Here is a 72,089-nt window from a genome sequence, read left to right as displayed (position 1 = left end):
TCAACATGCAATGGTAGTCCTGGAACAATTAATATTGTATGTTGAGGAACCACTGTATACTGAATGGCAACTTTATCAAAGACCCCCATCTAGTAGCGCGTTGGACCTCTTTTGGCCATCAGAACTGCCACAATTTTTAGTGGAATTAATTCCTCTAGATGTTGAAATTGTTCTGCAGGGTAATTAGCCCATGAGGACAGGATTGCTTCTCGCAGTTGCAGTAAATTGTTCTTCTGCCATAGGGTAAACAGCTGCCATGAAGGGATAAACTTGGTAGGCCGCAATGCTTAACCGTACTGTTCAAACGTCCATCCACAGGTATCAGGGGACCCAGCGAGTGCCAAGAAAACATTCTCCACACTGTTACTCCACCTCCACCAGCCTGACACAGGAGGTCCATCGATTCCTGCTGCTCTGACCCAGCATGGTGAAGAAATCTAGATCTATCTGACCAGGCGATGGTTTTCCACCGCTCCTGGAAACAATTTTTATCTAATTAACACATCTCATGGCAACGTGCGATTGCCCGCAAGTTTGCGGGACTAATCACAACTCGACCACCATTTTAATGCAACTGTAAATAAATGTTTCCTGTGGCTTGCCATTGCCACAAAAAAACCAACATGGGTGGAGTTTTTTTTTGGAACCATTGTAAGGTTGCGTGGTTTATTTTGCCATAGGAAACCATTGCGAATACATTAGTCCTGCGATTATACCACAACACGTGCTAGACTGCAAAACGCCATGTACCCCAGGCCTTATGGGATTTTATAGTGCATATTTTTATAATGTTAAATTCCTGGAAAACGCCTTTAGATTGTTAGTTGTAATTTCCTAATGTTATCCTTCTGTTCTGTGATCTGATCTGGAGATGCGCAGCTTCAATTCTACCGTGTGTAATATATCTACCAATGGTTTCTGCTGATAATAACACAGTTGAGTTTGCGGTTTTGTGTAAATCCAAAGTGGAGGAGATACTGTTGTTTGCGATTACCCATCCTGAAACGATGAGATGTGTTAATTAGATAAGCCCAGCCTGGCTCCTCCAGGCCTAGACAGTAACATCACTGAAGGAACCGCTTATCTCATGATGATGACGTCATCAGACTCGGAAGACAAAAACAGCAGATCTCACAGAAGACAGAAATATATTTAAAAAAAATCATGATACATGATAGAAATCAAGATATTTACAATTATATTATGCAGCGATCGCCACACAAGATAAAGTAAATACTAACAGCACAATCACTGATTTAAGACTAACTCCAGTCACAATCCATACAGTATGAACATCAACAGTACAGTAAATAATAATGAGTTAAAAAGTAAAAGAAATATGGTCAAGAATATAACTATAAGACTGCCCCCTATGTACAAAAATGTAAAAACTATAATACTGCCCCCTATATGCAAGAATATAACTACTATTATACTGCCCCTATATATAAGAATATAACTACTATAATACTGCTCCTATATACAAGAATATAACTACTATAATACTGATCCTACATACAAGAATATAACTACTATAAGGGCGGGTTCACACATGGCGGAATTTCACTTAAATTCCGCTGCGGACACTCCGCAGCGTTAATCCGCAGCGGAGCCGTTTCTCCATTGACTTTCACTTTAATTTAGCAGTGTTCGTTTACACGATGCGTACAATTCCGCTGCGGAGCATAGGCTGCGGAGCGGAATTTGGTGTCCGCAGCATGCTCTGTCTGTTGCGGAGCAGTGGCGGACTGGTTGCGGACTCATGGCGGAATTTCTCCATTGACTTCAATGGAGAGTCAAAATTCCGCAATGAAGTCCGCAGATCTTATGTGTGCTGCGGAGCGTATTGTTTTTACTACCATGACATTTCTTCATTCTGGCTGGACCTATGTATTTCTAGGTCTACAGCCAGACTGAGGAAGTCAATGGGGCTCCCGTAATGACGGGAGCGTTGCTAGGAGACGTCTGTAAATAGTCACTGTCCAGGGTGCTGAAAGAGTTACGCGATCGGCAGTAACTGTTTCTGCACCCGGGACAGTGACTACCGATCTCAATATACATGTATCTGTAAAAAAAAATATAAGTTCATACTTACCGAGAACTCCCTGCGTCTGTCTCCAGTCCGGCCTCCCAGGATGACGTTTCAGTGTAAGTGACGGCTGCAGCCAATCACAGGCCAAGCACAGGCTGCAGCGGTCACATGGACTGGAGCGTCATCCAGGGAGGTCGGGCCGGATGCCGAAAGAGGGACGCGTCACCAAGACAACGGGCGGTAAGTATGAATTTCTTTGACTTTCACTAGGGAAAGTGCTGTCCCTTCTCTCTATCCTGCACTGAATAGGGAGAAGAGAAGCACTTTTCCTGCAGTCCGCAGCGGCCAGTCCGCATCAATTTTCTGCACATTTTGTGCAGATCCGCTGCAGAATCTGCAACGCAGATTCTGTGCGGCATTGATGCGGACAGTTGCGGAGGAATTCCGCCATGTGTGGTCATGCCCTAATACTGCCTCCTATATACAAGAATATAACTACTATAATACTGCCTCCTATATACAAGAATATAACGGCTATAATACTGCCCCTATATACAAGAATATAACTACTATAATACTGCCCCTATATATAAGAATAAAACTACTATAATACTGCTCCTATATACAAGAATATAACTACTATAATACTGATCCTATATACAAGAATATAACTACTATAATAATGCTCCTATATACAAGAATATAACTACTATAATACTGCTCCTATATACAAGAATATAACTACTATAATACTGCCCTCTATATACAAGAATATAACTACTATAATACTGCCCCCTATATACAAGAATATACTACTATAATACTGCACCTATATACAAGAATATAACTACTATAATACTGCCCCCTATATACAAGAATATAACTACTATAATACTGCCCCTATGTACAAGAATATAAGTACCATAATACTGCCCCTATATACAAGAATATAACTACTATAATACTGCCCCCTATATACAAGAATATAACTACTATAATACTGCCCACTACATACAAGAATATAACTACTATAATACTGCCCACTACATACAAGAATATAACTACTATAATACTGCCCCTATGTACAAGAATATAAGTACTATAATACTGCCCCTATATACAGGAATATAACTACTAGAATACTGCCCCTATATACAAGAATATAACTACTAAAATACTGCCCCCTGTATACAAGAATATAACTACTATAATACTGCCACTATATACAAGAATATAACTACTATAATACTGCCCCTATATACAAGAATATAAGTACTATAATACTGCCCCCTATGTATAAGAATATAACTACTATAATACTGCCCCCTATATACAAGAATATAACTACTATAATACTGCTCATATATACAAGAATATAACTACTATAATACTGCCCACTACATACAAGAATATAACTACTATAATACTGCCCCTATGTACAAGAATATAAGTACCATAATACTGCCCCTATATACAAGAATATAACTACTATAAAACTGCCCCTATATACAAGAATATAACTACTATAATAATGACCCCTATATACAAGAATATAACTACTATAATACTGCCCCCTATATACAAGAATATAACTACTACAATACTGACCCCTATATACAAGAATATAACTACTATAATACTGCCCCCTATATACAAGAATATAACTACTATAATACTGCTCACTACATACAAGAATATAACTACTATAATACTGCACCTATGTACAAGAATATAACTACTATAATACTGCCCCCTGTATACAAGAATATAACTACTATAATAGTGCCACTATATACAAGAATATAACTACTAGAATACTGCCCCTATGTTCAAGAATATAAGTACTATAATACTGCCCCTATATACAGGAATATAACTACTAGAATACTGCCCCTATATACAAGAATATAACTACTATAATACTGCCCCCTGTATACAAGAATATAACTACTATAATACTGCCACTATATACAAGAATATAACTACTATAATACTGCCCCTATATACAAGAATATAAGTACTATAATACTGCCCCCTATGTATAAGAATATAACTACTATAATACTGCCCCCTATATACAAGAATATAACTACTATAATACTGCTCATATATACAAGTAAATAAATAATATAATACTGCCCCCTATATACAATAATATAACTACTATAATACTGCACACACGTAGTCACCCGTAATTACGGGAGCCCCATAGACTTCTATGGGCCTGCCCATGCCGTAATTACGGCCCGTGATTACGGGTATTTTTACGTTCGTGTGCATCGGGCCTCAGTCTGGCTGTAGACCTAGAAATACATAGGTCCAGCCAGAATGAAGAAATATCCTGTTCGAAAAAAACAATACGCAACACACATAACATCTGCGGATTTCATTGCGGAATTTTGAATCTCAACTGTATTTTGAAACCGCAACAAATCCGCTACACGTCCGCAACAGCCAGTGTATGCTGCGGACACCAAATTCCGCACCACAGCCTATGGTCCACAGCGGAGTTTTCCGCCACGTCAGCACGAACCTAACTAAAAAGGTGTGTAAACCAATGGAGAATATTTCCGCTGCAGATTACCGCAGCGGACTGTCCACAGCGGAATTCCAGAGTAATTCCGCCACGTCTGGCCATGCCCTTATACTGCCCCCTATATACAAGAATATACGGTAACTGCTATAATACTGCCGACTATATACAGAAATATAACTACTATAATACTGCCCCCCTATGTACAAGAATATAACTACTATAATTCTCTCCCCTATGTACAAGAATATAACTACTATAATACTGCCCCCTATGTACAAGAATATAACTACTATAATACTGCCCCCTATACACAAGAATATAACTACTATAATACTGTCCTCTATATACAAGAATATAACTACTATAATACTGCCCCCTATGTACAAGAATATATCTACTATAATACTGCTCCTATATACAAGAATATAACTACTATAATACTGCCCTCTATATACAAGAATATAACTACTATAATACTGCCCCTATATACAAGAATATAACTACTATAATACTGTACCTATATACAAGAATATAACTACTATAATACTGCCCTCTATATACAAGAATATAACTACTATAATACTGCCCCCTATATACAAGAATATAACTACTATAATACTGCCCCCTATATACAAGAATATAACTACTATAATACTGCTCCTATATACAAGAATATAACTACTATAATACTGCACCCTATGTATAAGAATATAACTACTATAATCCTGCCCCTTATGTACAAGATAAGAATATAACTACTATAATACTGCCCCCTATGTACAAGAATATAACTACTATAATGCTGCTCATATATACAAGAATATAACTAATATAATACTGCCTCCTATATACAAGAATATAACTACTATAATACTGCCCCTATATACAAGAATATAACTACTATAATACTGCCCCCTATATACAAGAATATAACTACTATAATACTGCCCCTATATACAAGAATATAACTACTATAATACTGCCCCCTATATACAAGAATATAACTACTATAATACTGCTCATATATACAAGAATATAACTACTATAATACTGCCCCCTATATACAAGAATATAACTACTATAATACTGCTCCTATATACAAGAATATAACTACTATAATACTGCCCCTATATACAAGAATATAACTACTATAGTACTGCTCCTATATACAAGACTATAACTACTATAATACTGCCCCCTATGTATAAGAATATAACTACTACAATACTGCCCCCTATATACAAGAATATAACTACTATAATACTGCTCATATATACAAGAATATAACTAATATAATACTGCCTCCTATATACAAGAATATAACTACTATAATACTGCCCCTATATACAAGAATATAACTACTATAATATTGCCCCCTATATACAAGAATATAACTACTATAATACTGCCCCTATATACAAGAATATAACTACTATAATACTGCCCCCTATATACAAGAATATAACTACTATAATGCTGCTCATATATACAAGAATATAACTACTATATTACTGCTCCCTATATACAAGAATATAACTACTATAATACTGCTCCTATATACAAGAATATAACTACTATAATACTGCCCCCTATATACAAGAATATAACTACTATAATACTGCTCCCTATATACAAGAATATAACTACTATAATACTGCTCCTATATACAAGAATATAACTACTATAATACTGCCCCCTATATACAAGAATATAACTACTATAATACTGCTCCTATATACAAGAATATAACTACTATAATACTGCCTCCTATATACAAGAATATAACTACTATAATACTACCCCTATATACAAGAATATAACTACTATAATACTGTTTCCTATATACAAGAATATAACTACTATAATACTGCCCCTCTATACAAGAATATAACTACTGCCCCTATGTACAAGAATATAAGTACTATAATACTGCTCCCTATATACAAGAATATAACTACTATAAGGGCATGACCACACGTGGCGGATTTCCTCCGCAACTGTCCGCATCAATGCCGCACAGAATCTGCGTTGCAGATTCTGCTGCGGATCTGCACAAAATGTGCAGAAAATTGATGCGGACTGGCCGCTGCGGACTGCAGGAAAAGTGCTTCCCTTCTCCCTATTCAGTGCAGGATAGAGAGAAGGGACAGCACTTTCCCTAGTGAAAGTAAACGATTTTCATACTTACCGGCCGTTGTCTTGGTGACGCGTCCCTCTTTCGGCATCCAGCCCGACCTCCCTGGATGACGCTCCAGTCCATGTGACCGCTGCAGCCTGTGCTTGGCCTGTGATTGGCTGCAGCCGTCACTTAGACTGAAACGTCATCCTGGGAGGCCGGACTGGAGACAGACGCAGGGAGTTCTCGGTAAGTATGAACTTATATTTTTTTTTACACATACATGTATATTGAGATCGGTAGTCACTGTCCCGGGTGCAGAAACAGTTACTGCCGATCGCGTAACTCTTTCAGCACCCTGGACAGTGACTATTTACAGACGTCTCCTAGCAACGCTCCCGTCATTACGGGAGCCCCATTGACTTCCTCAGTCTGGCTGTAGACCTAGAAATACATAGGTCCAGCCAGAATGAAGAAATGTCATGGTAGTAAAAACAATACGCTCCGCAGCACACATAAGATCTGCGGACTTCATTGCGGAATTTTGACTCTCCATTGAAGTCAATGGAGAAATTCCGCCATGAGTCCGCCACTGCTCCGCAACAGACAGAGCATGCTGCGGACACCAAATTCCGCTCCGCAGCCTATGCTCCGCAGCGGAATTTTACGCCTAGTCTAAACGAACACTGCTAAATTAAAGTGTAAGTCAATGGACAAACGGCACCGCTGCGGATTAACGCTGCGGAGTGTCCGCAGCGGAATTTCAGTGAAATTCCGCCACGTGTGAACCCGCCCTAATACTGCCCCCTATGTATAAGAATATAACTACTATAATACTGCCCCCTATATACAAGAATATAACTACTATAATACTGCTCATATATACAAGAATATAACTAATATAATACTGCCTTCTATATACAAGAATATAACTACTATAATACTGCCCCTATATACAAGAATACAACTACTATAATACTGCCCCTATATACAAGAATATAACTACTATAATACTGCTCCTATATACAAGAATATAACTACTATAATACTGCCCCTATATACAAGAATATAACTACTATAATACTGCCCCCTATATACAAGAATATAACTACTATAATACTGCTCCCTATATACAAGAATATAACTACTATAATACTGCCCCTATGTACAAGAATATAACTACTATAATACTGCTCCCTATATACAAGAATATAACTACTATAATACTGCTCCTATGTACAAGAATATAACTACTATAATACTGCCCCCTATATACAAGATTATAACTACTATAATACTGCTCCTATATACAAGAATATAACTACTATAATACTGCCGCTATATACAAGAATATAACTACTATAATACTGCCTCCTATATACAAGAATATAACTACTATAATACTGCCCCCTATATACAAGAATATAACTACTATAATACTGCTCCTATATACAAGAATATAACTACTATAATACTGCCGCTATATACAAGAATATAACTACTATAATACTGCCGCTATATACAAGAATATAACTACTATAATACTGCTCCCTATATACAAGAATATAACTACTATAATACTGCCCCCTATGTATAAGAATATAACTACTATAACTGCAACCTTTCCTTCTTTCCTTAGCGGTTAGTGTGGAGTGTAATAAAGATATTATAGATTATTGGGACTTTATTATCTGCATTTACACTTTTGGAGATAAGTTGATGATTTCAGTTCATTATGGGTGTGATAATCTTAAATTTTAGGTCTCTGTGTCATATACATTATTCTCTCGCTCCATACTTATCAGGATAGTAAAGGTCAGTATGGCTTATTCTCCCCCTCCCATGACAAGATAGTGACTCACTGATCAGTTTAGGGTCCTCTGAAGTGTTAGGTGCCAGTCACCACCCCTGCCTGGAGCAATGTGCTCGCTATGTGTATTCAGGGTGTGATCATCTGCCATCATAAAAGAAGAGGTTACACTCAACATTACAACAGGAATCCCAGAAAAGAACAAAGAGCTCCAATATACGCAGACAATTTCCAAGAACACAATGGCCCATAATTACTATTAGGAGATAGTTTGAGTTATTTGCAACAAATATAATAAAAGGCACAAGTCTTTTAAAAATTTGGCGCATTTTGACCTGTGAAGCTGGCAGAAAATCCAATCCATGTCTGTTAATAAATGTGGTCTAATATGCTTGTCATTGAAGACCACTACCACTTTTCTTGCAACTATCCAAATTTTGCAAGCAAAGAGAAAAGTTGCATATTAAAGAGACTCTGTCACCACATTATAAGTGTCCTGTCTCCTATATAAGGAGATGGGCGCTGTAATGTAGGTGACAGTAATGCTTTTTATTTAAAAAAACGATCTTTTTTCACAACGTTAGGGCGGGTTCACACATAGCGGAATTTCACTTAAATTCCGCTGCGGACACTCCGCAGCGTTAATCCGCAGCGGAGCCGTTTCTCCATTGACTTTCACTTTAATTTAGCAGTGTTCGTTTACACGATGCGTACAATTCCGCTGCGGAGCATAGGCTGCGGAGCGGAATTTGGTGTCCGCAGCATGCTCTGTCTGTTGCGGAGCAGTGGCGGACTGGTTGCGGACTCATGGCGGAATTTCTCCATTGACTTCAATGGAGAGTCAAAATTCCGCAATGAAGTCCGCAGATCTTATGTGTGCTGCGGAGCGTATTGTTTTTACTACCATGACATTTCTTCATTCTGGCTGGACCTATGTATTTCTAGGTCTACAGCCAGACTGAGGAAGTCAATGGGGCTCCCGTAATGACGGGAGCGTTGCTAGGAGACGTCTGTAAATAGTCACTGTCCAGGGTGCTGAAAGAGTTACGCGATCGGCAGTAACTGTTTCTGCACCCGGGACAGTGACTACCGATCTCAATATAAATGTATCTGTAAAAAAAAATATAAGTTCATACTTACCGAGAACTCCCTGCGTCTGTCTCCAGTCCGGCCTCCCAGGATGACGTTTCAGTGTAAGTGACGGCTGCAGCCAATCACAGGCCAAGCACAGGCTGCAGCGGTCACATGGACTGGAGCGTCATCCAGGGAGGTCGGGCCGGATGCCGAAAGAGGGACGCGTCACCAAGACAACGGGCGGTAAGTATGAATTTCTTTGACTTTCACTAGGGAAAGTGCTGTCCCTTCTCTCTATCCTGCACTGAATAGGGAGAAGAGAAGCACTTTTCCTGCAGTCCGCAGCGGCCAGTCCGCATCAATTTTCTGCACATTTTGTGCAGATCCGCTGCAGAATCTACAACGCAGATTCTGTGCGGCATTGATGCGGACAGTTGCGGAGGAATTCCGCCATGTGTGGTCATGCCCTTAGGAGCAATTTTGGTTTATGCTAATGAGCTTTCTTAATTCCCAAGTGGGCGTACTTTTACTTTCGACCAAGTGGGTGTTGTACAGAGGAGTCCATGACGCTGACCAATCAGCATCATGCACTCCTCTCCATTCATTTACACTGCACTAGCGATATAGATATATCGCTATGTGCAGCCTCATACACAAACCCTAACATTACTACAGTGTCCTGATCATGAATACACATGAAATCCAGCCTGGACGTCATGTGTACTCAGAATCCTGACACTTCTGAATCTTTTTTTGTGAGATTCCGGCAAGTGAAACCAAATCTCGTTTAGCTCCGTGATCTCGCGAGATTTCGTATCCGTTGCTGGAATCTCACAAAAAAGAGTCAGGCTGGATTTCATGTGTATTCATTATCAGGACACTGTAGTAATGTTAGGGCTTGTGTATGAGGCTGCACATAGTGATATAACTATATCTTTAGTGCAGTGTAAATGAATGGAGAGGAGTGCATGATGCCGATTGGTCAGCGTCATGCACTCCTCTGTACAACGCCCACTTGGTCGAAAGTAAAAGTACGCCCACTTGGGCATTAAGAAAGCTCATTAGCATAAACCAAAATCGCTCCTAACGTTGTGAAAAAAGATCGGTTTTTTAAATAAAAAGCATTACTGTCACCTACATTACAGCGCCGATCTCCTTATGTAGGAGACAGGGCACTTATAATGTGGTGACAGAGCCTCTTTAAACCGCTAAATTGTGCTACATTATTTGTGAATTTTTGTATCCCGCCAAAATCTTTTTAAATGTGTTCTGTATTGTCATCTTTTTCAGAAGCTTTTCTGTATGTGAGCATGTCAACCTGACCTAAGGTCATCAATCGTGACAGGTTCACTTTAAATAGAGCATCTACATGATGTCCTCAAGCGGAAATAGCCAGTCTTGTATCTGAGGGCAGCATAGGATAGAGGGGGAGATGCTGATCTTGGGGGGTTATACTAAAAAGTTTTCTATGATTCAGTATTTTCTTGTCTGGTTAGATATTCATATTCAATCACCCTAATGGAGAATCAGGACAATGCGTTAATAGAGGGGAACATATTATCTATTATTTACAATAGAGAGAAGCTTCTTTCTGGAAGACCCAGCACATCTGTGCATTACAAAGACAGGCTTTTTATTTCAAAGGGTACAATGTAATGCTTGTCTTCTCCTGTGGTGGCGCTGCAGGGAAACTGAACACTTCTTTGTTCCCTTACAGATTGCAGCTGATTGCTGGGGGTCTCAGCAGAGGTGATCAACTTATCGTCAGAGTTGCCTTCTTACAAAAAGGAATTGTCCTAAGTGGACACCCCCTTTAAGTTCGCAAAGGCTTTCTTAGACTGGATACAATTATGGCAAGCTGTACAGGTATTACACCTCCGAGACTGATGCACTTTAGAACCCTGTTCACACAGAGTATTTTTGGCGCTGATTGTGACGCGGATACCGCGTCGTAATCAGCACCAAAAAATGGCCTGAAATTGCTTCCCATTGATTTCAGTGGGAGGCAGAGGCATTTTTTTTCCCAGGCGGATTTTGTACGCTAATGGGAAAAAAAAGGTGGCATGTCCTTTCTTGCCGCGGTTTCCGCCTCTGACCTCCCATTAAAATCAATGAGACACTGAAAAAACTTGTGGCGCTCATTTCTGAGCGTTTTTCGCAGCGTTCTTTGCCCGCGGTCCTTAGCTTCAATGGCGATGGGCGAAAAACACGCTGTAGGAATTCTGAGGCAGGTTTTTTCCGCCTGCAAAACAATGTGTGTGAACAGGGCCTAAGGGTATCTAAAAAACACTGTTTATGCAGGTGGAACCAGTTTATATATTCTTTTTAAAGACTGATGTATATAATTTCTAATTATTTTTTATATATGTGACTACAAAATTTAGTGCAGATATAAGGAGGAGGAAAAATCTATGTAGTGCATTTCTCAGGCGGAAGTCAGTGCGGGTTCCTGCATTCCAAAATAATTGTATTTCAAAGATCAGCAAAATAGCCGGGGGCCGTGTCGTACTGGTGACTATAGACCGGATCTACCACTCCCAAGTAGTGTATAGAGGTTAATAAAAATAAATTGAAAGATGCTGAGGGGAACGTACAGGGGATTTAGTCCCTTTCCCTGGGGGAGAGTAGGCTGGGCATGTGCTGTCACTCCTCAAAAATCAACTGGAGGTACAGAAACTGCCCAGTATAAGCTCCCAGTTCAAAAATCATTATAATGGGAAAACTCATTAATTTTTTTTTAGCAGACTTGTTCTGTGCAGATCTAAAGTCTCAGATCCTCACAAAAACAATAAGAATAATTTGATTATATAGAGTCCCAGCCTGGTCGGTTGGTGTGAACACAGATGTCAGATTAATCTCCTACCTGCAGGGTAGTATTTTCAGCTTCCCTAGGCACTGACTCCAAGTACGTCGCAATTTAGGAAATAGAGGTAATTAATTAATGCAGTTATACCAGCTATGTAACTATAGTACATTTGAAAAATTATATTCTTCACTTTTGCTGATACAACATTTTTCTGGAGTGTTGGAATGTGTCTGGAATCGCCTTCCTGTCACATTCAGATGAACTAAACAATCTCCCCCAACTTTGATCCTTGAAGATCGGCACTGAGCAAGGCCAGGTTATCAATATTACATACAGTGACTGAATAAAACCACTATACAAGAACCATAAAAATACCACAACAGATTACCAACACATTGTGACTGATTAATACTAGCGTAGGCTGACATATAAATAATAACACCTTATCGTGACTAATACTACTAACAAATAGTGCTGAAATAATACCGCCATACTACCGCCATACAGTGACTGATTATTACCACTATTTTATGGCCAAATATTATCACTTTTTAGTGAATGATTAATGCAACCATACAGTGTCTACTAAATAATACAACCATACAATGACTACTAAATATTATCACTATACAGTGACAACTAAATAATACCACCATACAATGACTACTAAATAATACCACCATACAGTGACTACTAAATAATACCACCATACAGTGACTACTAAATAATACCACCATACAGTGACAACTAAATAATACCACCATACAATGACAAATAATACCACCATACAGTGACTACTAAATAATACAACCATACAGTGACTACTAAATAATACCACCATAGAGTGACTACTAAAGAATACCACCATACAGTGACTACTAAAGAATACCACCATACAGTGACTACTAACGAATACCACCATATAGTGACTACTAAATAATACCACCATACAGTGACTACTAAAGAATACCACCATACAGTGACTACTAACGAATACCACCATATAGTGACTACTAAATAATACCACCATACAATAACTACTAAATAATACCACCATACAGTGACTACTAGATAATACCACCATATAGTGACTACTAAATAATACCACCATACAGTGACTACTAAATAATACCACCATACAGTGACTACTAAATAATACCACCATAGAGTGACTACTAAATAATACCACCATACAGTGACTACTAAATAATGCCACCATACAGTGACTACTAAAGAATACCACCATACAGTGACTACTAACGAATACCACCATATAGTGACTACTAAATAATACCACCATACAATAACTACTAAATAATACCACCATACAGTGACTACTAGATAATACCACCATAGAGTGACTACTAAATAATACCACCATACAGTGACTACTAAATAATGCCACCATACAGTGACTACTAAAGAATACCACCATACAGTGACTACTAACGAATACCACCATATAGTGACTACTAAATAATACCACCATACAATAACTACTAAATAATACCACCATACAGTGACTACTAGATAATACCACCATATAGTGACTACTAAATAATACCACCATACAGTGACTACTAAATAATACCACCATACAGTGACTACTAAATAATACCACCATAGAGTGACTACTAAATAATACCACCATACAGTGACTACTAAATAATACCACCATACAGTGACTACTAAATAATACCACCATACAGTGACTACTAAATAATACCACCATACAGTGACTACTAAATAATGCCACCATACAGTGACTACTAAATAATGCCACCATACAGTGACTACTAACGAATACCACCATATAGTGACTACTAAATAATACCACCATACAATAACTACTAAATAATACCACCATACAGTGACTACTAGATAATACCACCATATAGTGACTACTAAATAATACCACCATACAGTGACTACTAAATAATACCACCATACAGTGACTACTAAATAATACCACCATAGAGTGACTACTAAATAATACCACCATACAGTGACTACTAAATAATACCACCATACAGTGACTACTAAATAATGCCACCATACAGTGACTACTAAATAATGCCACCATACAGTGACTACTAAATAATACCACCATACAGTGACTACTAAATAATGCCACCATACAGTGACTACTAAATAATACCACCATACAGTGACTACTAAATAATGCCACCATACAGTGACTACTAAATAATGCCACCATACAGTGACTACTAAATAATGCCACCATACAGTGACTACTAAATAATACCACCATACAGTGACTACTAAATAATGCCACCATACAGTGACTACTAAATAATACCACCATACAATGACTACTAAATAATTCCACCATACAGTGACAACTAAATAATACCACCATACCGTGACTACTAAAGAATACCACCATACAGTGACTATAAAGAATACTACCATAGAGTGACTACTAAATAATACCACCATACAGTGACTATAAATAATACCACCATACAGTGACTACTAAATAATACCACCATACCGTGACTATAAAGAATACTACCATAGAGTGACTACTAAATAATACCACCATACAGTGACTATAAATAATACCACCATACAGTGACTACTAAATAATATCACCATACAGTGACTACTAAATAATATCACCATACAGTGACTATAAATAATACCACCATAGAGTGACATCTAAATATTATTACCATAACAATCACACATCTTATACTTCTAGGTTTGGAACCTTAACATTTGGCTCCTTTTCATAACTGGAACGTGCTTGGTTTCTAGATTGGCAGGAATTTGAAGCCATGATGTTAGGCATGAATGGATTTGTAAACCGTCATTCAATAACTTTCATTTTCTATTTTTGCACAAAATGTTATTTGTGTATTTGTATCCTTAAGGCTAGGGCTACGGCAATCAGGTCGTGCGGCCAAAGATCACTGTGTCGTCCTGCCTGCATTACAGGTATGGAAAGTCAATGTGGCCATGATGTGACTCGTAGGTTGCCGCGACACCCACATTGACTTTCATTACCTGCGATGCAGGCATAGCGACACAGCGATGTGTCGTGGCCAAAGTCGCCATGTAGCTCTAGCCTTAATCTTGAATGCAATTTAAAAAAAAATATTTTTTAAATTATTATTTCTATAGTAAAATTGCGGTAATAATCTTGAACCACTTCATACACTGCAGATACGCCTCGTGCTCAGCAGAACTCTATATTTTTACCATCACAGGGAAATGGCCATGTATTTAGACTCGTTGGAAAAATCGTTGCATGCAAAGAAAAATTTCCTTGAAAACCTTATATTGTGCCAGAAGCACAAAAGAAAAAACATAACATTTAGATTTCAGCCAAGGAAGCAGCATCCGTCATGTGCTCAGTTAACTCTTTTATTGCCTGTCCCTAGGCAATTCATTTCACCCGGTCCTGAAGTGCATTATCTCACCCAGGGCCCCCCATAGGAGCCAGGAAACTGATGTAATAACTCTATGTAATGCAGAGTGAGCCCATTTAATTGTCTTTGGATAATGCTGGCAGGCGAGCTGGCTGGAGTGATGTCACTGAGCTCACACAATGCGCACAATCACACCACCTTTTTCTAGACAAATAGTATATTATTTGTTTTATTAGTAACATGCAATTAAAACTTCTGCTGCTGCAGCTTGAAAAGGACGCGTCAACCTTAAGTTACGAGAGTTTACAAAGTTCTAGAACTTCACTATATCCTGATGGGATGTATTTGCTCAGCACAAAAGTGAGGCCTGACCACCAAGCAACTGTCCAATAAAGGGGAATCTGATTTTTCCAGAAAATGACCTATTGTTTAGATAAAGATTTTATGTTCAACATATTTTTTGAAAACATTTTTGTTCATTTTTCATGTCACTATTTATATTTAAAAATGTACAAGAATATAACTATTATAATACTGCCCCTATGTACAAGAATATAACTACTATAATACTGCTCCTATATACAAGAATATAACTACTATAATACTGCTCCCTATATACAAGAATATAACTACTATAATACTGCCCCTATGTACAAGAATATAACTACTATAATACTGCTCCCTATGTACAAGAATATAATTACTATAATACTGCCCCTATGTACAAGAATATAACTACTATAATACTGCTCCCTATATACAAGAATATAATTACTATAATACTGCCCCTATGTACAAGAATATAACTACTATAATACTGCCCCCTATACACAAGAATATAACTACTGTAATACTGCCCCCTATACACAAGAATATAACTACTATAATACTGCCCTCTATATACAAGAATATAACTACTATAATACTGCCCCTATATACAAGAATATAACTACTATAATACTGCCCCCTGTATACAAGAATATAACTACTATAATACTGCTCCTATATACAAGAGTATAACTACTATAATACTGCCCCCTATATACAAGAATATAACTACTATAATACTGCCCCTATATACAAGAATATAACTACTATAATACTGCCCCTATATACAAGAGTATAACTACTATAATACTGCCCCCTATATACAAGAATATAACTACTATAATACTGCCCCTATATACAAGAATATAACTACTATAATACTGCCTCCTATATACAAGAATATAACTACTATAATACTGCCCCTATATACAAGAATATAACTACTATAATACTGCCCTCTATATACAAGAATATAACTACTATAATACTGCCCCTAGATACAAGAATATAACTACTATAATACTGCCCCTATATACAAGAATATAACTACTATAATACTGCCCCTATATACAAGAATATAACTACTATAATACTGCCCCTAGATACAAGAATATAACTACTATAATACTGCCCCTATATACAAGAATATAACTACTATAATACTGCCCCCTATATGCAAGAATATAACTACTATAATACTGATCCTATATACAGGAATATAACTACTATAATACTGCCCCCTATATACAAGAATATAAGTACTATAATACTGCCCCCTATATACAAGAATATAACTATTAGGGTATGTGCACACACACTAATTACGTCCGTATTTGACGGACGTATTTCGGCCGCAAGTACCGGACCGAACACAGTGCAGGGAGCCGGGCTCCTAGCATCATACTTATGTACGATGCTAGGAGTCCCTGCCTCGCTGCAGGACAACTGTCCCGTACTGAAAACATGATTACAGTACGGGACAGTTGTCCTGCAGCGAGGCAGGGACTCTTAGCATCGTACATAAGTATGATGCTAGGAGCCCGGCTCCCTGCACTGAGTCCGGTCCGGTACTTGCGGCCGAAATACGTCCGTCAATTACGGACGTAATTAGTGTGTGTGCACATACCCTTATAATACTGCCCCCTATGTACAATAATATAACTCCTATAATACTGCCCCTATATACAAGAATATAACTACTATAATACTGCTCCTATATACAAGAATATAACTACTATAATACTGCTCCTATATACAAGAATATAACTACTATAATACTGCCTCCTATATACAAGAATATAAGTACTATAATACTGCCCCTATGTACAAGAATAACTACTATAATATTGCCCCATATGTACAAGAATATAACTACTATAATACTGCCCCCTATATACAAGAATATAACTACTATTAGGGTATGTTCATACGGCAGCCTCCGCTACGGCTGAAATTACGGAGCTGTTTTCAGGAGAAAACAGCTCCGGAATTTCAGACGTAATGGCAAGTGCAGGAGCTTTTAACTGCGTCCATTACGGACATAATTGGAGCTATTTTTCCATGGAGTCAATGGAAAACGACTCCAATTACGTCCCAAGAAGTGACAGGCACTTCTTTGACGCGGGCGTCTTTTTTACGCGCCGTCTTCTGACAGCGGTGCGTAAAAAAAATGACTGTCGGCACAGAACATCGTAAGACCCATTCAAATGAATGGGTAGATGTGTTCCGACGCTTTGGAGCCGTATTTTCAGACGTAATTCGTGGCTAAAACACGCGAATTACGTCCGTAAATAGGGTGTGCGAACCCAGCCTAATACTGACCCTATGTACAAGAATATAACTACTATAAGGGCATGCCCACACGTGGCGGAATTGCTCTTGAATTCCGCTGCGGACACTCCGCAGCGTTAATCCGCAGCGGAGCCGTTTCTCCATTGCCTTCCACTTCTATTTAGTAGGGTTCGTTTAGACGAAGCGGAAAATTCCGCTGCGGAGCATAGGCTGCGGTGCGGAATTTGGTGTCCGCAGCATGCACTGGATGTTGCGGAGTTGTGGCGGACTGGTTGCGGACTCATGGCGGAATTTCTCCATTGACTTCAATGGAGATTCTAATTTCCGCAATGAAGTCCGCAGCTGTCATGCACATGTTATGTGTGCTGCGGATGCGTCTTGCTTTTTTGACATGACATTTCTTCATTCTGGCTGGACCTATGTATTTCTAGGTCTACAGCCAGACTGAGGAAGTCAATGGGGCTCCTGTAATTACGGGAGCGTTGCTAGGAGACGTCAGTAAATAGTCACTGTCCAGGGTGCTGAAAGAGTTAAGTGATCGGCAGTAACTGTTTCTGCACCCTGGACAGTGACTACCGATCCCAATATACAGCAACCTGTAAAAAAAATAGAAGTTCATACTTACCGAGAACTCCCTGCTTCTGTCTCCAGTCCGGCTTCCCAGGATGACGTTTCAGTCTAAGTGACGGCTGCAGCCAATCACAGGCTGCAGCGGTCACATGGACTGGCGCGTCATCCAGGGAGGTCGGGCTGGATGCCGAAAGAGGGACGCGTCACCAAGACAACGGCCGGTAAGTATGAAATTCGTTTACTTTCACTAGGGAAAGTGCTGTCCCTTCTCTCTATCCTGCACTGATAGAGAGAAGGGAAACACTTTTACCGCAGTCCGCAGCAGCTAGTCCGCATCAATTTACTGCACATTTTGGGCAGATCCGCCGCAGAATCTGCAACGCAGATTCTGTGCGGCCTTGATGCGGACAGTTGCGGAGGAAATCCGCCACGTGTGGGCATGCCCTTATACTGCTCCTATGTACAAGAATATAACTACTATAATACTGCCCCTATATACAAGAATATAACTACTATAATATTGCCCCTATATACAAGAATATGACTACTATAATACTGCCCCCTATGTACAAGAATATAACTACTATAATACTGCCCTCTATATACAAGAATATAACTACTATAATACTGCCCCCTATGTACAAGAATATAACTACTATAATACTGCCCCTATATACAAGAATATAACTACTATAATACTGCTCCCTATGTACAAGAATATAACTACTATAATACTGCCCCCTATGTACAAGAATATAACCACTATAATACTGCCCCCTATATACAAGAATATAACTACTATAATACTGCCCCCTATATACAAGAATATAATTACTATAATACTGCTCCTATATACAAGAATATAACTACTATAATACCGCTCCTATGTACAAGAATATAACTACTATAATATTGCCCCTATATACAAGAATATGACTACTATAATACTGCCCCCTATGTACAAGAATATGACTACTATAATACTGCCCCCTATGTACAAGAATATAACTACTATAATACTGCCCTCTATATACAAGAATATAACTACTATAATACTGCCCCTATATACAAGAATATAACTACTATAATACTGCTCCCTATATACAAGAATATAACTACTATAATACTGCCTCTATATACAAGACTATAACTACTATAATACTGCTCCCTATGTACAAGAATATAACTACTATAATACTGCCCCCTATATACAAGAATATAACTACTATAATACTACCCCCATATACAAGAATATAACTACTATAATACTGCCCCCTATATACAAGAATATAACTACTATAATACTGCCCCTAGATACAAGAATATAACTACTATAATACTGCCCCTATATACAAGAATATAACTACTATAATACTGCCCCCTATATGCAAGAATATAACTACTATAATACTGATCCTATATACAGGAATATAACTACTATAATACTGCCCCCTATATACAAGAATATAAGTACTATAATACTGCCCCCTATATACAAGAATATAATTACTATAATACTGCCCCCTATGTACAATAATATAACTCCTATAATACTGCCCCTATATACAAGAATATAACTACTATAATACTGCTCCTATATACAAGAATATAACTACTATAATACTGCTCCTATATACAAGAATATAACTACTATAATACTGCCTCCTATATACAAGAATATAACTACTATAATACTGCCCCTATGTACAAGAATAACTACTATAATATTGCCCCATATGTACAAGAATATAACTACTATAATACTGCCCCCTATATACAAGAATATAACTGCTATAATACTGCTCCTATATACAAGAATATAACTACTATAATACTGCCCCTATATACAAGAATATAACTACTATAATACTGCCCCCTATATACAAGAATATAACTACTATAATACTGCCCCTAGATACAAGAATATAACTACTATAATACTGCCCCTATATACAAGAATATAACTACTATAATACTGCCCCCTATATGCAAGAATATAACTACTATAATACTGATCCTATATACAGGAATATAACTACTATAATACTGCCCCCTATATACAAGAATATAAGTACTATAATACTGCCCCCTATATACAAGAATATAATTACTATAATACTGCCCCCTATGTACAATAATATAACTACTATAATACTGCTCCTATATACAAGAATATAACTACTATAATACTGCCTCCTATATACAAGAATATAACTACTATAATACTGCCCCTATGTACAAGAATAACTACTATAATATTGCCCCATATGTACAAGAATATAACTACTATAATACTGCCCCCTATATACAAGAATATAACTGCTATAATACTGCTCCTATATACAAGAATATAACTACTATAATACTGCTCCTATATACAAGAATATAACTACTATAATACTGCTCCTATATACAAGAATATAACTGCTATAATACTGCTCCTATATACAAGAATATAACTACTATAATACTGCCTCCTATATACAAGAATATAACTACTATAATACTGCCTCCTATATACAAGAATATAACTACTAGAATACTGCCCCTATATACAAGAATATAACTACTATAATACTGCTGCTATGTACAAGAATATAACTACTATAATACTGCCTCCTATATACAAGAATATAAGTACTATAAGTATATAAGTACTATAATACTGTCCCTATATACAAGAATATAACTACTATAATACTGCCCCCTATCGACAAATATATAGACAGGTAAAAAATATTCCTATAGTTATTTTATATGACTGGAGTTCCCCTCTAAGGGCACGGCCAGACGTGGCGGAATCACTGTGGAATTCTCCTGCGGACGTTTTTTACATTTGTTTCAATACATTTTTAGGCAAGTTAGTTCAGACGTTGCGGAAAACTCCGCTGCGGACCAAGGGCTGCGGAGCGGAATTTTCCCTCTGCAGCATGCACTGACTGAAGAAGCGACATTTCACTGCAGATTTCAGCCTTTGCAATGCAAAAACTGAAATCTGCGGCAAGTCCTCTGTGTTTTCTGCAACGTCTGAATTACCTGTCAAATATGCAAATGTTGGTGCAGATTCCTTGCGTAATTGCCCCAAATCTGCACCAACATTTGCAGCGGAAAAACTCTGCCACGTCTGGTTGTGCCCTAAGTGAATGTGATTCCTGCACTAGAAGTTGACCTGGTTCTGTTCCCTATATAAACGCTATACACTGATATTGCAGATTCCTCTGAATATAAAACATTACAAGTCACCCAACACTCATGTGATTCTCAGAACAGATCTTCAGAATTACAAAACCGTGAACAGATCATCCCTTTGTTTTTAGATGCGATGTTCTGCAGACTTCTTTGAAAATCCTATATATATATATATATATATATTTTTTTTTTTACAAGAAAGCAAATTCCGCCTGCGGATAAATCTCTCTCCTTTTGACACATGACTTTTGAGTTCAGAAATATTCTAAGAGCTGCCATGGGATGAGTCACCCAGCACAAGAGCCGCATGTGGCTCCCAGAATGCACTGCTCTATAGCTGAAGGCATGTATGGAACAGCAGTGTAATTATGTATACATGGGCTGCCGAGGAAACACTGCGCTTCACGGCCGGATGACATTTACAGATAATTTTACCTTTGTGAAAACATGAATGTGTTTTACATCACTCATTGATAGCCTGGAATGTGTGGGCAACAATAACTGAGCGCTCAATGTGCGTCTATTGTCACCCCGAAATAAGATTGTTGTGTAAAGTTCTCTGGTGAGACCCACGCCAACCCAAAATAACTTAAGCGGGGGATGGGATTTAGCAAAACATACCGCAGCCCTGTATATTTTGCCATTTCTTGATCTCCTATACGGAGAACGGCAGCCAATATAATGCCCATAGGGGTGATACCCAGCTTGCCGGGGATGTAGAACGGCATATAGTTGATATTCAGATTACATCTCCCGCCCGCTGTTGTTCTCCTTTTGCTCTGACTGTGTAATTGTCAGTCTTCTCTATAGTTCTAGCATTACTTCCATGAACCAGGAAGCTCAGGATGAACATCGGTATAGATTCCGTTCTGATAAGGCTGCGTTCACACTTGCATTGGGGTGTTCCGTCATTTTGATGGAAATAATAGCACAGTAGGCAGCGCTGCGCTATACTTGCGGTCTACATTTGATCGGAATACCTACATGATACATCATGTAAGAAGTATTGAGAGGAGAGTACTGCCACCCTTCTCTGTTAGGCCGCCGTAGGCATGGGCCTCTTATGCCCAATGGGAAATGTAGTCCTGAAGACCAGTACAGACCTAATATTGCTCACAGCTGAGACTCTGCTCCATTTATATCCAGTCTAGACAATCCTCAGTGAGATATCTCCAAGTTGATACATTTTACCTGCACTGATACATTGTAGCAAACTATCAGGATAGGAGAGATATTTGTACTGCTGATAGAATTAGCTCACTGAGGATTATCTAGACTTGATGCTATTGTAACAAATTTTCAGCTGTGAGAAGTTTTAGGTCAACATAGGTTTTCCGGGTTTGGAAGTGAACAAGAATGTTCCCATTCACTAAAAGCCAGCAGAGATGGTGAGGAACTGAAACACAACGTCTATTAGAAAGTTGCAGAACTCTTTATTATACAATGAATAAAATTTCTTTACATAAAATTGGAAAATCCCTTTTGGAGGGTAAGACGAGGGCTAGACGGCGGCATCGGACACGCCGTCACTTTATTAGTTTATGTGATTCAGTATGAGTGTCCGTAACCAAAAACTAAAGAATTAATTGTTAACTAGAGACACCCGTGACCATTCATTGCTCTACACTGGATGTACCCGCGGGCACCACAGCGTCACACGAGGGCCACAGCCTAGAATATCCGGTTAGTTACTTTATATCAAGCTGTCAGGTAAGTTCTGTAAGTCAGAAATAGAAGCTCAACCCACAGAACACAGTGTACAGCGCGTGGGTGACGTGTCAGTTCCAGCTGAAAGACATTTTTATCTGTGTATAGAAGAACATTATGGATTTGTTGCTCATGTGAACATAAAAAATGTTAACAGGCCGATTTATCTGTCAGACAAATAAAATAATTACATTTGGGAAAAAGATGATGGATAGATAGATAGATAGATAGATAGATAGATAGATAGATAGATAGATAGATAGATAGATAGATAGATAGATAGATAGATAGATAGATAGATAGATGATATATGTGATAGATAGATAGATAGATAGATAGATAGATAGATAGATAGATAGATAGATAGATAGATAGATAGATAGATAGATAGATAGATAGATAGATAGATAGATAGATAGATAGATAGATAGATAGATGATATATGTGATAGATAGATAGATAGATAGATAGATAGATAGATAGATAGATAGATAGATAGATAGATAGATAGATAGATAGATAGATATGAGATAGATATGAGATAGATAGATAGATAGATAGATAGATAGATAGATAGATAGATAGATAGATAGATAGATGATAGATAGATAGATAGATATGAGATAGATAGATAGATAGATAGATAGATAGATAGATAGATAGATAGATAGATAGATAGATAGATAGATAGATAGATAGATAGATAGATATGAGATAGATAGATAGATAGATAGATAGATAGATAGATAGATAGATAGATAGATAGATAGATAGATAGATAGATAGATAGATAGAATTAGATAGATAGATAGATAGATAGATAGATAGATAGATAGATAGATAGATAGATAGATAGATAGATAGATAGATAGAATTAGATAGATAGATAGATAGATAGATAGATAGATAGATAGATAGATATGAGATAGATAGATAGATAGATAGATAGATAGATAGATAGATAGATATTTAGAATTGATCATATCTGAGCAGTGGTGAGAAGTAACCTCCACATAAAACCAATAAATCTATGAATTATCTATTTTTAGATAGAACTTTCCTTGGTACGCTGGGATATTCTCTTCTACGTCTTCATTTTGCTTTGATCAATTTGCCGCTGTTTATCTTCGCCGGAGACGCAGGTTGCGACTTAATTTCCAATAATGACCTGAAATGATATCCTTTCGTTTGTCTTCGTCCTGCAGTTTCCTCTTCCGCAGTTGCTGGAATGACACACAGACTTGTACGCAGATGGAGCAGGATGCTCAGTAATTGAGGTTTACAGCAGCCCTGGAGCCTGGGATGTAATCTATCTGTAACGTCTGTGTCAGTAATGGCGGCACTGCCGGACCGGACAAGGATCTACAGGAGCCTAAACCAGCCTGTGTATGTCATCTATAGGTTACAGCTACCCAGAATGATGAAAAACTGCGTTACTTATTTTATACTGATTTGTTGTTGTCTTCTCTGTTCACATCCAAAGCTGCGCTTTCCTCATAGCAGTGCACTGTGGGACCTGAGATGACTGCTACATAAAGCTATTACGTCATATGTCTGGCAGTGGAGTGGAAATAAACCACTGTCTTTTTTTTTAAGGGCCTAGTGAAAAGCAGAATTTTGATAACAGCTCTGGATGTGACTGGAGTATAATATATGAGATAACTCAGAATCAGTACATAAAGTATAAAACGTGAAAAGTTACTTAACATATGGCGGTACACTGTAAAATACAAAGTGAATGAAGCCCAGAGGCCTAGCCATAGGGGGTGCTGAGGTAGCAGTTGTACCAGGGCCCCGGCGTCTGGTGGGCCCAAATGCCCCTCTGCCACATAAGACACCAGTATTATAAATGGCACATGGTAGGGCCCTGTTACAGATTTTGCATTGGGGCCCAGGAGCTCCCAGTCATGCCTGTGATGTAGTCCGCTGACGAGGATGATGGGAGCAGTTATTGAACAGTCCAGTGATGTCACACAATCTCTAGACCTGTTCCTGGGGGCAGCCTGTATAGACGAGCGAAACAAAACAAAAAATCCCCTCCCCCTCTGCAGCTGCAAACTCAGAGATCGGCTATTCTGGTCTAAATTTTACCAAAATGTGAGCACTTTATACAGACATAATAAAATTACACTTGGGATCATCAACGTGTGGGATCGGGAAGGTCAGTATATCGCAGAGTTGGTTTTGACCCATAAAATATACATTTCTTTAAATCTTAATAAACTCCTTTAAGAATCACCAGAATCCATAGAAGCCCTTTACTGGTGATTGAACATTTTTACATAATGGTGGTGTTTGGGTTTAACCCTCTCATGCCATTTGAATCTGATATTATTGTACTGTGTGATAACGAGACATTGAACATAGCGCTGACTCTTATATTGTGTTGTAAAGTCTCCATAGACCTTTAATTCTTAAAGGGGCTGTCTCATCAAAGACAAATCCTTTCATATGATCGACCATCGATCAGCTGGTCGCCACAGGTCTGACTCCTGAGAGTATGTACATGTAATACATGGATGGTCCGGGTCCGCCAGATTGAGAGCCGCAGATTATTAGCATTTCTGGTTTTAGAGAGGGGAGGGGGCTTTAAACTGGGGACCTCCCCTTCTATGTTGTCCATATGTCCTAATAGGGCACATAGAAAATAAGTTGTCAAGATGAGATTACCCCTTTAAGAAAAAGCAACAAAATAAATCTATGTAACATTACAAGACAACAATGTAACCTTACATTCCACTCTCACTCGTCTACTACTAGAGCTCTCTACTCCCCCTAGTGGACGGTAAGTGTAATAGCATCCAGAACACTTTATAGATGTAGCAGAGCTGCATTTGTCATTTAGCTCCTTGGCCATGGGTGGTTTCAGCATGTGATAAGTTTGTTTACCTGCAGTCCTATGTAAAAGCACAGATTTCTAACTGTTGGAGTTGGGACAGAAAATGCAAACTCAGCCCTTCTACATCATGTTCTAATTCATGTAACCTTAGTTTGATACATATTATTTATCGTTTATTATTATATTCATTTTATTGTTTATAGTTTATTATTATATTTATTTTATTGTTTATAGTTTATTATATTTATTTTATTGTTTATAGTTTATTATATTCATTTTATTGTTTATAGTTTATTATATTTATTTTATTGTTTATAGTTTATTATTTTATTTATTTTATTGTTTATAGTTTATTATTATATTTTTTATTGTTTATAGTTTATTATTATATTTATTTTACTGTTTATAGTTTATTATTATATTCATTTTATTGTTTATAGTTTATTTTTATATTCATTATATTGTTTATAGTTTATTATTATATTTTATTGTTTATAGTTTATTATATTCATTTTGTTGTTTATAGTTTATTATTTATAGTTTGTCATTACTGGGGACTGCAGGATATCCTTACCAGGCTGCACAAATAAAATGAATTCCAGAAAAGCTAAATAACCAATTCAGCACTGCAACATCTGTATAAACTATAATCTACAAATGCAATAGTCCCCAACAGTGTGCAATGGATCCATGCAGTGATATTCATGTGCTGGACTATCAATCAGGGGCTGCATGATGAAAATGAAGGCAACTCAGTCCCAGGCAGTGAGAAGAAGAAGAATGATGCAACCAGAGGAATGAGATTGGTCTCCCCTGCAGCTCTCCCCGCCTCTTTCCATGACTGTAATGTGATTATGAATGTATTGCACAAGCCCTGGAGGTGGGTCCCCTTACAATACACACACAGTGTGTCAGAGGGGGTGAGTCACCCAGGAGGAGGGCACAGTGTGTGAGAGGGTGTCAGTCACCCAGGAGGAGGGTGTAGTGAGGTCTATGTGTAATAGGCAGTGTGATCCTGGTGCTGCTGTACAGCAGATGCAGTCCAGATCTCACCCAGGCTGCATCACCCATAGAAAAGACTGTCCTTAAAGCTGCAGGAGCCTGGATGAGAATTGCGCACTGGATGCATAGTGTGCGCCCTTTGCTGCTACCACTGGTTTGGACCTTGCACACTTGCTGGATGAATACTACTTCTTCTTAGGACTCTTTGTTCTCCCCTTTGCATCACTCATGATTGCCAACGTGCAGAGGCAGAGCCGGCTGGGTGCCCCCCGTTTAACCACCTGCAGGGCGCACTCCAAAAGGCTAGAAAGCGATGAGCCACCTGCTAAGTGCGCAAGGCTCAGTGAGTCTCCTCCAGACAGTGGACTATTGCCTTCTCCGGGCTCCCCACAGCCCCCAGCTCTGCACAGTGCTTCTCCCCAACACCAAGGACCTACCTGTATAGGGAATTACCTGCTGCTACCTGCTGGAGACCGGGAGAACCTATCCAGGGCCCTCAACCTGCACACTGGAGAAGAGCTGCAGTGTAAGGTGAGCCCAGGACACTATGGACCAGGATCTTTTTGGTGCACTATGCCAAGGGTGCCCCCAAGCCCCCAATGTGTTGTCTGCTGTGCAGCTCTTTGAGGGGAGCTCCAAGGCAGGAATAATCCTCAATGTCCAGAGTTTTATGGGAGCCCCAAAGCTTGGGGTGACCTCAGTGTGTTGTCTACAGTCTCATGGGAAACCCCAAGTTTTAGCTGAGCTCAATTTGCTTTGCACAGTCTAGTGGGAGCCCTAACGTCTTGGGTGTCCTAGGTCTATTAAAGCTCATGGAAGTCATAAACCTTGAGAGGTACCCAAACTGTTGCCTCCAGTGAAGCCCCCAAGGCAGGAGTAATCTTCAGCCTGGTGTCTAGTGTCTCACGAAAACCCCCAGGTAGAGGTGCCCCCAATGTTTTGTCTATAGGGTCTCATGGGAGCTAATCTGTTTGTAGTTTCATGAAAATCCCAAGGCAAGGGTTGTCTTGAATGTGATGTCTGCATAGTCTCATGGGAACCCCAAGGCAGGAATAATCTTCATTCTGTGGTCTGTAGTCTCATGGAGGATGCAAAGTCTGGGGTGACCTCCGTTTGTTGCCTTTAGAGTCTCATGGGAAGCGGTGTGCCCTCATTGTGGTGTCTGCAGTATTCCTAGGGGAGCCTAAACGGAGGTCTCCACTGTCTCTCGGGAACCTCATTCCTACCAGCTGTTTTAGAGGGCACCTTATGGTACAGGTGGCCCATTAATCTTGCTTGCACTGTTGGGGTGAGCTGACCTCACTCTTCTCTTTGTCTATTGACCCTAAATAATCAGGCCAGCCCAAACTAATGTGACCTCATTTGCTGTTCCCAGAAACTAAAATCCTTCTATATTGGACTAGGTTGGACTTCCCTCTACTGTTTTTAGGGAGCCCGGATATCGCATTGTCCTCAGAGATCCTAGGGCGAGAACTTCATACATGACTATCAGTTGGTGTCACTGAGCTTATTTCATTGTCTGGATTAGACCTCTACCCTCAATGTCTGATGTGTTCCTCATCCTGATTGTCTCCGGGGACCACCTCTCTGCTTCCTGCACTGCCTCAGGGGTGCACGGCTTTATGTTCCTTGTGGTGTCTCAGGGGAACCGTGTTCTCTGCTTCCTGCATTGTCCCAGAACAATCAGTTTGGTTAAGTGATTGCTCCTCCAGGGACACAGGATACCTTCCTCTAGTAATGAATGCATGAACTTCCGAAAGGGGTCCTCTCCTTATTCCTGGAGATGTAGACCACCTTTGCCTGTAGGACTACTACCCCCGGCAAGTCCTGCTGCAACTGTGTGATTGTTGAGATTTATAACCTTTGTTAGTGTGGCCTAGTTTCAGCTGTCACCTCATCTGCCTTACTTTGGAGTGTCACCTTGTCTTCTTCACCCTAGGGTTTTAATGAAGTTCTCATTGGTCTGTCATGATATTTATGGATAATCTTAAAACGAAGGGTCTAATTTCGCATATATTTGTGATGCTCCTTCAGATTCTTGATCCTTATACTAGACCTTGATGACCTCACAGCATTCAGTCAAGCTCTTGCAGGTCTCTATGAACCAGGGGGTTAATAAATGCTTCGACAACTCACTGGGTGCGCTGTACATGTGATATCCACCCAGCTTTCCTCATACATGCGAACTGACACAATCACATTCTTCATCAGACGTCTCATTGAACTCCTTTTTAATTGGACTCGACAAGTTACGTCAATGCTGATCTCCCTCTGGTCACCTTAATCCTGCCTGTAGCCAGCTGCCCTCTGCTGCCTCCTCTGAGGGACATTTATGGAGAGCCGGCTTCGTCCAAGAGACCATCAAAAGACTCATTAGATATTGAAAAAAATTTTGGGATTTTATTTTTGGTTGTTGGCCAGTGTGTGTAAGAATGAGATGTTGGGTGACCAGGTTGTCAGCCATATGCTTGATGTTCTGGACCTCGCGTGAAACTAGAACATAAATTTTCTTTGCGGTGCTTTAAATTCTGTATGTTTCCCCTTTTCTTTTTGTAGGTTTTTCCCTTGAAGCACTACCAGAAAAAAATCCAGCCCTACGTCCACCTGCCCTGGCACCGTAACATCACTGGGATTGTAGAGATTATCCAAGGAGAGAGCAAGGCCTATGTATTCTTCGAAAAGGAGTTTGGTGACATGCACTCATATGTGAGAAGCTGCAAGCGGCTGGGCGAAGAAGAGGCCGCCAAGTTATTTAAACAGATCATCGGCGCAGTGTCCCATTGCCATCGATCTTCTATCGTTTTAGGAGACCTCAAGCTGAGGAAGTTCGTCTTCTCTGACAAAGAAAGGTGAGACCTCGCCTTGGCCCCTTTGTGGCCACAATCTTACTAATTTGTAGCCTTAAAGTGGTATCCATGAGGCATGAGGTATAAAGTGCCTCATTTCTTAGTGATACATGGTCTAATCTTTACCCAGTAACTAGTAACTGTGCTATTCGTTCGTGATATCATGGAGGCATGAGGCACAAGGTGCCTCATTCCTCAATATTATGACTATTTCCTTGGTATTGGATAGGTGGAAGGTTGTTTAGGCCCAGTATTAGCTAGGAATAGTGTTGTGCAATGGTGAAGGAGGGTGCAACTGAGTTTTCTGGTCTTTAAATCTGTGACCCCTCCCCGTCCTCCTATATATTGCTTCCAAATATTAGTATTTCCATCGGAGTCTGTTTGCTCTGTCTGTTTACACTCATTGCGCGTGACACAACAAGCGCAGGGTAATGGATCGGAAAACAAGCAGATGTAGGTGATCACTGAAATAGACGTTTATCACTTTTACTCTTGTTATATGTCCAGATGTAGCAGAGCTGAATTGGTTAATTCTGTAAATACATCCTTTTGTATCTCGTGTACTTGGTTAAGACAATGCAGGAGGTTGCAAGTTTTAATGCAAACCCATATGCACCTCGTGATGTGACGTTGAAATTGCCATATGACAAACTCAGCCCTACTGAATCTTAACAATCTCCGCTCTGCTACATCTTTTATGTACTTAATTTCATAACCTTATTTAATGATAACAGGTTCTGCTCAGAGTAGTGCAGGCGAAACTCTTGCTATGTAATGGAACATTTAGCGCTGGCAGATTTGCAGAGGAGATTACTTGACCTGATAGAGCAGGTAACTGAAGTTTAGTTTTTCTGCATTTAGTCATAGCTGGGGGAATGGGTGAACACCACTGTGTCTTAGTGGACTAAATATCAAATATGGGTTGAGTGAATTAACATTCAGTGGTAGAGATGTAGCAGAGCTGAGTTTGCCTGTTTAGTATATTCCTTTGTGAGTGCATTACCGGTGGTTTTCAGTAGGACTGCAGGATCTGCCTACTGCATTATCTTACTTATAGAGTTGTTGCCCTAAACAATTAACCAATTCTGCTCTGCTACATCTGTATGCATAAATTGTAAGCTCTTGGAGACAGGGCTAGGATAAATTTACCCCCACAGCAGGAGTTGGTACCATATTTCACACTAGCAATTACCCCCGATTATGGCCTTAGTAAAGAGGAAGGGGCAATAATGGGCACTAGCAAACCCAACACCAACTAGCAGGGGGCATGACTGGTGTTTTTTTACACTGGCCCATTGTCATGTTACGTATGAAGATCTTTCATTGGTGAAAAAAGTAATGGTATATGACGAAAGGTATTAAATTGTCTCTCTGGAAATTCAGCCGCGGACGGAATACATTCTGTTCATGGTGTTCCATGTCATGTCACTGGTATGTAAACTAAGGAGAGTGAAGCCAAGAGCGAGGGGAGGGGGGTGGATAGAATCTGTGGTCATGGCGGTGATTTCAGAAGTCGGGTTTAGAAATTTTGCCAGATGTATTTTTAAATGTCACTTTTTATTTATATCCTATGGAGAGTGCACAGAGCTGGCGGGTCGTACATTGGACTAATACACCCGGGCTAAAGTCAGGTTAGATTAGAAAGGAAAATAAAAAATTTGTCAAAAAGTTTCAAAAACTTTTCTAGTGACCTTCACCATCTTTCAGGCTGCGGTAGTGAGAGGGTCAAGCAATGCGGGGGTAGGAATTTTTTGTATATCACTAGCACAGGTGCAAGGTTTTTAGTTGATACCCGTCACTTGATGCCAGACTGTCGAGTCTCTTGAGTCATTTTTTCCGTCCTCTCTATCACGGCTACTTTTCATTACAAGAGTTCACGTGGAGGACAGAATGAGGAACACTTCACGCTTCTTACAGGATAAAAAAAAATACATGACTCCTGCTGTTTAAGCCTCTCACCTTGTCCGTTTTTTAGATAACTTCAAAATATGACGGCCCCGATTAACCGATGACCTTTTAGCTTACGTTGCCCGAATACTTGGCTTCTCTAGCCTACAGCTTGATGACCACTTCTGCCATGAGATCGCGTTAGGTCAGCAATAGTTTCGCCTCTCTGCATTTTGAGGACATAAAAGTCCATGGACATTGGCAATGTTGAGCAATATGAACGTGACTCTTCCATTGACTTCTATGGGGCGAAGTAAAAAGATGAAGGACCCACCATGACATTCAAGCTTGGGGGGGAGCATGAATTATCTCACCTATCTTTAACTTCTAAATGTTGCATCAACGTAGACCTTTTTGAGAACCGTTTTTGACCGTTTTTGCTTTTCTTTTGTTCTCTTAGAACTCAACTCAGACTGGAAAGCTTGGAGGACGCTCATATCATGAAAGGAGATGATGACGCTTTGTCAGACAAACATGGCTGCCCGGCCTATGTCAGTCCAGAGATTCTGAACACCACAGGGACTTATTCCGGGAGATCGGCCGACATTTGGAGCTTGGGAGTCATGCTCTTCACTCTACTTGTGGGACGCTATCCTTTCCATGACTCAGACCCTAGTTCCCTCTTTTCAAAAATTAGACGTGGACAGTTCTGTATCCCGGACCATGTATCTCCTAAAGCCAGGTGCCTTATACGAAGCCTTTTGAGGAAGGAACCTTCTGAAAGACTCACTGCGGATGAGATATTATTACATCCCTGGTTTGAGGCCGCTACGCAACCCAGTTTTGCGGACCAGGAACCAAGTAACACTGACCAACTAGTACCAGATGTTCCACAGAACTGCGATGATCTGGATTCGTTCTTTTGCTAGCTCATCCGATCTTAAGGACTGCCATAGCAGCTTTATAAAGTCCACACCTAGGACTTGATATAAACTTTAAAGCCTATGAAGTAATGGCTTGGAAGTCCAACTTGTGTTGTACACTTTAGGTAAATGCCCTTCTGACTTTGCCAACAATTATCCTATTGCAAGAGCTTTTTTCTTGGAGTAGGGTGGTGCTTCATCTAGTTGGGTATTTTTAGTAGAGTTAAGGGAACCCAGACCATGGTGGACTCGTCACCTACCCAATGGAGGCATGACTGGTAAATTGGTTGATGGTATATTGGTACAAAAATGAAAGAAATGACTCTTTGAGGTGTAGGTGATGACTCTTCTCTATATTCAAAACGTTGGGCCTGGTAGTACTTGCCTTACTCATGCAAATCTTCTGACAGCCATTTTACAGATGTGTTTTTAATGGTGTTTCAAAAAAATTCTAGTGACCTTTAAATTTTTCCAACTGGTTCCAATCAATCAATTCAAGAAAAAAAATAAAAAAACAACAAGACTTTTGGCACAATTTTTGTAATTTATTTTTTATAAATCTCGTTTTAGCCAGTGAACTAAGATGGTTTGGGAAATTGGTCTCTTCATAGATTCTTCATGAATATTATTATCCCCTCTGTTGTATCCGATACATGGGAAAGATCAGTGAAGAGAACTGAATATTTTTGGGAAAAAAAAATATCGTACATTATGGTCATAAAATCTTTGGAGAGTGCTACAGATGTCCTAGTAGATGTTCACTATAGTAAAAAAAAACAAATGGTGAAAATAACACATATACCTCAATTTTATTTCCGGCCATGGCGCCACGCATTTCACATCTTCAGTAATGAATAAGTTATAAGTTAAATTTATTGTAAATATGTTCCTGGTAATCTATCATTTCTTTTATGTAGACCTGAAGGGGATGCTTTATCGTTGAACTGTATTCCTAGTGGAATAATGATGTAGCAGAGCTGAATTTGTCTTGCAACTTAAGTGCTATATCACTTTCCCAGTTAAGATAATTCGGCGAGTTTAACTGCAATCCTATAGAAAACCACATGTAACACATTGTATTATTACCATGAGCCAAAATGACAAACTCGGCTCTGCTACATCTGTATGTAATTACATAGTGGAAAGGGAAATCATGCGATGTAACCCGTATGAAATGCATGCCAACTAATACTTGATTGGGTGATATGGGTTAGAGCGGGTGGTTTCACCTTGCACTAGAGCCCTGTTATGAGATGGTGCATGCCAGGCTTTGATGGCAGCGAAGATAAAAAAAAATTATACTTTTTTAATTTGGACTGTAAATTAAAAGAAAAGAAAATAATCCCAATAATAATTAGCAATTGTAATGTGAATAAATGTTGGCAAAAAGCATCTGTCAAAAAAAGTTGAAAAAAATCGTGAGTGAACCATGGGGGCGACCTTGGCCCTTTTTGCACTAACTGCCTCGCGGTTGTTCCGGTCGTATCTGTGATACGCTGTATATGGAGACTGTAAATAATGACGGTAAGCGTTTGCTGAAAACGGAAATGAAAAACACTATGTTGTGTAAATACGTGGAAAATACCAGATGATGGTAACATTTGTAAAGTTTGTTGTAATAAATATTTTTTTTCTAAATTCTTTGTCTCGGTTGTAAATATATACACATCTTATTGAAAAGTCATTCATTGGGAACTACTACTCCCACCGTGGGTCAAGGTCTTGAGTTTTCTCCTTATATTTCGCCGCATGGGATGCAAATGGCCCTTGTAAGGCACCATTCTTTCTCTTTCTATTATTTGCATATTGGTATCTGTGGACTCTGGCCTTTATCAAGAGCAGGAACTTCCCAATTATGGCAGGTTATACTTTCTGCCATGACAGACTCGAGCTATGAGGGAAAGCCCGCTTCTGATATGTCACAGTAATATTAAAAAATCATCATTGGGAGTCGGCGATCTTGAATCGCCCCTGCTTAGTGGCATACATGGAGGACAGGGGTGTTGGGGACATAGCAACGATAAAAAAGTCAAGCCCTTTTCAGGAGCTGCTTGACACCGCCACATTCCACCTTCTTCTCCTGGGGAACAGTATCTAACTACTTGGGCAGATGCAAAGTGGCTTGTTGGAAGTCCCTCAGCATTTAGGGTACATGCCCTGTCAGCCCCCTCCTTGATACTCCCCCTATTCTTCCTGTTGGACCGGTGTATCTAAGCTTATCTCGTTGGATATGGTCTCAGAGAACCACACCATCATTTCTTGTTACTGAATTTTATTATAAAAATCTGTGCTAATGAGCCTGGTGATACAGGTGTATGCAAGCCATATGTGTGGTACTGTCTACTGAGCTTGTGTATCTAAGTCTACGATGTGTGATACTGTGTGTTGAGCCAGTGTATCTAAGCTGGTCATGTGTGATACTGTTCAGTAAACCTCTGGCTGGATACGATATGCATAGTCAGTAGCAGAATTCAGTGTTTGGCCGTTAAAGTATTGGACATGCAAAGCTATGAATGAAAAGAAAATTGTCTGACTTAAGAAATTCCCCTCTGTCGCCCACCCGGCTGTGATCATTAAATGACACATTGCGTTACTTCAGCCTACGACACCAAACTTGAGTGGGATCAAAAATATCACATCCTTTTCTGTGGCTTGAAGGGAACACATCAGGCTTAGCAATCAACCTAACAGACTAGTTAAAAACGACAGTGAGTACATGTGCCAAGAGATAGAAATAAAGATACATATGAGATAGATAGATGGATGTGAGAGATACATATGAAAAAGATATATGTGAGATAGATATGAGATAAACAAACAGATAAATATGAGGTAGATTTAATAGGAAGCAAAGTAGCATGTTTTTTTTTAACCAGAAAAGCCTATACAATACAGCCAGTGCTCAAATAATACTCCAATACAGAATTCAAATAAAACTGCCATATAATGCCCACATAATACTGCCTTATATTGTTCAAATAAAACTACCGTTGAATGTTTACCATCATACAGTTCGTAAAAAATACTCCTATACAGTATAATTCCCATGTAAGTCTGCTATATAGTTCTCACATAATTCTGCCATATAGTTCTCACATAATACTGCCATATAGTTCTCACATAATTCTGCCATATAGTTCTCACATAATACTGCCATATAGTTCTCACGTAATACTGCCATATTGTTCTCGCATAATACTGCCATATTGTTCTCACATAATACTGCCATATAGTTCTCACATAATACTGCCATCTAGTTCTCACAATACTGCCATATAGTTCTCACATAATACTGCCATATAGTTCTCACATAATGCTGCCATATAGTTCTCACATAATACTGCTATATAGTTCCCACATAATACTGCCATATAGTTCTCACATAATACTGCCATATAGTTCTCACATAATACTGCCATATAGTTCTCACATAATACTGCCATATAGTTCTCACATAATCCTGCCATATAGTTCTTACATAATACTGCCATATAGTTCTCGCATAATTCTGCCATATAGTTCTCACATAATACTGCTATATAGTTCCCACATAATACTGCCATATAGTTCTCACATAATACTGCCTTATAGTTCTCACATAATACTGCCATATAATTCCCACATAATACTGCCATATAGTTCCCACATAATACTGCCATATAGTTCTCACGTAATACTGCTATATAGTTCTCACATAATACTGCCATATAGTTCCCACATAATACTGCCATATAGTTCTCACATAATACTGCCATATAGTTCCCACATAATACTGCCATATAGTTCTCACATAATACTGCTATATAGTTCTCACATAATACTGCCATATCATTCTCACATAATGCTGCCATATAGTTCTCACATAATGCTGCCATATAGTTCCCACACAATACTGCTATATAGTTCTCACATAATACTGCCATATAGTTCTCACATAATACTGCCATATAGTTCTCACATAATACTGCCATATATTTATCACATAATACTGCCATATAGTTCTCACATAATACTGCCATATAGTTCTCACATAATACTGCCATATATTTATCACATAATACTGCCATATAGTTCTCACATAATACTGCCATATATTTATCACATAATACTGCCATATAGTTCCTACATAATACTGCCATGTTAGACAAAAAAGTCTCACAGGACACGAGAGTATAGGGGTGGGATACAAAAGGTCTCAACCACCCACAATATTTCAGAGATACGAACTCCAGACAATATTATATATATAAACTTGAGAAAAAGAGTCCAAAGTATGCAAATGTTTACGAAAGTACAACAAATCTTTATTGATCAACATATAGGAATCTAAAATACATTAATAGCTAGATCAACAATAAACATACATTTGGTGAAGATTGAATACAGGTAGTACATGGCATGAATAGAGGTTCAGTACATGTGATATATGACATAAAGAATCACTTTTAGAAACACTCATGTAAGTGGGCATATGTCAGGACAGAAAAGAAAAAGTAAAAGTAAAAGGTAGGAAATCACAGTTCACGTCTAGTGAACATAGACAGTATGCTAGTTCTCTATAAAGCCTGACAGAGCCGTTATCATATGCTTACCCATATTCAGTGGCGTAGTGGTGTGACCCAGTAAACAAAGTGATGCCCCATAATACTGCCATATAGTTCTCACATAATACTGCCATATAGTTCTTACATAATACTGCCATATAGTTCTCACAATACTGCCATATAGTTCTCACATAATACTGCTATATAGTTCCCACATAATATTGCCATATAGTTCCCACATAATACTGCCATATAGTTCCCACATAATACTGCCATATAGTTCTCACATAATACTGCCATATAGTTCTTACATAATACTGCCATATAGTTCTCACATAATACTGCCATATAGTTCTTACATAATACTGCCATATAGTTCTCACATAATACTGCCATATAGTTCTCACATAATACTGCTATATAGTTCCCACATAATATTGCCATATAGTTCCCACATAATACTGCCATATAGTTCTCACATAATACTGCCATATAGTTCCCACATAATATTGCCATATTGTTCTCACATAATACTGCTATATAGTTCTCACATAATACTGCTATATAGTTCCCACATAATATTGCCATATAGTTCCCACATAATACTGCCATATAGTTCTCACATAATTCTGCCATATAGTTCCCACATAATACTGCCATATAGTTCCCACATAATATTGCCATATTGTTCTCACTTAATACTGCTATATAGATCCCACATAATACTGCCATATATTTATCACATAATACTGCCATATAATTCCCACATAATACTGCCATATAGTTCTTACATAATACTGCTATATAGTTCCCACATAATACTGCTATATAGTTCTCACATAATACTGCCATATAGTTCTCACATAATACTGCCATATAGTTCTCACATAATACTGCCATAGAGTTCCCACATAATACTGCCATATAGTTCCCACATAATACTGCCATATATTTCCCACATAATACTACCATAGAGTTCTCACATAATACTGCCATATAGTTCTCACATAATACTGCCATATAGTTATCACATAATACTGCCATATAGTTCTCAAATAATACTGCTATACAGTTCCCACATAATACTGCCATATAGTTCTTACATAATACTGCCATATAATTCCCACATAATACTGCCATATAGTTCCCACATAATACTGCTATATAGTTCCTACATAATACTGCCATATAGTTCTCACATAATACTGCTATATAGTTCTCACATAATACTGCTATATAGTTCTCACATAATACTGCTATATAGTTCTCACATAATACTGCTATATAGTTCCCACATAATACTGCCATATAGTTCTCACATAATACTGCTATATAGTTCTCACATAATACTGCTATATAGTTCCCACATAATACTGCCATATAGTTCTCACATAATACTGCCATATAGTTCTCACATAATACTGCCATATAGTTCTCACATAATACTGCCTTATAGTTCTCACATAATACTGCCTTATAGTTCTCACATAATGCTGCCTTATAGTTCCCACATAATACTGCCATATAGTTCTCACATAATACTGCTATATAGTTCTCACATAATACTGCCATATAGTTCTCACATAATGCTGCCATATTGTTCTCACATAATACTGCTATATAGTTCTCACATAATACTGCCATATAGTTCCCACATAATGCTGCTAGTTCTCACATAATACTGCCATATAGTTCTCACATAATATTGCCATATAGTGCCCACATAATACTGCCATACAGTTCCCACATAATACTGCCATATAGTTCTCACATAATACTGCCTTATAGTTCCCACATAATACTGCCATATAGTTCTCACATAATACTGCCATACAGTTCCCACATAATACTGCCATATAGTTCTCACATAATACTGCCATATAGTTCTCACATAATACTGCCATATAGTTCCCACATAATACTGCCATATAGTTCTCACATAATACTGCCATATAGTGCCCACATAATACTGCAGGTTGTGACATAACAGATGGACAGTTCTCTCTATTGTCGGGAAGAGTGTTCAGTATAAATGAGTGCTCTGCCCAACAAATGAAAACTACAGTGGAGCGGAATGTATTTCCACTCTCAGGTTGCTCCTGGGGACACCGCCCCAGGGGAGCCCTAGGAAATTATTACTTATTATCTATATTACACACTTTGGGGGAAAGTTATTAAGACTGGCGTTTCTGGAGTAAATTATAGTAAATGTGCCGGGCTGCAGTGGCCCCGCCCTCGTCTGATAAGCTCCGCCCACTTTTAGAAAACTGACAAGAGCGACTTTCCACGGCAGAAATCTGGCATAGCAAAGATGAATTAGTTATGTCTTTCGGGAGTATCGTTTAGGTATTTTGATCACTGAGAGCCATGTGCAAGGAGTCTGTATGGCGGCACACGGTGCCCCGTCGGGTCCTGTACTATAAAGCCGTAAGCCTTTATATAGTTCCCGCTGTACAGTACCTCAGTATAGCGCCATATTCTGGACATATTCTATGTAATACAGAATCTGGTGGAGCAGTCGCAATGCACATGAAATCGGGGCATACATAGGTAGAGCCGGGCCCCATACACCTATGGGGGGCCGTATTATGGCTCCGAGCTGGTACAGAGCTGTAATATGATCGCATGTAATAACACATTATGATATCGTCATGAAGTGCACCAAACGACAAACTCAGCACTGCTCCATCTGAAAATACTGTAAATGGAAACTACAAATGGAGCAGGTGGGAAAATAAAAAAGACTGACATATAATACTTTGCTGCATATAGGTCCTTTAATTTATTGATCCATGTCAGAGATGGGGGTTAAAATCTAGCGGCATCCAGGGGGTGACCTATAAATACGTCCATTGAGTAAACACAGCTGTTCTGACATCCACTAAAAGGGAAGTGGGCACTGATCGCCCGGTCCTGCGCGCTCTCGTCCTGCGCCTGTAAGTGCTTCTGCCACCTGTCACACCAGCTGAACACTGCAGGACACATACCTAGTGTGACGTCTGCTGTCAGATCTTCCTTTCGGTGGGGTCAGTGATCTCTCGCCGCTTGTTCTTAACACCAAATTTGGCTGCAAGGTGCATCGCAACAGGTGTCAGTTACACGTCCCAAACATGGAGGAATCCTGGCTGAGTAATGATCTAAGGAGCGCGTCCTCTGTGCGCGCAGCTTACTCCTCCGGCTGCGCCCAGTGCAGGGGGACAGAACATTCACTGCGGGGATCAGTGATCTCAGTGCGAGGAATTACTGTAAATAGAAAAGACGTGACCTTACTCCTGTAATGTAAGAACGTGGTGGACAGTGGGGACACGTATACATATAGATCATCTCCGTAGTCAGATCCTGTTCAACCGCCAGGTATCACAGACGTAGCTATAAGAGACCTTATTTTTTGCTGTTGATTTTTTAGGCGCCATATTGCCATACGTGTTTAATTAATATTCCCTTTTATTATGGGTTATAGGCAGAATAAAAGCACTTGCGCCATTTCTTGATCACCCTAAATATCATGCTCTACGTGTTTATGGTTACCTGGAAATGTATCTTGTATGTATGTTATTTACTGTTTTGTGATGTTGATTTAAAGGGGTTTTCCACAGGATAAGTCATCAGTATATGATCGGTGCGGGTCCGACACCCGGGCCCCGCACTGACCAGCTGCGTCTGTGCACCAGATGTTTTGAAGGGTTTGCAGTAGTTGGAGCCGGAAGCAGTTGTCCGGTCGTGGACAACCCCTTTAATAAAGTGCATTGAAAACTTTGTGTTTAGTGTAATTGTTTTTACACTTTTAGTTTTTTGTAACTTTACAAAAATTTTTTTTAGCTTTACCGTTTTTTTTTTTTCTATCCATAATGTACTGGTATATAGAGAAATATCTGCCTATACTTGTACATTAGGCCTGTGAACAGGGGAGTACCAATAAATTGCGGGGCCTTGTGACCCTTTGCCAGGCTTCCCCCAAATAAGACATCCCCTCAAATATAAAAATTTTTTTTACTTACAACTTCTGCATCTCCTCTTCTCTGCAGGGACCCCGACCTGGATCCCCTCAAGATGCCACATCAGTCCCGGTCTGTGTCGTGCCGACAAGGTCCTGACACCGAGCACCATCTGGACGTAGCACACAACGTCCAGTGACAGAATGTTGCGTGCTGCGTGGCACATAAAGTCCGACACTACCTGGCATCAGGACTTCATATACGATGCGGCAGAGACGGCCTAATGCGGCAGCCTGAGGGGATTCAGGGCGGGTCCATTGCGGGGCCATTTACCCCTTTGAGCTTGGTCGTAGGCGCATCACCTGTACAGAGCTGCAGAATATGTTGGCGCTATATAAGCAACTCTTACTGGGAATCTATACAATATACAATTCACTGTACCTGGGATCTGCTCCTACAGAATGGATCCGAAAAAAGTCCACAGATAAGTAGAAATAGAGGAGCAATATAAAGAATAATGAAGAATTTGTACCATGATATATTCGGCCAAATATTTACGCTGCAAGAATGGTTACACTGGAATCGGATACGTCAGCCCAACCCCCATTGGTCAAATCTAAGTTTAATGAACGGAAAAGGATTAGTACATATTTAGCTTTCTAGGAGAAATGCTGCACTATTCCTCTTCTGAAAGGGGTTGTGCAGGGTTAGAAACACATGGCTACTTTCTTCTAAAAACAGCGCCACACCTGTCCATGGGCGGTCTCTGGTATTATAGCTCAGTCACTTTCTCTTTAATGGAGCTGAGCTGCAATACCGGACACAACCTATAGACAGGTGTAGCGCTGTTCCTGGAAGAAAGACACTATCTATCTATCTATCTATCTATCTATCTATCTATCTATCTATCTATCTATCTATCTATCTATCTATCTATCTATCTATCTATCTATCTATCTATCTATCTATCTATGTAATACAACAGTAATGCATATTTATTTATTTATAGTGTTTAGGTGGCATTAGTGTTCGCAGTGTGCTGTTGCCATTTTTGGATATAGTATTGTTGTTTTTGTGTACCTGTATACATGTTTTGTTTCATTTTGTTGGAATGTGCTGATCAAATTTTCTTGTCTCTTATTTATTGCATAAATGTGGGGTTAGTGACTGCCTCCATTTTTTGTTCTTGCACTCCACCCATTCTGCCCATGGTGATTTTAATTAGTTTAACGCTGGTTCCTACTGTCACGATGCGTGATGTGGACCCACTGGGCCGTACCGCGTAGCGGGATGGCAGCTGGCCAAACAGGTAAAGTACAGAGTTCAATAGTTTCTGTGAGGATACCTGAGGCAACGTAGACAGTAGCAAGGCCGGCATGTCCAGGACCAGGCGGCGGGAAGACGTCAGGTGAGGCGTAGCAAAATAGGCGTAGACCGCAGCAAAACACGGCAACAGCACAGCACGGCACTAGAACTGGGTAACACGGAAACAGTATACAGGAACAAGGTACACTGGGAAACTGGAAGACACTGGGAGACCATTAGCACGACAAACATCGGGTAACAAACAACGCTCTGGAAAAGAGCAAGAGGGCAGAGCCCTTTTTATAGCCCTGGCCATTCTGGGCTAGATTGCAGACTTCCTGCAATATGCGCGCACTGGCCCTTTAAGACCGGGCGCGCTCTCCGGAGACAGTCTCGATGGCCGGAAGTGAGTGCCGGCGCTTCACAGGAGGACGACGCTGCGCACATGTAGGATGTCCATGGCCACGACCGTCGAGGTTTAAGTCAGAACGACGGGCCGTGGCCATAGACGTTACACCTACCATCCTCAAGTATATGTAGGCTTAGTCCCTGTTCTGGGTGTATGTGTAGCGTAGGTTCCCACCTTATTGAGGTCGTCTTGTCGTGGCGGGTGGGCTCACACAATTTGATTAAAATCTATCTATCTAACCGGGGCCGGCTCCAGGTTTATGTGGGCCCTTTGGCGACACAGCCTTAGTGGGCCCCTTTGCTGGGGAACTCACGGCGGCAGTAAAATGGCAGAAAACGTCACTTTCTGCCCCCATATAGAAGTTAGGTCCTCAGTTTGTACCCCCATAAATTTAGTGCCCTCCGTAGATAGTGCCACACAGCTCCCTTCCCAGGTAGTGCCACACAGCCCCCCTCCTAGATAGCGCCATACAGCCCCCCTGTAGATAGCGCCATACAGACCCCTCTGTAGATAGCGCCATACAGACCCCTCTGTAGATAGCGCCATACAGACTCCTCTGTAGATAGCGCCATACAGACCCCTCTGTAGATAGCGCCATACAGCCCCCTCTGTAGATAGCGCCCCCCAAACAATTAAAACAAAAAAATCATACTCACCTAGGCCCCATTCCCGCAATGAACAGAGCGAATCAACGCTGACGGGATCCTTGCGTAGGCTGGTGTGATCCAGTGACGTCACCACGCCAGCCTGCGCAGGGATCCCGTCCCTCTAAATGATAGGCTATAGACCGAACGTGGCCTGTAGCCTAGTAAATGGCAGAGCAGGGAGATATCTGTTCAATAGTATTTGCATCCTAAGGACGCAGATACTATTCAATGTGGCCTCGCTACCGCTGCTAGCGGCACCACCGGGCATGGAGGGGGCCATGACGGCGGGCCTCGGGCCCCGTAGCAGCTGCTATGGCTGCTACAGTGATAGTTACGACACCTCCTAGATGGGCTCCCTCTAGAAGCAGAATCCCCGGCAAGAACGTCGGCAACGCTCTGGTCGGGGATTCCACTCCTGGAGGAGCCATGACGGCAGCGTCAGCACACGGTGGCTGAGCGGGCCCCCCCCAGGGTAGTGGACCCCGGCACTTTTTTGGGTTCGCCGGGTGCGGACGCCGGCCCTGTATATATCTCATGTCTATCTAAAAGAAATCAACAGCAGCACAGCATTATGGGTAAATAAAAAATTCACTTTATGAAAGTTCATCCATGCTTTTTTTACATTCCCCTGGGCTACACATCTTCCACTAACATTTCTACCCTTTACCATTTTATTTACTTCTCCAAGTCTGTCTACTAATCCAATTTTTAATCTGTTAAGTCCATTTATGCAGAATAAAAAGCACTATTCAGTACACATGCAGGTACATACAGATGTAGCAGAGCTGAGTATGTCATTAAACACATCTGACCGCGTTATTTCATTGTAATAACTTAATAATGATCTACAAACAAAGCCATAGACCTTCCACATCTGTCCGCTATTTATATGTCGCAGAAACAAATACAAAGAGCGTGTTGAGATGCTCAGACGACTACGATTCCTTCTGTTATTACTGGAGTCAATTATGACGGATCTGCATGGATTCTGGTTTGTAGTGCATTTTATATTGCAGTATAGATTTTAATATAACATCTGTCCGCATGGAAAAAAAACCCGCTTAAAATGGCATGAATATAATAATAATATAATAATGTGGTGTTTTTTTAGCATTTTTTTTCTTGCCCAAAAACGCTGAAGTTAGATGTTACATCAAAGTCTATAGTCATATTATATAAATGCACTACAAACAATGCTTTTTTTGTAGAATCGAGCTGTTAGGGTTCGAATACACACACCGTGTCATGGCGGATACGTGTCAGGCTTCGCAGCGTATCCGCCCTGAACACTGCAGGGAATGCCGTCCGAAAAATCGCACCATATTGTGGTGCGTATTTCCGGCGGAATTTCTGCTGCGTAAAGCAGCGCAAGAAAAATATAAAAAAAAAACATTCATACTTACCCCCTCCCTCTTCTCTGCTTGCAGTCCGGCCTCCTGGGATGACGTTGCAGGCCGTGTGACCGCTGCAGCCTGTGATTGGCTGCAGTGGTCACATGGGATGAAAAGAAGAGGCCGTACTGAAAGAAGAAAAAAAGGAATAAGGGAAGGCATCCATGACTAAAATAGATGGGAGGGACACAGAGTTGGCTGGCCTATGAGAGGAAAGGGGGGGGGACAGCAGGAGGGCTTGAGTGAGAAGGGGTGGGGATTGAAGGGGATGTACCTGTTTCCTGTTTGTGCTCTCCCTCTCTTCGCCAGGACACAGAAGCAGGAACATGTTTGTTACCCCTGCTGCGTCTGATGAGGAGGCTATGGAGCTGTTGCGGGCCGCGGCAGCCTCTCAGGGTCCTGGATGGCTCGGAGCACGAGTAGCGACGCTGCTGCAGGGACAATCGGGCGCTCCGGTCCAGGAGCAAGCAGAGTCGGCTGGAGCAAGCGGGGAGCGCTCTGTCATGCCGGTGGTCGCGGGGCTGCTGGAGCAGGCCGAGGTACAGGACCGGCGTACCAGGGGGTCGGGCAGGAGAAGAGGAGAGCCCGTTTCCCCCATGACTCAGGCCAGGGCTGGCACTCCCGGCGTGACGCGCAGCACGAGGCGCTCGCGCCCGCCCGCAAGGCTGAGTCCTGAAGACATCCCGCGGGCGCGGCGGCGCAAGAGGAGCCCATCAGTGGACCCTGCAGGCCAGACACCAGGGCGGCCGGCTGCTGCTCTTTCGTCTGGTCCTGGGAGGAATCCCAAAACGCGGCAGCGCCCGGCGGCAGCGGCGAGGAGGACGCGGCCTTCACTTCCGGTCACATCCTCTCCTTCTTCAGCACGTGGCGGAAGGGCAACGGCGACCCTGCATGGTGATGTGCCAGCCAGAGGGTCGGCTCATGGTGTCGTCGAGGTGGAAACGACCAGAGGTCGCAGGATGAGGTCGGTGGTTGGAGTGCCAGGGACGGAACAGCTTGGAGCTGGTTCAGCGGGACGGATGAGGCATGAACTGGACCTCGGCCAATTGGATGATGCGATGTCACCCCCCCTTTACTCAGACGAAAATCGGAATTCCCCGTGCACACATTGCCAATGCGGACAGCGCCAGAGGGAGTCCGGAGCATTGGAGGACGGTGAGCGGCGGGCCTCTCCACGTGGACATGGGGGTCCGGCTGACGGGTTCACAGCCCCTGGGCAGCCTGGTGAGTTGACACCTACGTTACCATTTCCAGCTTTATTGATGTCGGGTATCGGTGTAGAGGGTGTCGAGGCGGTGGGCGTCGCGGCGGAGTCGGGGGTCCCGTCGCTACAGGCGGGTGCGGGGGATAGTTTGGCGGAGTTAGTAGGATGTTTAAAAGTGTTAGTGGGGCGGCTAGGTGGTTCCCCTTCCCAAGAATCGTCAGGTGTGGCGCCGGCCGCGGTGTGGGGGGGGCAGTGTTGGAAGCGCTCCGGTTCGTCAAAACGGTGGGGGGTTGAATGCCGGGGCAGTGGTGGCAGTGGCGGCGGCGGTTCAAACAGACTCGCCAAAGGAGGTTGATAGGGTGCGTCTTGATGATCGTGCGCGCGGGGAGGTTTATGTTTGTTATGAGGGCCCGTTAGGGGCGCATTTAAAGCAGGAGGTAAAGGAAAGGATTTGGAAGGACGAGTATGTGGAGATTTTTTCCTTGCTTCCGCTGGAGAAGTTTAATTTAGATAAGGTGAAGCGGGATGAAACAAAAAAGGATGAGGAAGAAAAGAGACGGTACAGGTTGATTCCAAAAACGTTCGTCAATTGGATGCAGGCTTTTGCAATTTTGGCGAGCGTTATTGGGGAAAAGGCGCCAGATAATTGTTCCGGCTTGTTTTGTTATTTGGATGCGGTGGGGGAGGCGCATCGGGTTTATGGGGGCCAGGCCTGGCTTCGTTACGATGAGCAGTTTCGGCAGAGGAAAGCGGTGCGGCCGAATATACGGTGGGACCATAAGGACATAGCCTTATGGTTGAAAGTGACGGCACTTTATAAGCAGGGGCAGTCCTTTCCCGGGAGCGGGAATGCAGCAGGAACTTCCGGCGGGGGTAGTCAGGCCTCAGGTTCAAAATTTGGGACGTGTTGGCAGTTCAATGAGGGGCAGTGCAAATTTGGAGCGACGTGTAAATTCAAGCATGCGTGTTCACATTGCAGCGGGCAGTCACATGGAGCGTCTAAATGTTTTAAGAAGGGTAAACGACAAGGGGGAGCCAGCGGTGCGTCTGGTTATGGGGGAGACTCCGGTGAAACTCATAAAGATGGCCCCCTTTCTAAGTAGGTACCCCAATAAGGAGGGGGCGCGGTTGATTAGTTTAGGTTTTGGTTACGGTTTCGTTATTCCGCCCCCTGTGCATGAGGTCCCTTTCACGCAGCGCAACCTTAAGTCGGCATATCAGCATGCGGGGGTAGTCTCAGAAAAAATCCGGAAGGAGATTGATCTGGGCAGAATGGCGGGCCCCTTTAGCACGATCCCAGTTCCAGGTTTGGTGGTGTCACCGTTAGGGGTGGTTCCAAAACGAGAAGGTAACAAATTCCGGCTTATTCAGCATTTGTCCTTCCCGAAGGGGGCGTCGGTTAACGATGGCATTGACCAGGATCTCTGTTCTGTGGTCTACACGTCGTTTGATGCGGCGGTAGCGTTGGTACGTGGTTACGGAAGAGGGGCTCTGATGGCAAAAACTGATATTCAAGCGGCGTTTCGTTTGTTGCCGGTTCATCCGGACAGCCAGAGGTTGTTGGGATGTTATTGGGAAGGGGATTATTACATTGATCGATGCCTTCCCATGGGTTGTTCGTTGTCGTGCGCGTACTTTGAGGTGTTTAGTTCTTTTTTGGAATGGGTAGTCAGGGAGGTCGCGGGGGTGGAATCAGTTATTCACTATCTCGACGATTTCTTGTGCGTTGGCCCGTCGTGTTCGGGGGTTTGCGATAAAATTTGTTGGAGACGGTCAATTGGGTGTCAAGGGAGTTCGGTGTACCCTTGGCTGTGGAAAAAACTGAGGGTCCGGTGACGACCATTTGTTTTTTGGGAATTACTATCGACTCCGTAGCAATGGAGTGCAGATTGCCGGAGGATAAGTTGGGGGATTTGCGGTTGGTAGTGGAGCGAGCGTGTCGGATTAGGAAAATTACGCTACGTGAATTGCAGTCCTTATTGGGGAAGTTGAATTTTGCCTGCCGCATCATGCCGATGGGCAGGGTTTTTTGTCGGCGGTTGGCAGCGGCGACGGCGGGGGTTCGGGAACCCCATCATTTCATTCGTCTGGCTGCAGAGCACAGGGAAGATTTACAGGTCTGGCTCCATTTTCTGGCACAGTATAATGGGCGCTCTCTTTGGATGTCCCGGGCGTTAGATAGCTTCGATTTGGAATTGTTCACTGACGCGTCTGGGGCGGTGGGGTTCGGGGCGTTCTTTAAAGGTCAATGGTGCGCGGGAAAATGGCCGGTTGCATGGGTGGAGGCGGGACTGACGCGTAACTTGGCCCTACTCGAACTGTTTCCCATCGTGGTGGCGGTCACCATTTGGGGAGTCAGGTTCCGGGACAAAAAAGTGCGTTTTCATTGCGACAATTTGGGGGTGGTGATGGCTATAAATAATACTTCGGCGTCGTCCCCTCCAGTGGTTCGCTTGTTGCGTCAGTTGGTGCTTTCCTGTTTGAGTTTAAATGCATGGGTGGTGGCGGTGCATGTTCCCGGGGTAGAGAATTGTATTGCTGACGCGCTTTCTCGCTCGCAGTGGGATCGTTTCCGGCAGCTGGTCCCGGACGCGGAGTTAACAGGGGTGGACTGTCCCAGTCATCTGTGGGAGCTGGTATCCAGGCGGCAGGTGCATTGATTAAACGTTCACTGGCCAGTGCGACGTGGTCGTCGTATGCGGCTGGATGGAGGCAATGGGAGGAGTGGGTGAGATCTTTGGGAGATGTGTGCTCGGATGATGATAGGATGGTGGCCTTGCTGTTTTGGTTGGGGGATGCGTTCGCCCGGGGTTGCACGGTCGCTAAGGTTAATCGCTTCGTGGCGGCCATTGCTTTCGGTTGTAAGTTACGGGGGTTGGCAGATATCACGAAGCGGTTTTTGGTGGGCCAGGCATTGAAAGGGCTGAGACGGGGTGTAGTCGTGAGGGATAAGAGGCGTCCCGTGTCATTTCAATTGTTGTGTTCCCTGGAGGTGGTGGTGCGGCAGGTGTGTCGTTCAGAGTATGAGAGCAAGCTTTTCCGGTTGGCTTTTGCGTTAGCCTTTTTTGGAGCTTTTCGGGTAGGGGAATTGGTTTCCCCCAGTTCGGTGAGAGCGGGGGGCTTGTTGCAGGATAATGTCGATTTGTATGAAGACAGGGTGGAGATAGTGTTGCGAAGGTCCAAAACGGACCAAGGAGGGGCAGGACGTCGAGTGGTTTTGCTGGCGGTCCCAAAGAATCCGGTTTGTCCAGTGTTGTGTGTCAAGGAGTACTTGGCGGGTTTAGATCTCTCAGACGGGCCGTTGCTGCGGCACGAGGATGGCTCGTTTCTGTCGCGGTATCAGTTTATTTCGGTTTTCAGAAAGTGTCTGGTGGCTAGCGGGGTGCAGGCAGAGCAATACTCGTCTCATTCTTTCCGTATAGGGGCAGCGACGGAGGCGGTGAGATGGGGTTTAGATGATGCAGGCGTGCAGCGGATAGGGCGTTGGGAGTCGGCGCGTTTCCGTTCTTATGTGCGCTTGAACATGTTGTGATATATTGATGTATAGCATGTTCCGGGTGCGTGCGTTTCCGCCTGAGTATTAATGGTACGCGGCAGCAAGAGGTGGTGCGTGTATGTTCTTCATTTGTTTTGCAGGCCGTGACTCATGCATGGTGTGGATTATGGGACATTCTTTTGTGTACTGGGGTGCCCTTCGCGCGGATGTACGGCCGGACGGTCGACAGCTCAGGATTCCGCGGGACGCGGCGGTTGTGAGGTGGATGGGTATACGGGGAATGACATGGAACAGGGTATTGCCCGAGTTTCACAATTTTGTACTGCTTGACAGGGCGCCGGAGGTACTGGTGTTGCATGTGGGAGGCAACGATTTGGGTATACGCCCTTTCCGGGAGTTGGTACGGGACGTCAAGCATGATTTGCTCTGCTTATGGGCAACTTATCCTAAATTGGTGACGGTGTGGTCTGAGATGGTCCCTAGGAAGAACTGGCGGATGGCCCGTTCTGTGGGAAAAATTAACAAGGCTCGCATTAAGGCTAATAGGGCCATATCGAGCTTCGTGACGCGTAATGGTGGGGTTGCGGTGCGCCACTGGGATCTGGAGGCTGGGACAGGCAGCTACTGGAGAGAGGACGGTGTGCACCTCAATGAGGTGGGGATGGATATGTGGAGTCTGGCTTTGACCGATGGAATTGAGCGAGCGGTGGGAGTGTGGAGGAGCTCGCAGGCGTGAGGTGGTCAAGGCCTGTTTCGCTTTGGCGGGGGGGGAGTCCTTGAAGTAGGTCGTAAAAAGTGGTGGGGGGGAATGCATCACGGGATGCACCCCCAATTTGTCGGCTTCTTAGGGTGTTACCCCTTTTGAAAGCTGGGTTATATATATTTATATATATATGGTGGTCATCTGCAAAAAGGTAATTTGGTGCTCCTGGGCCGGGTTACGGCTGGGGGTAAGGTATTTGTGGGCAGATGGCCAAAATTAAGTATCGGTGGCTTCAAGGACTTGCCCCTGTCATTCTGGTTGGTTTATAATGTTATGACCCTGATAGGGTCGCAGTGGGTTATTTGTTGTTATGATGTATCCCCTTTTTTGGGGATTCAAAAATTATGGTATTTAAAGTTATTGTTATTTAAATAATAAACGGCTGCTGTGGCCATTAAAATCCAACTCTGTTTCAGTGTCTGCTTTGGGAGGGTAGATTTACATAAGGGGAGAAGCGACTCGACTTATTTGAGTCAAGAAGAGGCCGTACTGAAAGAAGAAAAAAAGGAATAAGGGAAGGCCTCCATGACTAAAATAGATGGGAGGGACACAGAGTTGGCTGGCCTATGAGAGGAAAGGGGGGGGGACAGCAGGAGGGCTTGAGTGAGAAGGGGTGGGGATTGAAGGGGATGTACCTGTTTCCTGTTTGTGCTCTCCCTCTCTTCGCCAGGACACAGAAGCAGGAACATGTTCCCGCCCGCCCGCCCTGATGTGGATCGGTTGACCGCGGCAAAAGGTTGCTGCGGATGGTGGTTCTTCTCGTCAAAGTTTATTTGCTTATTGACATTTGTCTTTGGGGGAGGTTAAATTTTGTCATTGCAGCTGCGGGGGGGAGTCCTTGAAGTAGGTCGTAAAAAGTGGTGGGGGGGAATGCATCACGGGATGCACCCCCAATTTGTCGGCTTCTTAGGGTGTTACCCCTTTTGAAAGCTGGGTTATATATATTTATATATATATGGTGGTCATCTGCAAAAAGGTAATTTGGTGCTCCTGGGCCGGGTTACGGCTGGGGGTAAGGTATTTGTGGGCAGATGGCCAAAATTAAGTATCGGTGGCTTCAAGGACTTGCCCCTGTCATTCTGGTTGGTTTATAATGTTATGACCCTGATAGGGTCGCAGTGGGTTATTTGTTGTTAGGCTATGTTCACACGGGGTCTTTTGCCGAGTTTTTTGACGCGGAAACCGCGTCGCAAAACTCGGCAGAAACGGCCCGAGAACGCCTCCCATTGATTTCAATGCCCTATCAATGCCCTATCTTCGGGCGCTTCCGCGTCCGACCTCCCATTGACTTCAATGGGAGGCAGGAGAAAGCGTGTTTTATGCCCGCGGCGCTCAATGGCCGCGGGCGAAAAACGGCGCGATAATTGCTATTCACACGGAGTATTTTGGGGGAGGAATATCTGCCTCAAAATTCCGTTTGGAGCTTTGAGGCAGATATTCCTCCCCCAAAATACTCCGTGTGAACATAGCCTCATGATGTATCCCCTTTTTTGGGGATTCAAAAATTATGGTATTTAAAGTTATTGTTATTTAAATAATAAACGGCTGCTGTGGCCATTAAAATCCAACTCTGTTTCAGTGTCTGCTTTGGGAGGGTAGATTTACATAAGGGGAGAAGCGACTCGACTTATTTGAGTCATGTCATCCCAGGAGGCCGGACTGGAGGAAGAAGCAGGGAACTCTGGGTAACTATAACTTTATTTTTATTATTTCTTACTTGTGATTCCGACACCAATACCGCAAGACACACCGCTTTGTTGCGGGTTTAAGCGCCCTATTGTATTCAATTGAAAAACCCGCAACGGAGTAGCAGTGATTACGCAGCATTAATTCACATGAAGAAAACGCAGCGCAGGTCAATTTGTGTGTGTTTTTGGGCGTCTTTTTGCAGCTAAGTGGGGACGAGATTTGTTGAAATCCCACCCACACTGCTGCTACTGTGATACGCTGCGGATTTTCCACAATGAATCCGTTGCGGAAAATCTGCAGTGTTTGCGCGGTGTATGCGTACCGATCACATCTAAGTTCATAAAATCGATGTGATAAATAACAGGTGGAACGCAGGATGCCCTGACACTGAACCCGTCAGTCCTGCTGGCCTGACGGATACAGGTTACAGCGCAAGATACAGCTGGCTCTATATACAGGATACGAAGCAGCTGTATCTCAAAAAGTAAAAATAATTTTTTAATAACAAATATTTTGAAAGTTGCATGAAACACATGTGTTTTTTTTTATTCAAAAAGCCCCAAAAACACTATTTCAAAAGGTGTACATAGCCCTTAAAAATGGCAGAAAAAAATTGCATGTTACAAATGAAACAAAATAAAAAATGCCACCAAAAATGCAATAAAAAATACTTGAAATTTTACATAAAAAAAAGCTTAAAAAAAGTGTGCATGAAGGAGGCCGAAGGAGATTTTAAGGCTGGGTTCACACGACCTATTTTCAGACATATTGGAGGCGTATTATGCCTCGAATTACGCCTGAAAACACGGCTCAAATACGTCGGCAATCATCTGCCCATTCATTTCAATGGGTTTGCCGACGTACTGTGCCGACGACCTGTCATTTTACGCGTCGCTGTCAAAAGACGGCGCGTAAAATAACAGCCTCGTCAAAGAAGTGCAGGACACTTCTTGGGACGTAATTTGAGCCGTTTTTCATTGACTTCAATGAAGAATAGCTCCAAATTACAGCCGTAATTTACGCCTCGCAAAACGTGAGTACGAGCAATTACGTCTGAAATGCAGGAGCTGTTTAGGAGCTGTTTTCTCCTGAAAACAGCTCCGTAATTTCAGACATAATTGCAGTTATCGTGTGCACATACCCTTAGATGAAAAAGAAAACAAATGACCGAGGCCTAGAGCTAAAATTTAGTTGTAGAAACATGAGCTCCACAGACAAGGCTTCATTCATTTCCCCCCATAAGATGAACGTCTCCTCAGTGTCAGGTAGAGGCTTCAGCCACATAATTCATCCAATGCCCAAGACATGTCCCTCTGCCACAATATTTATCGGAGGCGCAGGCAGGATAACGAATGACAATGGCCCCCCCCCCAGCTCCAGCGCCAATGAACTTGTACATTCATCTGATACCAGAGGGGAGGACGAGGAACGCTCCATCCTGCGTGTAACAGAAGATATCCGTCCCATTGACCTCTGTGTTACTAATGTAACTCTGATTACATGGGAACTGCCCTTCAGGAAATGCTTTATCCTCCAGTGACGACCTCTCTCCTCTGCATCCTGCTCATTAACCATTTGTCATCACACAACAGCCCCTTTATCAATTCATGGGCGGTCAGAATCTTGTCAGGTCTATGGGGGGAAAGAAGATCCATATATATATATAACAGCTGTAAAGTAGGTTGTCACTCAGGGACAGTAGGGAGATTTGACCATTGTGTTTCAACGTAACCAGTTAATACGTCCAGTGACAGCACGGGCTCTTTTGGTGCCCAATGTAAACCCGCACAATGTGCCTGTTAGGCCACGCTCAGACGTGGGGGAATTGCTGTTGAATTTCGCTGCGGACGTTCTTTACATTTGTTTCTATACATTTTTACGAAACTTTCATCAGACGTTGCAGAAAATAACTGGGCGGAAATAAGGCTGCGGTGCGGAATTTCCCCTCCGCAGCATGCGCATTATGTTGCGGAGAAGAAGCGGAATTTCACTGCAGATTTCAGCCTTTGCAATGCAAAAACGGAAGTCCGCTGTGATATCCGCAACGTCTGAATTACCTGTCAAATATGCAAATGTTGCTGCAGATTCGTTGCGTAAATGCCCCAAATCTGCACCAACATTTGCAGTGGAAAAATTCCGCCACGTGTGAATATGGCCTTATAGTGTCAGCTGTAGTTACCCTATAAGAGCTCTTGCTACATTGCCCCATAATAGTGCAAGCCACAGTGCCTCCATAACAGTGTAGTAAACCATGAGAACTTAACGAAAGCATCCATAATATATCTAGCCACAGTGTCCCCATAATCGTGCGATGCCACAGTAACCTGATAACATTACATACCAGCAATAGTGCTCTCCCCATTAATCCCAGCCATTGTGCCTCCACAACAGTGTAGTAAACCCCCAAGAAGCTTAACGAAACATCCATAAGATTTCTAGCCACAGTGTCCGCATAATAGTGCCATACCAAAGTAACCTGATACCATTACATACCAGCTGTAGTGATCTCCCCATTAATGCCAGCCATTGTGCCTCCATAACAGTGCAATGCACCATTAACAACCTTGGCAAGTGCCCCAATAAGAATGCTAGCCACAGTCTCCCCATAACATGGAGGTAGCAAGGCTCACATAGCGGTGTTTTTCTACAGTGTTCCCATAACACTGTCATGACAAAGTGCCCTTATACCAATACCAGGCCAATAAATGCCAGCTTTAATTCTCCCCATAAGTGCCAGTTAGAGTGCTCCCACAACAAGGCAATGCACCTTGGTGAGTTCCCCCATAAGAGTGCTAGTAACAGTGCCTCAAGGAATGTTAGCCACAGTGCTATTATACCAGTGTTTATAACAGGGCTCGCATAGCAGTTATATGCCACAGTGCTCCCATAACAGTGTCATAACAAAGTGGCCTTCTATCAATACCACGCCAATAAGTGGCAACAACTATAGTGCTTCTTGCATTATTGCCAAGCATAATGCTCCTCCAAAAAAAACCCTGTCCAAATGCACCCATTAGTGCCAGACATAGTGCCCCTGTCAGTGTGGACCCACAGTGCCCCCATCATCTGAGCTCTGAACATTGATCGTAGCTGAGGCTGGAGAGGCCTGAATTTCTATGAATATTCTTCTCAGATGTTTTTGGACTTCCAGGATTATTTATTGCCATGTTCTAAGAGTAATTTTGGCCGACCGACCACTTCTGGGAAGATTCACTGCTGTTCTAAATCTCCAAATGAAGGTAATGGCGCTCGCTGGGGTTCAATGGAGTATTTCTCATTTCTACTGGATTTTTTGGGATGGTGGCATACTGTTCTGGTAGAAGATTTCCCTCTCATGGTAAAGTTTAACCCATTTAGGGCCAAGACAATTTTGGCCTGGTATTTTTTTGTTGACGTAGCATTGTGTTTCTGCAGGACAAGTGAGGCCTCATGCACATAAACTTATTTTTGCAGCCGCAAATCTGCGGGTGAATTGCGGCCCCATTCAATTCTATGGGCCCTTGCACACGACCGTGGTTTCCACGGTCCGTGCATTGCCCGGGAGCCCAGACCGCAAAAAGAGGAAAGATAGGACATGTCTTTTGCGGTCCAGGCTCGTTGAAATAAATGCACACGGCAATGTGCTCGGCCCGTGATCTGCGGGCGGCCGCGGGTGGCACTCTGCGGCCGTCCGAGTCATAAATCAAGGCCCGTGCACACCGCTACGGTCGTGGGCATGAGGCCTTCTATATTTTTTAGGCATCAATTTGCGATTAGCGTTCATTTTTACATCATTTTTTTTATAATGGCGGAATTCATAATTGGTCCACTGTTTTTATTATGATGTTCTAAGGCCTCTACTTTACCGCCTGATGTCTCCCGACGAACCCGCCCAAATTGTTTTTATACTTTTTAATTAGGTATATTTTATTCTTACTTTTCTTTTTTCTCAGTCACCCACAATAACTGATTTGCTAAATTAGTAGCGTAGTGCAAAATCCTCAGTGTGATCTAACAGTTCAGCCCGCCGCTAATTAAATTTACATTTCATTTCTAAATCTGAAGACGCATTCGTGGAGAATTTCATTTTCACATGTCACATTTTCTTAACACACCGCGCTTCTCTTTATTCACCGTGGCCAAAAATAGTAAAGCGAAGGATGAGTCTGATAATGAAATAGACAAAAATAGAACATAGCTGAAAATAATCGCACCCTCGTGTATTTCCGTGGCTGCTGAGGTGGTAATTGATGAGAGATTTTGTAGAAAGTCAGTAATAATTATATTTCGTTCCACATATGAAGCTTTACGTTCGTTTTGTTCCTACAGCCTTAAAAATTATTTGCAAGAGGATCCGATGTTTTATAGAAATCACCCAACAAAAAGTTGTGATTTAAAAAAAAAAAAAAAAATCTAAAATTTGAAGATACATTTTTTTTAAATTTAAATAAGAACCAACCTGATTTAGAGTGATAATCTGTGAGTAGTTCCTTTGTTTGGATCTCTTAACTTTGATAAAACTGCACTCATATATTAAAGAATATAGTGCCTAGAAAAATATTCACGCCCAATAAACTTTTTTAAATTTAATTGGGTAACAACAATAAATCACTAGGAATATTGTTACGTAATAAGAAATGACAAAGCCAAAATGTTTGGGGGACAAATCCTCTAGGACCTGGAGAATAGGGGTCCTCTGACCCCTGTTCCGCCTGGTAAGGTGGCTGCTGATTCGTCGGTTTCTGGAAGTCCCCTAGATTTGAATGGAGACCGTGGGGGTCCCTTTTCCATTCATCTCCACCTGGTTGTAGTGGCCACCCCAGAAGGCGGACAGGTGTCATTCTTCCCCTGTTCTCCTGATAGTGGGAGATCCAAAGGTGGGACCACCTATAAAACATTTATGACATATCATGTGGATATGCCATGAATGTTTATGGTTGAAAAAAATCCCTGATTTTGCATTTCTTTATCTTTACCAAGGATGTCCTCAAGGAATCATAGATTCTGCTGCAGGATAAGTGAACGTTTGGATTTTCAGGTATCAACCACTCCAAACTCCAGATTCTATGAGCTGATCTTGTTACAGATGTGGAGACCCCCAGGGACGGACATGCCATATGTACAGATTGTGCTGCTGTAACTGGGCCATTTCGGCCCTGCCAAAACCTTAAAAAGTGTTTCCCACTGCCTATTAGATTACAAGTAATTGCCTGTGGCCACAGCTGATAATTAGTAGCGGATTATGATCCTCTAAAGAAATGGTCGCACTGTTAAAAGATTTGCTTAAGAACCGAAAGAGAATAGATCTATGATGAGTCCCGTGCTCTTGACAAATGGGCAGCAAAGGGCCCACATAGTTTTACTGCACAAGGGCCCTATGTTGTCCATTTATTCAGAGGTGTAGCTAGGTTCTCAAGCACACGGGGCAAAGATTCAGTTTGGTCCCCCCCCCAACCTCTTTCCCGACATCTCCTTCCCCCTCGCCGTGTTTGTTTTCTCTACCAATCAATGACGCGTCATTTCTTTTCCACATTTCTTTTTATGTAACTCGAGCATAAAAACATTTGTACATTTTACAAGCAATCTGGTTCTATACATAACACCAGAACCAAGCTCAGTACATATATACAGCACCAGAACCAAGCTCAGTACATAAATACAACACCGGCACAAATACAGCTCAATTTAGTGCCACCCCTGCCGTAAAGGGATGTACGGCGTAAAACTACAGCTCCCAGCATGGCCCGATCAATGGTAAGGATATGCTGGGAGATGCTGTTTCACAAAAAATAAATCATATCATAATCATATCACCATCATCTCGCTGCAGATGATACAGTGACTACTGTGCTGATTAGAGGCAGAACAAACATTTACATTAAGTGACTCACCGGTGACGTCTCAGATTCTAGTTCTTTTTCTGCATCCGGTCCAGACCTCTATGATGACTTCGAAATACCAAAAATATACCTGATATACAAATAACGTCGATAGACAACGAAATAACAAATATAAATCTTTATTATCCCATAAGGGAAAAAATTACCCCCAAAATACATACATTTAAAACACAGAAAATTAAAAACACCCCGGATTGGAATGTCCAACATATCCCATAACAATAGCCATGAAATGTTACAATGTGTAAAGCTATAAAGTATTGCCTGAAGATCAGAAATCTAGAATGATCAACTAGCTATCGCATGAGTATTTCACATACAGTATGTGGATATATAGAGCCACATCAATATCTGAATTGGCTATTTATTTACCTGGGGTGGACATGATGAAAGCTACCCAATACGAGGACCACCTACTGATGTGGCTCTATATATCCACATATGTGAAATACTCATGCCATAGCTAGTTGATCATTCTAGATTTCTGATCTTCAGGCAATACTTTATAGCTTTACACATTGTAACATTTCATGGCTATTGTTATGGGATATGTTGGACATTCCAATCCGGGGTGTTTTTAATTTTCTGTGTTTTAAATGTATGTATTTTGGGGGTAATTTTTCCCTTATGGGATAATAAAGATTTATATTTGTTATTTCGTTGTCTATCGACGTTATTTGTATATCAGGTATATTTTTGGTATTCTGATTAATTGATAGTTATACCTGATGGTATAATGTATGCTTAAGATACACTTTTGTTGAAAACTCTATGATGACTTCTCCTGGTCACAGACCATTTCTGCAGTTTGCCGCTCAAATGTCTTCAGCTTCTCAATTTTCCAACATTTCTACACCTATAAATAAAGATAAAGTTCTCATTATACCACACACAACGCCCCTAAATATGATAGCGCCATACACTGCACCTCTAATTATAATAGCACCATACACTGTGTCTCACACACACAAACACACACACACACACACACACACACACACACACACACACACACACACCGTGCCCCCTATAGATAGTGCCTGCCATAGAGCCCCCTGTAGATAGTGCCCCCATATAGCCCACCCCTGTATATAGTGTCCCACAAATACCTCCCCCTATAGTGCTCCACAGATAGCCCACCCCTGTATATAGCCCCCCTGTAGATATAGCCTACCCCTGTATATAGTGCTCCACATATAGTCCACCTCTGTATATAGTGATCCACATATAGTCCACCCCTGTATATAGTGCTCCACGGATAGCCCACCCCTGAATATAGCCCCCCTGTAGATATATCCCACCACTGTACATGGTGCTCCATAGATAGCCCACCCCAGTATATAGCCCCCCCTGTAGATAGAGCCCCCCATAGATAAAACCCCCCTGTAGATAAAGCCCCCCATAGATAAAGCCCCCACTGTAGATAAAGCCTCCTGCAGATAAAGCCACCCCCTATAGATAAAGCTCCCCCTTGTAGATAAAGCCACCCCCGTAGATAAAGCCACACACTTTTTTATTACAATAAAATAACAAACTATTCAAACTCACCTTAATCTCGTTCCCACGCCGGCCGGCAGCAATGGAGACCTGCTCTCTTCTGCGCAGGTCTCCTGGGGTTGAACGAAGCATCTATGAAAGGCGCTGATTGGCTGGGCAGAATGACTTTCCCTGTCAGTCAGCGCCTTTCAACGACGGAAGCACGATACCGCTTCACTCATAGAAAAGCGCTGAATGGCCGGGCACGGAACGTACCCGGCCATTCATTGCTTCTAATTGTACCTGTGTCCTATAGAGGCAGGTACAATTATAGTGCAGTAGGGAGTGGCGCTGGCGCCCCCCTCTAAGTTGCGCCCGGGGCACATGCCCGCCTTCCCCCCTAGCTACGCCCCTGCATTTATTTATAAAACAACAACCCATTATGGGCTCCAAACCAGCTTAAAATGCAGTTGTCTTCTGCTGGACCTGTGTGGTCCATTATTGTGTTCGGACCTGGCCCACCGTGGGCTGTGGGATGGATGGGCTCATTGATAGACACATATAGCCCAATTCTGTTGAGATTGAATGTGCCTATAAGGCTGGGTTCACACGAGCACATTAACGTCCGTAATGGACGGACGTATTTCGGCCGGAAGTCCCGGACCGAACTCAGTGCAGGGAGCCGGGCTCCTAGCATCATAGTTATGTACAACGCTAGGAGTCCCTGCCTCTCTGCAGGACAACTGTCCCGTACTGTAATCATGTTTTCAGTACGGGACAGTAGTTCCACGGAGAGGCAGGGACTCCTAGCGTCGTACATAACTATGATGCTAGGAGCCCGGCTTCCTGCACTGAGTTCGGTCCGGGATTAGTGGCCGAAATACGTCCGTCCATTACGGACGTTAATGTGCTCGTGTTAACCCAGCCTCAGACGGTTGCGAGGCAGGTGGCAAAAAAGCTCAAACTCTGTACAATTGGGCCAATCATTCACGCAATTTACTTCTATTATAATCTTTCTCTAGAATATTCTGAATATTGTGATTCTGTTTGACCCATCTAAAAAATATCATTTTCGGAGGTAAGTTATCGTTGCTTGACTACTCTCCCCCCAAAAAAATAATATCTGGACATTACATACCTATCTATTGCCCCAATTCAAATGTCTCAAATTCTCCTTTCCTTTCATCTATCAGCCCCAATTTACAAAGTAACACACTTTCTGCTCAGCTGAACCTGCGTATTATGGCCGGTTACACACAGATGTAAGGGCCTGCCAGGTGCCATATGTGTTTTTGCTAAGAACAGGATCGGAAACAGATTTTCTGTAGTGCACATGGAAGCGCTCGTGAGACTCCCAAAAAAACGTCTGCAGAGAAAGTTTTTGTCCCTATAGAATTTGTGCCTCCCCCATTCTAAAGTCTAATAGCACCTTAGGCAGGTGCCCAACTTGCTTACCCCTTGTGCATGAACTCACTCAAAGGTAAGTTATGCATCACAGGGCCGGCCTTAGGGGTGTGCGAGCAGTGCGAGCACACAGGGCGCTGCCCCCTCCGAGCATGTAGGGGGCGCCACTGGGCTCTGCCTCTACTCTGTGCTCTGTTCTTTACACACAGAGTAAATAAGAGCCAAGGAGCAGAGGAGGAAGCTCCGCCCACAGCCCGTCCTGCACGAAGCCTATGATCCTGTCAGCAAGGAGATTTCTATGTGTGTCTGTGTGTATACAGTATGTCTCTGTGTGTATACAGTATGTGTCTCTGTGTGTATACAGTATGTGTCTCTGTGAGTGTATACAGTATGTGTCTCTGTGAGTGTATACAGTATGTGTCTCTATGTGCATACAGTATGTCTCTGTATATACTATATGTGTCTCTTTGAGTGTATACAGTATGTGTCTCTGTGTGTATACAGTATGACTCTGTGTGTATACAGTATGTGTCTCTGTGTGCATACAGTATGTCTCTGTGTGTGTATGTGTGTGTTTGTATACAGTATGTGTCTATGTGTGTATACAGTATATCTCTGTGTGTATACAGTATGTGCCTCTGTGTGTATACAGTATGTCTCTGTGTGTATACAGTATGTGTATCTGTGTGTATATACCGTACTAGCTTTTATACCCAGCGTTGCTCGGGAGGTTGACTTACAGTATAGATAGAGTAAAAGCTCACTATTTAAATACCTCTCAGTATGAATTTAATTGCTACCTCTCGATATGAATTTAATTGCTAAAGCTAGGCGTACTGGGAACTGTTGCCGCTTGAACTCGAAAGGAACATCATTTGGAGAGAGGGGAATGCGAGGAATAAAGACAACTTCGGCCTCATGCAGACGAACGTATTTTTTTCCTCCCGTAAATACTGGCGTAAATACGGGTCCTTGGTCACATGTATTCGACCCGTATTCCACTAGTATTTACGGACCCGTGCTCATAAATATGGGTCTGGTGTCACCAATATTTCACCCGTATTTATGGACCCGTTTTCTCTGCACTAATTGGCAGCCCCTTCTCTCTATCAGTTCTGAAGAGTTTCCGCAGCGATTGAAAGTAAAAAAAGTAAAATAAACGTTCATGCGTACCCCGGCCGTTGTCTTGGTGACGAGTCCCTCTTTTGACATCCAGTCCGGCCTCCTTGGATGACGCGGCAGTCCATGTGACCGCTGCAGCCTGTGATTGGCCTGTGATTGGCTGCAGTGGTCACATGGGATGAAACATCATCCCGGGAGGCCGGACTGGAGGAAGAAGGAGGTAAGTTAACTTTTAATACTATTAACTCCAGCGGTAGTCACTGTCCCGGGTGCTGAAAGAGTTACTGCCGATCAGTTAACTCTTTCAGCACCTTGGACAGTGATTATCCCCTGACGTCGCCTAGCAACGCTCCCGTAATTGCGGGTGCACACACGTAGCCACCCGTAATTACGGGAGCCCCATAGACTTCTATGTGTCTCTGTGTGTGTGTGTACAGTATGTGTCTGTGTGTATACAGTATGTCTCTGTGTGTATACAGTATGTGTCTGTGTGTGTGTGTGTGTATGTATGTGTGTATACAGTATGTGTCACTGTGTGTATATGTGTGTATACAGTATGTGTCTCTGTGTGCATATATAGTATGTGTCTCTGCGTGTGTATACAGTATGTGTCTGTGTGTATTCAGTATGTCTCTGTGTGTGTATACAGTATGTTTCTGTGTGTGTGTGTGTGCGTGTGTGTGTGTGTGTGTGTGTGTGTATATATATACAGTATTTGTCTCTGTGTGTGTATTTGTGTGTATATGTGTGTATACAGTATATGTCTCTGTGTGTGTATACAGTATGTGTCTCTGTGTGTGTATACAGTATGTCTCTGTGTGTGTATACAGTATGTGTCTGTGTGTGTATACAGTATGTGTCTCTGTGTGTGTATACAGTATGTCTCTGTGTGTGTATACAGTATGTGTCTCTGTGTGTGTATACTGTATGTGTCTCTGTGTGTATACAGTATGTGTCTCTGTGCTTGTATGTGTATATGTTACAGTGTGTGTGTGTGTGTGTCTCTGTCTCTGTATGTGTTTAAGTCTCTTTGTAAAAGTGTGTTCAATATTAAAGTAGAACAGATAAAACAAAGATATCTGTGCTGCCTCCTATATACCCTGCTTCCGCCTATATACCCTGCTGCCTCCTATATACCCTGCTACCTCCTATATACCCTGCTGCCCCCTATATACCCTGCTGCCCCCTGTATACCTTGCTTCCCCCTACATACCCTGCTGTCCCTATATACCATGCTGCCTCCTATATACCCTGCTGCCTCCTATATACCCTGCTGCCCCTATATACCATGCTGCCTCCTATATACCCTGCTGTCTCCTAATTACCCTGCTGCCCCTATATACCATGCTGCCCCTATATACCCTGCTGTCCCATATATACCCTGTTGCCCCTTATATACCATGCTGCTCCTTATATACTCTGCTGCCCCTTATATACTCTGCTGCCCCTTATAAACCCTGCTGCCCCTTATATACTCTGCTGCCCTTATATATATGCCTGTGTGTGTGTGTGTGTGTGTGTGTGTGTGTGTGTGTGTTACATTCAGAGAGTTATCACTGTGTTATCTGTGGTGTTACATAGGACTGCAGGTTACATCTACTACATTATCTGTATTCAGAGAGTTATCACTGTGTTATCTGTGGTGTTACATAGGACTGCAGGTAACGTCTACTACATTATCTGTACTCAGTTATTACTGTGTGTTATCTGTGGTGTTACATAGGGCTGCACGTGAAATCTACAACATTATCTGTACTGGGTATATATGGGTCTGTTTGTGAATGTGTCTTTGTGCTTGTATACATGTGCATTTTATGTATTTATATATGTTCCTGTCTGTGTGTGTGTGTGTGTGTGTGTGTGTATGTATGTGTCTCTACGTCTATATATTTACCTGTATGTATATATTCCAGATGTGTGCATGTATGCAATGCTAACACCAGCGGTAGCCGATAATGAAGATGATAACTTTAACGTTAAATATCTCAGCGAAAAAAAATCCTATCTCAAAATCGTTTGCAGCACCGATTTTGTATTGAAACTTTTGGTGGGCACTGTATACATATGTAACTCTACCTTCTTGATAGGAAGCAACATTAAAATTTCTGGGGGAAGGGAACAATTAATTTCTTATGCCTGGGAGTGGGACCCATAATGGCTCTGAATGGAAAGAGTCAACACAGAGATTTTGTAACCTAGTAGTCACATACAGAACTCTAAGCTACCTCCATCTAGTGTATCATCGCTGGCTACATGTATTTTATCCCCATTGCCTTGACTGGCACCACAGGCCCGAAGAGCCCGCTGCCCCTTCATGTGATATATTAATAAATGCCATTTAAGATGTGTAAGCTGTGATGAGAAGCTCTGACTCCAGACTCTATTGCTTCATAGAAACTCCCTAGTTGCACATATTGCTCTGTGCATGAAACTTTGGATGAATCATACATGGCAGCACAGGTGCGTTGGTGAAGCCACCCTATATATCTCCAGAAACGGACGATGCCCAGCTAGTAGATGGGCACAGGTTACAGGCTATACAGCCAGTCCCGTTAACCTGCTGACAGAGACACCAGAAGATACTCAACAAATTATTAGTTTCCCACATTTAAGCAATTTTTTTTTCGTACCCCAGTTGCGCAAAACAACAGATTAGGAAAGGATTAACTAGTAACAGGCTGGCTGAGATATTACACAGTGTTGGCTGTAAACCAGGGAATGCAATAGCTGACATTGCCTAACAAGTCAATTATAGCTCAGGGCTCTGCTGAGTATGGATTGACGGCCCCAGCCTACCACAGCAGTTCCCTGGGCAGACAAAGGTATAGTTGTCCATAAACCAAATGTGTAATGCTGAGCGAGCTGAAAAGTAATAGTGGCTTACTGTGCAACTGCGATTTCCCAACTGGCAAAATACGACTGGCAATTGGTGCCCTATTGCCCGCAAAGAAGCTTTATTCAAGATCAATCACACCCATATAGCATCATCAATGCACATAGAATCGTGGCTAGCCTTCCACCATTCAGGGCAAAGACTCAGTCAGCTGACCTAGCCCTGTATCTAAATACACTGGACTTGTTGGTGCCCCCAGCACATACCTGCCAGCCCCCCGACTACACAGATGTGAACAGAGCCTTAAGGTCCTTTTCCACCGACCAATTATCGGGCAAACGAGCGTTCACATTAAGCTTGTTCCCGATAATTGCCCTGTGTAAACAGGTAAAACGATCAGCCGATGAACGAGCAAATTTAAATGCTATAACTATTATCAGTGTCGGCGGCACATCTCCCTGTAAAGTGGGAGACGTGCTGCCGATATGATAAAAATGTATGGGGACGAGCGATCGAAGTAACGAGCGCTCGTCCCCATACATAGCTCCTTGTGAAAGGAGCAAAAGAGTGCCGATCAGCGAGCGGTCTCGTTGATCGGCGCTCGTTTACACGGCCCACGTCGGCCCGTGTAAAAGTACCTTTGGCAAGTTGATTATTGGATTGTATCTTTCGAACGATCTGGTGTAAGATTAGCTGTATGTTCTTAATCTAACATGTATGGCCAGCTTTATTCTTGGTGGTTCTTCTGATTGTGCCAGTAGGACTCCACATTATCAGGCTTAGAGGCACATTAAAAGGGCTTGTCCAGTTTAGACAACCCATTGTCATATCCCTGTTAGGAAAACTGTGAGTTAATAAATTGTGATCCAGTGTTCAGGATCCTCATCTCTTGGGCATGGTGGAGAGCAGTTACAAAGAGCGTCTCTCCCTCTGGAGGACCTGTCCTGTCCTGTTCTGCTCTGCTTTACACAGCAAACATTGCTATGAATGGGCACTGTGTAATGCATAGTTTGCCCTGTGGTGGTGCTGCAGGGAAACTGAACACTTACTGTCAGATTTACCCACAGATTACAGCTGATCGCTGAGGATTCCAGCAGGGGAATATTTTGTCATCAGCTTATTGTTAAGGAAACCTTCTAACAAGTAGAGATTGTCCAAAGCGGTGGAGAACACCTATAATGTACATATGGTGCACAAGTTTATTCAAGGCAGCCTGTAGAATACAATTGGAGCCTGGTAAAAAGTTGTCAAAATCATATTACTCAAAGTGTAACTCCAAGCAAACTAAAAAACACAATAAAATTGGATCCAAGACAAGCACTCAGACCGATAGAATATTAAAAATATATATTTATTATAATAAGTTAAAATTCGTCTTCGAAAAATTCACAAACACTGCGCACATACTTTACAGTCTAAGCCTCTGTCACCTAACCTACAAACTGGCCAGTATTGACAATTAGATATAAAAGTAAAAAATTGATTCACAACTTAATAATTCAATGTATTAAATAATTGTTTGAAAGCACTGGTAATTAATTTCAGACAAAAACCTAAAAATCCAGCTATTGACCAAAGTTATGGAGCTCTACATACCCCAAAGTTCCACCAATCTGAGCGGCGCCATTTCCGAGAGCCCCTGCTATCCTCAACTAGACTGCGGCCGAAGCTTGTTCTGGCCATGACAACCCAGCAGTTCTCCTACTTGGGAGTCTACAAAGGAAATGCTTTTCCTGAAGCGGCTGAGTAGTATAACTAGTAATGTTTTGTTGTAGTGGGATTAAGAGAACCATGGAAACCTCCACTGAAAGTCTTGGAAGTACAGCATTGTCTTCTTGAACCTCGGCCTGGTTACTCTGTCTCTCTTAGCTGTACTCTAGAGAGCCATGTTTCCCATATCTTGCCCTAATGCTGTAAGTGTGCCTTACACCACCAGTACCAGATACATTGATGGCCACCTGGGGTGACCTAAAATGAGGACGTTAATGATGAAGTCAATGCTGTAGGGTCTTTTGGCTCCTTTTTAGCCCCCCCAGGGTCTGATTGGTCTACAAGAAGACCATACTGACCACCAATTGGCCTTGGTTTCTTTCTTTTTCTTCTTGTTCCCCATTTGCCTAGTCTGACTGCATGGTTATTCTTAGTTGCTGGGTCCATGTTCATAACCAAGTAATCCCTGATGATAATATGGCCTGTGTTATGATAACAGCACAGTTTAGTAGTCAATTGAGCGATAATGCATTTCCATAACCTTAGGGTGGCCTTCAGAATCAATTTCTCTGGTGGGCCAATAGTATCCATAGATCTGAGTGTTGACTAAACATGTTGTCAGCAGAACAGACAGCTGGACGTGAGCTCCTGAGGCAGAGTAGGGTGACACTGCTGGTGAATGGATCCGGCGACGACAGGTTCCATCTTCCGCACATGACATCTGCACAGGGCTGAGGCGTTGAGTACAGGGGACTTGTTAGATGTCAGGCTGGCGGCTCAGGTTGCTGAGGTGACATCATCGAAGGTCTCTTACACTGAGACACTGCTGAGCGAAGATTACAGATGTTCAGGATATAAATAAACAGTACTGAGAATTTTATAGCTTGTTGAACTTTACTGAACTTATTTTGGGTGACATTATTGACCTTTAATTCGTTCAACTGGAAAAGCTGCAGAGCAATTATGCTTGAAACAACAAAAAGCTGAAATGTTTGTTCTTTGAAAATACACTTAGTGAGACCACGAGCAGTCTCCTGCAGAACATATACACCGATCAGCCATAACATTAAAACCACCTGCCTCATTTTGAATAAGACCCTTTCTGACGCCAAAACAGCTCTGACCCGTCGAGGCATGGACTCCACAAGACTTCTGAAGGTTCCTGTGGTAACTGGCAGCAGATGCTGTAAGTCCTGAAGGTTGTTAGGTAGGACCTCCATGGATCGGACTTGTTTTTCCAACAAATCCCACAGGTGATGGAATTAATTGAGATCTGGAGAATTTGGAGGCAAGTCAACACCTTGAACTCTTTGTGACGTTCTTCAAACAATTCCTGAACAATTATTCCAGTGTGGCAGGGGCATTATACTGCTGAAAGAAGGCACTGTCATTAGGGAATACCGCAGCCATAAAGGGGGGTACTTGTCTGCAGCAATGTTTAGGTAGGTGGTACGTGTCAATGTAATATCCATATTTTTTCAATCAGAACATTGTCCAGACCATCACACTCCCTCCGACGGCTTGTCTTCTTCTCATAATGCATCCTGGTGCCATCTCTTCCCCAGGTAAGTGGTGCACCCGGCCGTCCACATGATGTAAAAGAAAACCAGGCACCTTCAACCATTGCGCCATGGTAAAGTGATAATGCTCACATGCCCATTGTAGGTACTTTCAGTGGTGGACAGGGGTCAGCATGGGTACTCTGACCGGTCTGCCGATACACAGCCCCATATACAGTAAGCTGCGATGTTCTGCATGTACTGACACCTTTTTATCATAGCCAGCAGTATCTTTTTAGCAGTTTGTGCTACAGTAGATCTTCTGTAAGGATTAGACCAGACATGCTAGCCTTTGCTGGGCGCCCATTACCCTGTCTACAGTTTGCCGGTTGTCCTTTCTTGGAGCACTTTTAGTACCTACTAACCACCACATACTGGGAATACCACACACGACCGGTTGTTTTGGAGATATTCTGATCCAGTCATCCAGACATCACAATTTGACTCTTGTCAAAGTCGCTTAGGTCGTTATACTTCCAACACATGAACTTCTAGGACTAATTGTACACTTCCTGCCTAATACAGTATATTCCGCTCCTTGTCAGGCGCCATTGTAATGAGATAATCAATGTTATTCACTTCACCGGTCAATGGTTTTAATGTTATGACTGATCGGTGTATATATATATATATATATATATATATATATATATATATATATATATATATATATATATATATATATATATATATATATATATATATATAAGCCTAATCCTTCCAAAATCCATAGTAAAGTTCTTTAGACGACATAGTGAATAGACTGAGGGACAGTGGGTTAGAATTCCAAATTTCCCATTTACAATCCTGATTAAATAAAATAACACAAATGAACAATAATAAAAAGCGGAAAATATATATAATGACTGTACCTGTGATTCGTATGCTGCCTCTTAGGCCCCATGCACACGAACGTGTTTTTGCTGCCGCAATTCCCCCGAAAATCCACGGGAGAATTGCGGCCCCATTCTTTTCTATGGGGCCATGCACACGACCGTAGTTTTTACGGTCCGTGCATGGCCCGGGAACCCGCACCGCAGAAAGAACGGACATGTCCTATTACGGACATCTTCTGCGGTCCGGGCTCATTGAAAACAATGACGGCGACCACGTGCATGTCGTACGATTTGCGGGCGGCCCGCGGCTGACAGTCCGCTGACAGTCCGCAGCTGCCCGACCCGAAAATCACGGCCGTGCACACGGCTACGGTCGTGTGCATGAGGCCTAAGCCTGTGCTGCCCTAAGTCACGTGTTTTGTTAGCAAAATTACAAAATTGCCAAACTGGAAAAATTTGCAAAATTGTGGAGAAAATTACAAATTCCAAAAAATAGTATCAACAAAGGGATCTTGACTCTATTTGCATATTTTAGCCAGTCATGTGACAAGCAGGTCCTCACAAAACAAAAAGATGAAAAATGTCTCTCGAGAACCTGTATACTAAGATGGTATCAGGTCCACTTTAACAAACGGAAGGCTATCACTACTCCACGACTACTTTCTGACAATCCCTGTATGTAACCAAGTCTTTATAAACGGCTGACCTTGTAGTTTTTAACCTTCAGAGAGTTAAGCAATTAATTTTGAAGCTGAAGTTTAAAATAGTAAACTGGAAAAAATGATGTTGAAACCTTAATGTGCTGAGACGACCAAATGACTCGTAAAACTGTGTGACCGCCTGCACTGCGGGTAACAATTGAGCACGTCTGTGGGTGAGAGCGCAAGAATGCACCGAGCACTGTACAGGCTGCAGGGTAAATGCTGGTCCCTGCTGCCGTCATTGAACCAACAATGTCATGAAAGCTGCCAACCATCTAGCTGTCCAAGAGAAGGAGCACGTGGCTGGCTTTCTCTGGTCCTGGCAATTAAAGCAGGAGCTTGACTGTCATTAGACAGCTGAGCGCTCGCTCTATTCTGAACGGGAAACATGTGTAGCACTTAGGCCTCAGGCCCCATATTGATGCTGTAAAAAGACTTATTGGTGGTCAGTAAGGGCTCATTCAGACCAGCGTGTTCCCCATCCGTGTGCTGTGCATAGAAATCATTGACAGCACATGGACCCATTCATTTCAATGGGGCCATTCAGACATGCGTGAGTTTTCACGCAGCGAGTGTCCGTTGCGTGAAACTCACTGCATGCAGTGGTGGATTAAGTAGACCATAGGCCCTGGGCTGTTACCTAAACTTGGGCCCCCTTCCGCACCGCCGCCCCTTAACTATTTTTAACACTATCTTTTTGGGCAAGCATTAACAAATGGGTGTTACGATTCCCCTTGTTACAGGGCTGTGTCCCCTACATACTGACAGTATCACACTGTGCACGGACACATCCTCCTGACAAGGGGAATTGTCTATCAGACCTGGACTGCAGAAAGACTTTTTGTGAAATACAAGGATTTCCTATAATAAACATGTCAGGAGAGGTGACAGATTTTCTATAAATCTAGTGACTAACAGGTGTCTATTTCTCAGATTCTAGTAGTTTTTTTCCTCTTTTCTTCTCCGTCCGGTCCAGAGCTCATGACGACTTCTCCCGGCCATGACTAATTTCTGCAGAATTTGCCACTCAGATGTCTTCGGCTTCTCACTTTTCCAACATTTCCACACCTATAAACGAAAATAAAATTATCATGGTGCCACATACTGTGCTCCTAAATGTAATAGCACCAAACACTGCGCGCCTGAATATAATAATACCATACACTGTAAAACACCACATACACACAGCCCCCTGTTCATAGTGCCACACACAGCCCCTGTAGATATTACACACCCCCATAGATAGTGCCACATACAGCCCCCTGTACATATCACACAGCCCCCTATAGATAGCGCCATACAGCCTCCATGTAGAGAGCGCCACACAGCCCTCACCCTCTTGTAAAAAGCACCACAGAGCCCCCACCCTGTAAGGAGCGCCCCACACATACCGCTGGGGATAGCGCTACACAGCCCCCCCCTTGTTTATAGTGCTAATCAGCCCTCCCCTTTGTACATAGGGTCACACAGCGCTCCCCCTTGTATATAGTGTCACACAGCGCTCCCCCCTTTGTATATAGGGCCACACAGCGCTCCCCCTTGCATAAAGGGCCACTTAGCGCTCCCCCTTGTATATAGGGCCACATAGCGCTCCCCCTTGCATATAGTGCACACAGCGCTCCCCCCTTTGTATATAGTGCCACACAGCGCTCCCCTCCCCCCTTGTATATAGGGTCACACAGCACTCCTCCTTTGTATATAGTGTAATGGAGAACTCCCCCCCCTTGTATATAGTGTCACAGAGCACTTCCCCCCTTTGTATATAGTGCACACAGCACTCCCCCCTTTGTATATAGTGCCACACAGCGCTCCCTTCCCTCCTTGTATATAGGGTC

At 42.2% G+C, this 72,089-nt stretch overlaps 1 protein-coding gene across 1 annotated transcript; it reads left to right on the top strand.

Moving 5' to 3' along the window:
• Nucleotides 1–27,657: 27,657 nt before the first annotated feature.
• On the top strand, nucleotides 27,658–34,989 carry TRIB1 (tribbles pseudokinase 1). Its single transcript, XM_075825733.1, has 3 exons — nucleotides 27,658–28,226; nucleotides 30,252–30,544; nucleotides 32,889–34,989. The coding sequence occupies exons 1-3, from the start codon at nucleotides 27,924–27,926 to the stop codon at nucleotides 33,355–33,357; spliced, it is 1,065 nt and encodes a 354-aa protein (XP_075681848.1). The 5' UTR covers nucleotides 27,658–27,923; the 3' UTR covers nucleotides 33,358–34,989.
• The last annotated feature ends 37,100 nt before the right edge of the window (nucleotides 34,990–72,089 follow it).

Source organism: Rhinoderma darwinii, chromosome 5 (genome assembly GCF_050947455.1).
Source record: "Rhinoderma darwinii isolate aRhiDar2 chromosome 5, aRhiDar2.hap1, whole genome shotgun sequence".
NCBI lineage: Eukaryota > Metazoa > Chordata > Amphibia > Anura > Rhinodermatidae > Rhinoderma > Rhinoderma darwinii.
Note: the sequence above shows the minus strand (reverse complement) of the source record. Positions and strands in the feature narration are given on the sequence as shown.

Bases quoted from the DNA above. Each gene is read 5' to 3' on its own strand.
- TRIB1 (XM_075825733.1), top strand. From the start codon at position 27,924: ATGATTGCCAACGTGCAGAGGCAGAGCCGGCTGGGTGCCCCCCGTTTA. The intron at 28,227-30,251 runs GTGAGCCCAGGA...TTCTTTTTGTAG, and splicing joins GAGAAGAGCTGCAGTGTAAG to GTTTTTCCCTTGAAGCACTA. The intron at 30,545-32,888 runs GTGAGACCTCGC...TTGTTCTCTTAG, and splicing joins GTCTTCTCTGACAAAGAAAG to AACTCAACTCAGACTGGAAA.